At 41.6% G+C, this 72,089-nt stretch overlaps 1 protein-coding gene across 1 annotated transcript; it reads left to right on the top strand.

Moving 5' to 3' along the window:
* Positions 1 to 16,358: 16,358 nt before the first annotated feature.
* Positions 16,359 to 49,968, top strand: LOC104974629 (zinc finger protein 280B-like). The gene is given in 2 exon segments (NM_001319890.1): positions 16,359 to 16,498; positions 48,169 to 49,968. A coding segment is annotated over 1 exon segment (1,275 nt). The 5' UTR covers positions 16,359 to 16,498; positions 48,169 to 48,239; the 3' UTR covers positions 49,515 to 49,968.
* Positions 49,969 to 72,089: the final 22,121 nt, after the last annotated feature.

The raw sequence follows: 72,089 nt of genomic DNA, 5'->3' as shown, positions 1-72,089 counted from the left end.
CCTGAGGAATGAGATGGAGAGGGAGATGGGAGGGGGTTCAGGATTAGGCACGCATATACATCCATGGGTATACACCCATGGTATATATTAGCAGACCACGTAACCTGCCGCTTGAGAAACCTGTATGCAGGTCAGGAAGGAACAGTTACAACTGAACATGGAATAACAGACTGGTTCCAAATAGGAAAAGGAGTAGGTCAAGGCTGTATATTGTCACCCTGCTTACTTAACTTATATGCAGAGTACATCATGAGAAACGCTGGGCTGGAGGAAGTACAATCTGGAATCAAGTTTGCCGGAAGAAATATCAATAACTCAGATATGCAGATGACACCACCTTTTGACAGAAAGTGAAGAAGAACTAAAGAGCCTCTTGATGAAAGAGAATGAGCAGATTGAAAAGATTGGCTTAAAGCTCAACATTCACAAAGCTAAGATAATGGCACTCAGTCCCATCACTTCATGGCAAATAGATGGGGAAACAGTGGCTGACGTTATATTTCGAGAGGAGGGAGGGGTCCAAAACCATTGCAGATGGTGATTGCAGCCATGAAATTATAAGACACTTACACCTTGGAAGGAAAGTTATGACCAACCTAGACAGTATATTGAAACGCAGAGACATTACTTCGTCAACAAAGGTCCATCTAGTCAAGGTTATGGCTTTTCCCGTGGTCATGTATGGATATGAGAGTTGAACTATAAAGAAAGCAGAGCTCCCAAGAATAAATGATTTTAAACCATGGCGTTGGAGAAGACTCTTGAGAGTCCCTTGGACTGCAAGGAGACCCAACCAGTCCATCCCAAAGGAGATCAGTCCTGGGTGTTCATTTGAAGGACTGATTTTGAAGCTGAATCTTCAATATTTTGGCCACCTGATTCATTTGAAAAGACCCTGATCCAGGGAAAGACTGAGGGCAGAAGAGGACAGCAGAGGAGGAGATGTTTGGATGGCATCACCGACTCAATGGACATGGGTTTGGGTAGACTCCAGCAGTTGTTGATGTACAGGGAGGCCTGGCATGCTGCAGCGCGTGGGGTCGCAAATAGTCGGGCACAACTGAGCAACTGAACTGAACTGAACTGATACACCCATGGCTGATTCATGTCAATGTATGGCAACAACCACTACAATTTTGTAAAGTAATTAGCCTCCAATTAAAACAAGTAAATTAATTTAAGTAAAAAAAAATCTAGAGTAGAGGGTAGACTCTCTGAAATACAATATTAAAAATACAAAACACAATCAATCACAAAATATATTTAAAAATATGAAATATGCTTTAAAAATAGGGTCATATTTTGCAAGGTAATAGGTTGTAAAATTGAAAATTAAAGGATTAATTATGACCCAGCAATCCCACTGCTGGGCATACACACCAAGGAAACCAGAATTGAAAGAGACACGTGTACCACAATGTTCATCACAGCACTGTTTCTAATAGCCAGGACATGGAAGCAACCTAGATGTCCATCAGCAGATGAATGGATAAGAAAGCTGTGGTATGTATACACAGTGGAGTATTACTCAGCCATTAAAAAGAATACATTTGAATCAGTTCTAATGAGGTGGATGAAACTGGAGCCTATTATATCGAGTGAAGTAAGCCAGAAAGAAAGAAAGGAAAAAAAAAAAAAAAAAAAAACCCACACCAATACAGTATACTAACACATGTATATGGAATTTAGAAAGATACGATAACCCTGTATGTGAGACAGCAAAAGAGACACAGATGTATAGAACAGTCTTTTGGACTCTGTGGGAGAGGAGGAGGGTTGGATGATTTGGGAGAATGGCATTGAAACATGTATAATATCATATAAGAAACGAATCGCCAGTCCAGGTTTGATGCAGGTTACAGGATGCTTGGGGTTGGTGTACTGGGATGACCCAGAAGGATGGTACAGGGAGGGAGTGGGAGGGGAGTTCAGGATGGGGAACACGTGTACACCCATGACAGATTCATGTGGATGTATGGCAAAATCAATACAATATTGTAAAATTAAAAAAAAAAAAAGTAAGAAGGAAAAACATAATAAATAATTTTTTAAAATTAGAAGGTTGATAATAGGAAAACTATATCTAGGAATTTCTCTGGAGCCGTTGTGGGCAGTGTGGGTTCAGTTGAGTTTCAGATAATTCCTTGTTCCAGCTTGCATTTCTTTACAAGATCTATAAGCCCCTTCCTATGCTTAGTCAATATTAACTACAGGGTTGTAATCTGTTGCACCTCTCACTCCCAGAGGGGTTCCCTTTTCTTTATTTATTTTGGCTTTCTCTCTTTGCAAGTCTCTTTAGTGTGTAATTTCTGCCCTGGCACAAGGGGGCAAAGGTGGTCACTTATTTCGGCTCACTTGTTCAGTTGAGGTGTGGGGAGGGAGGAACACTGCAAACAAATAATGTTGGTGTGTATTTTGGGAAAGTGCTTGCAGTGTATGGAACACACTGGGCTTTCCCAAGCTCACGGTGGTGTATGCTTTCCACGTGTACACTGCTCAGGTTCCAGATTGCTCTTCAGGGGTTCTGCCCAATGTGGGCCCTGCATTTCCTGCAATTCCCAGGTCTAAGCTGCTCAGGTTCAGGTTTTCAGGTACACCGCAAAGTCACAGACTCAGATGCACGTGCGTTTTGTGCCCTTCCCAGGTCCCAGCAGCTCAGGCGACCAGGTGCTTGGCCAACGCACTGTCCCAAGTGGGCCATGCATCTTAATTACCTACTGGGTCCAGGCCGCTCAGTTTCCTGGGTGTGCCATGAGAACACTGCCTCAGGTGTATCATGTATCTCCTCTGGGGAGCTGATCTCAAGATGCAACTCTCCTGGCAGATGTCAACCATCCAGGACTCCAGGAAGACATGGTTAGAAACTGGCAGCCTGCTCACAGTTTGGTGGAGAATGCCGGTCTCTGAGGCTGAGGTCGCCCCTTGCCTTCTGGTTCTGGCTGCCACACACATGGCTGTCTGCCTCTTGTTGGGGGAGGGGCCTGGAGACAGCCGGCTAGTTCTGCTTTGGTATTTGCTCAATCCTTTGTTCTCCTTTCAAAGACAATGAGCAGCCTATCTGGGTACCTGGTGTCCTCTGCCAGCATTCAGAAATTGTTTTGTGGAAGTTGCTCAGCGTTCAAATGACCATTTGATGAATGTGTTGGGGAGAATGGGGTCTCCCCATCTTATTCCTCTGCCATCTTAAGACCACGCCCCCACCCCGAGGTCTTGTTTATGTATCCATTTAGCCAGTCTGGGCTTTTTGGTTGGAACATTTAATCCATTTATATTTAGAATAATTATTGACATATGTGCTCCTATTCGGAGAAGGCAATGGCACCCCACTCCAGTACTCTTGCCTGGAAAATCCCATGGACGGAGGAGCCTGGTAGGCTGCAGTCCATGGGGTCACACAGAGTTCGACATGACAGAGCGACTTCCCTTTCACTTTTCACTTGCATGCATTGGAGAAGGAAATGGCAACCTCCTCCAGTGTTCTTGCCTGGAGAATCCCAGGGACCGGGGAGCCTGGTGGGCTGCCGTCTATGGGGTCGCACAGAGTCGGACAGGACTGAAGCGACTTAGCAGCAGCGGCAGCAGTGCTCCTATTGCCATTTTCTTAATTGTTTGGGGTCGGTTTTGTAGATCTTTTTTCTTCTCTTATATTTCTTGACTATATAAGTCCCATTACCATTTGTTGTAAAGCTGGTTTTGTGGTAAAGAATTCTCTTACCTTTGGCTCATCTGAAAAGCTTTGATTTCTCCATCAATTTTGAAGGAGATCCTTGCCAAGTACAGTAATCTTGGCTGTAGATTTTTCTCTTTCAGTGCTTTAAATATGCCATGCCAGTCTCTTCTGGCCTGCAGAGTTTCTGTTGAAAGATCAGCTGTGAAACATATGGGGTTTCCATTGCATGTTACTTCTTACTTTTAACTTGCTACTTTTAATATTCTTTCTTTGTGTTTCATCTTCCTTAGTTTGCTTAGTATATGTCTAGGGGTGTTTCTCCTTGGGTTTATCACAAATGGGACTCTTGGCACCTCTTGGACTTGATTGACTATTTCCTTTTCCATGTTGGGGGTTTTTCAAGTATAATCTCTTCTAAACTTTTCTCATACCCTTTATTTTTCTCTCTTCTTCTGGGACCCCTATAATTTGAATCTTGGTGCATTTAACATTGTCCAAGAGGTCTCTGAGACTATCCTCAGTTCTTTTCATTCTTTTGACTTTATTCTGCCCTTCCGCAGTTGTTTCCACCATTTTGTCTTTCAACACACTGATCCATTTTCTGGTTCAGATACCCTGCTCTTGATTCTTTCTAGAGTATTTTTAATTTCAGTAATTGTTGTTTGTCTCTCTATGTTTATTCTTCAATTCAACTAGGGGTTTGCTCATTGATTCTTGCATTGTCTCCATGTCATTTTCAAAGTTTTTGATCATCTTTACTATCATCATGCTGAATAGTTTTTCAGGCAGTTTGCCTATTTCCTCTTCATTTGTTTACATTTCTGTGTGTCCAGTTTGTTCCTTTATTTGTGCAGCATTTCTTTGTCATTTCTTCATTTTTAAAAAGATCTTATTGTGTTTGAGGTCTCCTTTTGCCAGCCTTCAAATTTGCATTCTTTCTTCCTTTTAGTTTCTGCACTCCTAAGTTTGGTCCAATGGTTTGTGTAAGCTTTGCATTGGGTGAGATTGGTGCTGAGTTTTGTTTTTCTTTTCCTTCTGAGGTGCAGGGCTGATTGAGAAGGGTAATCCTGTCTGCTGGTGACTGGGTTTCTATTTTTGTCCTATTTGCTGTTTGAATGAGGTGTCCTACACTGGGGTGGGTTGTCCTGATCGGTGGTTGGGTGATTCTAGGTCTTGTATTCAAGTGGTTTAGTTTGCGTGAGTGAGTTCTCAGTAACTGATACTCCCTAAGGTTAGGAGTTCTCCGGTTTTATAGGGTCTTGGAGTCAGTGCTCCCACTCCAAATGCTCGGGGCTGGATCATTGGCCAGGAACACCGTTACAACACAGGGATGGTGTGGGGAGGGAGGAGGGAGGAGGGTTCAGGATGGGGAACACATGTATGCCTGTGGCGGATTCATTTTGATATTTGGCAAAACTAATACAATTATGTAAAGTTTAAAAATAAAATTAAATTTAAAAAAAAGAGTCTTCTACAACAGGTGGTTTGTTATGGTATTAAGTTAGATTAAAATAAATATCCAAAAAAAAAAAAAAAAAACAGAGAGAAACCAAAGGTGAACCCCTGACAAATGGCAGTTACACTGTCACACAAATAATAAATAAAATAAAGGAATATACACATATATTCCAATATATGGGAATATACACATATACAACCATCAGCAAAATCAAAACAGTTCAACAAAAATAAACTACAATAGACTGACCTAGCAAAAAATGGAAACCAAAAATGATATCCACCAGTTAAGCACAAAACTAACGAGTGCACAAGCTGGAAAAGAAATCTAAAGCAAAGTCCCAAGTGGGGATGAAAGCACTGAAAATAAAACTAACAAAATGTTGAGAGGAAAGGAAGGAAAGAAAAGAAAGAATAGATATGCAAGGTTCAATAGAGGTAGATGAACAAGGTTTGTTTAAAGTTTAACTGCAAGGGAACAAGAACAGAGGAAAGGCAAACAATGGAATAAATGTATAAAAATGTAATAGGTTTAAAAATTAAAATTTAAAACAATAAAAATAGAAAATAATTTAAAAAATCAAAAATAAATGGGAAAACAAGGAAACCTCCAAAGAACTGTAAAAATCCAATGTAGAAGCAGAGGTTTATCACAAGAGTAAAAAGTATGACTGAATAGACACATGTACATATACACCCACAAGCAAAATCAAAACATTCCAGCAAAATAAAGTACAATAGATTGATTGACCTGGTGAACAAAGGGGAAAAAAATTTTATATATATATATATATATATATATATATATATATATATATACCAGAATAGAACCACCTGAAGCACAAACTGGGAAACAAAACTAGAGCAAGGTGCCAACTGGAGAATAAAAGAGTGAAAATAAAACTAACAAATATATTGAGAGAAAAGGAAAGAAAGGGAAAAAATGCATATGCAGAGTTAAATAGAGATACAGATGACTCTTGAGAGTCCCTTGGACTGCAAGTAAATCCAACCAGTCCATTCTAAGGGAGATCAGTCCTGGGTGTTCATTGGAAGGACTGATGTTGAAGCTGAAATTCCTATACTTTGGCCACCTGATGCGAAGAGCTGACTCATTGGAAAAGGCCCTGATGCTGGGAAAGATTGAGAGCAGGAGGAGAAGCGAACAACAGAGGATGAGATGGTTGGATGGCATCATCAGCTCGATGGACATGGGTTTGGTTGGACTCCGGGGGTTGGTGATGGACAGGGAGGCCTGGCGTGCTGTGGTTCATGGGGTCACAAGGAGTCGGGCACAACTGAGCCACTGAACTGAACTGAACTGAACTGAAAAGATTTATATACATTAAAGATTAACTGCAAGGGGAAAAGAACAGTAGGGAAAGTAAACAAATAACAAATGTAGAAAAAATAATGATAGATTTAAAAAATGAAAAAGAGAGAGAGAGAGAGAAAAGGAAACTCCACAGAATTTCAAAAGCTGTATATAGAGACAGAGATTTATAACAGCAATACAAATGTGACCGAAGAAAAATAAGGCTCAAAAGCTTCATTAGATTTCATAGTGCCAATGAAATTGGCAACTACAACGTGGGCGAGGGGAAGGAATTGAAACCAACCACACAAACAAAAATCCTAAAGAATCTACAGAGCAAGTCAAAACATGAGAATAATACAGGTTTTTCTTTAGTCATTGCTATCAGAGTCCTTTCGCCCGCTAAAATTGCAGTCCACCTCACCTCCCTAGGATGCCCTCCAAAACTGTGCTGAACTCTGAACCTGATTTGGGGGGAGCTCATTCTAATCCGGTCCTACTCCTATATGTTTTTTTGTCTCCAATGTTCACAACTATCAGAACTAGGACGTTTTCTTTTGTGGCAGTTATCAGTGTCTTTTTATGTATTATTCAGTTCAGTTCAGTCGCTTAGTCGTGTCCGACTCTTCGCGACCCCATGAATCGCATCACGCCAGGCCTCCAGTCCATCACCAACTCCCGGAGTTCACTCAGACTCACGTCCATCAAGTCAGTGATGCCATCCAGCCATCTCATCCTCTGTCGTCCCCTTCTCCTGCCCCGAATCCCTCCCAGCATCAGAGTCTTTTCCAATGAGTCAACACTTCGCATGAGGGGGCCAAAGTAGTGGAGTTTCAGCTTTAGCATCATTCCTTCCAAAGAAATCCCAGGGCTGATCTCCTTCAGAATGGACTGGTTGGATCTCCTTGGAGTCCATGGGACTCTCAAGAGTCTTCTCCAACACCACAGTTCAAAAGCATCAATTCTTCAGTGCTCAGCCTTCCTCACAGTCCAACTCTCACATCTATACATGACCACAGGAAAAACCATAGCTTCGATTAGACAGACCTTTGTTGGCAAAGTAATGTCTCTGCTTTTGAATATGCTATCTAGGTTGGTCATAATTTTCCTTCCAAAGAGTAAGCGTCTTTTAATTTCATACCTGCAGTCATCATCTGCAGTGATCTTGGAGCCCTGCCCCACCCACCCACTCCCCCCAAAAAAAAAAAAAATTCTGACACTCTTTCCACTGTTTCCCCGTCTATTTCCCATGAAGTACATGGAACCAGATGCCATGATCTTCATTTTCACTCTCCACTTTCATTTCATCAAGAGACTTTTAAGTTCCTCTTCACTTTCTGCCATAAGGGTGGTGTCATCTGCATATATGAGGTTACTGACATTTCTCCCAGCAATCTTCTTTCCAACTGGTGTTTCCTCCAGTCCAGGGTTTCTCATGATGTACTCTGCATAGAAGTTACATAAGCAGGGTGAGAACATACAGCCTTGACGTACTCCTTTTCCTAATTGGAACCAATCTGTTGTTCCATATCCAGTTTTAACTGTGGCTTCCTGACCTGCATACAGATTTCTCAAGAGGCAGGTCAGGTGGTCTGGTATTCCCATCTTTTTCAGAAGTTTCCACAGTTTATTGTGATCCACACAGGCAAAGGCTGTGGCATAGTCAATAAAGCAGAAATAGAGGTTTTTCTGGAACTCTCTTGCTTTTCCATGATCCAGCAGATGTTGGCAATTTGGTCTCTGGTTCCTCTGCCTTTTCTAAAACCAGCTTGAACGTCAGGAAGTTCATAGTTCATGTATTGGTGAAGCCTGGCTTGGAGAATTTTGAGCATTACCTTACTAGTGTGTGAGACGTGTGCAATTCTGTGGTAGTTTGACCATTCTTTGGCATTGCCTTTCTCTGGGATTGGAATGAAAACTCAACTTTTCCAGTCCTGTGGCCACTACTGAGTTTTCCAAATTTGCTGGCATATTGAGTGCAGCACTTTCACAGCATCATCCTTTGAGATTTGAAATAGCTCAACTGGAATTCCATCACCTCCACTAGCTTTGTTCGTAATGCTGCTTTCTAAGCCCCACTTGACTTTATATTCCACAATGTCTGGCTCTAGTTCAGTGATCACACCATCGTGATTATCTGGGTCGTGAATATCTTTTTTGTACAGTTCTTCTGTGTATTCTTGTCATCTCTTCTTAATATTTTCTGCTTCTGTTAGGTACATACCATTTCTGTCCTTTATCGAGCCCATCTTTGCATGAAATCTCCCCTTGGTGTCTCTAATTTTCTTGAAGTGATCTCTAGTCTTTCCCATTCTGTTGTTTTCCTCCTTTTCTTTGCATTGCTCCCTGAGGAAGGCTTTCTTATCTCTTCTTGCTCTTCTTTGGAACTCTGCATTCAGACGCTTATATCTTTCCTTTTCTCCTTTGCTTTTCGCTTCTCTTCTTTTCACAGCTATGCAGATTTAATCTGCAGCTTGTACAGGTGGTAGGAAGGTTTTGGGTCTTCTTCCTTAACAACGCTGCCCCTGGGTTCCAATTGTGGTTTTATTCCCACTTCTGAATGTGAATCATCCACTGGGGTTTGCTCTTGAGACTGTCCTGGAGGACTTGGGTTTGCCCCTGTGAGGGGGCCAGATGTGGAGATGCAACTGCTTGGGTCACAGTGGTTCTGGCTGCACCAGGGACTCAGGGGAGTTGGTGGCTAGGGCAGCAGGACATATAGTGCTCTAGGAGGGTATGTCAACCAGTACTGGCCCATACATACCAGTATTTTTGCATGTAGAAACCCCTTCCCTGAGAAAGAAGCCTTACAAGACACAGTCTACAATGTCACAAGCAGTTGGACACTAAGGGTGGCAGGGAGGAGATACCCCTCGTCCAAGGTAAGGAGCAGCAGCTGCGCTTTGATGGAGTGGCCGTGAAGGGATACCCCACACCCAAGGTAAGAGAAACCCAAGTAAGATGGTATGTGTTGCAAGAGGGCATCAGAAGGCAGACACACTGAAACCATACTCACAAAAAACTAGTCAATCTAATCACACTAGGACCACAGCCTTGTCTAACTCAATGAAACTAAGCCATGCCCCTGGGGCAACCCAAGACGGGCCGGTCATGGTGGAGAGATCTGACAGAAGGTGGTCCACTGGAGAAGGGAATGGCAAACCGCTTCAGTATTCTTGCCTTGAGAACCCCATGAACAGTATCAAAAGGCAAAATGATAGGATACTGAAAGGGGAACTCCCCAGGTCAGTAGGGACCCTATATGCTACTGGATATCAGTGGAGAAATAACTCCAGAAAGAATGAAGGGATGGAGCCAAAGCAAAAACAATACCCAGTTGCGGATGTGACTGGTGACAGAAGCAAGGTCTGATGCTGTAAAGAGCAATATTGCATAGGAACCTGGAATGTCAGGTCCATGAATCAAGGCAAATTGGAAGTGGTCAAACAAGAGATGGCAAGAGTGAATGTAGACATTCTAGGAATCAGCGAACTAAAATGGACTGGAATGGGTGAATTTAATTCAGATGAGCATTATATCTACTACTGCGGGCAGGAATCCCTCAGAAGAAATGAAGTAGCCATCATGGTCAACAAAAGATTCCGAAATGCAGTACTTGGATGCAATCTCAAAAACGACAGAATGATCTCTGTTCGTTTCCAAGGCAAACCATTCAATATCACAGTAATCCAAGTCTAGACCCCAACCAGTAATGCTGAAGAAGCTGAAGATGAACGGTTCTATGAAGACCTACAAGTCCTTATGGAACTATACCCCAAAAAGATGTCCTTTTCATTGTAGGGGGCTGGAATGCAAAAATAGGAAGTCAAGAAACACCTGCAGTAACAGGCAAATTTGGCCTTGGAATACGGAATGAAGTAAGGCAAAGACTAATAGAGTTTTGCCAAGGAAATGCACTGGTCATAGCAAAGACCCTTTTCCAACAACACAAGAGAAGACTCTACACATGGACATCACCATATGGTCCACACCGAAATCAGATTGATTATATTCTTTGCAGCCAAAGATGGAGAAGCTCTATACAGTCAACAAGAACAAGACCAGGAGCTGACTGTGACTCAGATCATGAACTCCTTATTACCAAATTCAGACTGAAATTGAAGAAAGTAGGACAAACCACTAGACCATTCAGGTATGACCTAAATCAAATCCCTTATGATTATACAGTGAAAGTGAGAAACAGATTTATGAGCCTAGACCTGTTAGATAGAGTGCCTGATGAACTATGGAATGAGGCTCATGCCATTGTACAGGAGACAGGGATCAAGACAATCCCCATGGACAAGAAATGCAAAAAAGCAAAATGGCTGTCTGGGGACCCCTTACAAATAGCTGTGAAAAGAAGAGAAGCGAAAAGCAAAGGAGAAAAGGAAAGATATAAGCATCTGAATGCAGAGTTCCAAAGAATAGCAGGAAGAGATAAGAAAGCCTTCCTCAGTGATTAATGCAAAGAAATAGAGGAAAACAACAGAATGGGAAAGACTAGAGATCTCTTCAAGAAGATTAGAGATACCAAGGGGACATTTCATGCAAAGATGGGCTCGATAAAGGACAGAAATGGCATGGACCTAACAGAAGCAGAAGATACTAAGAAGAGATGACAAGAATACACAGAAGAACTATACAATCAAGATCTTCATGATCCAGATAATCAGGATGATGTGATCACCGACCTAGATCCAGACATCCTGGAATGTGAAATCAAGTGGGCCTTAGAAAGCAGCACTACGAACAAAGCTAGAGGAAGTGATGGAATTCCAGTTGAGCTATGTCATATCCTGAAAGATGATGCTGTGAAAGTATTGCACTCAATATGCCAGCAAATTTGGAAAACTCAGCTGTGTCCACAGGACTGGAACGGTCAGTTTTCATTCCAATCCCAAAGAAAGGCAATGCCAAAGAATACTCAAAGTACTGCACAGTTACACTCACATCACATGCTAGTAAAGTAATGCTCAAAATTCTCCAGGCCAGGCTTCAGCAATACATGAACTGTGAACTTCCTGATGTTCCAGCTGGTTTTAGAAAAGGCAGAGGAACCAGAGATCAAATTGCCAACATCTGCTGGATCATGGAAAAAGCAAGAGAGTTCCCGAAAAACCTCTATTCCTGCTTTATTGACTATGCCAAAGCCTTTGACTGTGTGGATCACAATAAACTGTGGAAAATTCTGAAAGAGATGGGAATACCAGACCACCTGACCTGCCTCTTGAGAAACCTCTATGCAGGTCAGTAAGCAACAGTTAGAACTGGACGTGGAACAACAGACTGGTTCCAATTAGGAAAAGCAGTACGTCAAGGCTGTATATTATCACCCTGCTTATGTAACTTCTATGCACAGTACATCATGAGAAACCCTGGACTGGAAGAAACACAAGCTGGAATCAAGATTGCCGCGAGAAATATCAGTAACCTCAGATATGCAGATGACACCGCCCTATGGCACAAAGTGAAGAGGAACTAAAAAGCCTCCTGAGGAAGGTGAAAGTGGAGAGTGAAAAAGTTGGCTTCAAGCTCAACATTCAGAAAACGAAGATCATGGCATCCGGTCCCATCACCTCATGGGAAATAGATGGGGAAACAATGGAAACAGTGTCAGACTTTATTTTGGCGGGCTCCAAAATCACTGCAGATGGTGACTGCAGCTATGAAATTAAAAGACACTTACTCCTTGGAAGGAAAGTTATGACCAACATAGATAGCATATTCAAAAGCAAAGACATTACTTTGCCAACAAAGGTCCGTCTAGTCAAGGCTATGGGTTTTCCTGTGGTCATGTATGGATGTGAGAGTTGGACTGTGAAGAAGGCTGAGCGCCTAAGGATTGATTGTTTTGAACTGTGGTGTTGGAGAAGACTCTTGAGAGTCCCTTGGACTGCAAGGAGATCCAACCAGTCCATTCTGAAGCAATTGAGCCCTGGGATTTCTTTGGGGGAATGATGCTGAAGCTGTAACTCCAGTACTTTGGCCACCTCTTGAGAAGAGTTGACTCATTGGAAAAGACTCTGATGCTGGGAGGAATTGGGGGCAGAAGGAGAAGGGGACAGCAGAGCATGAGATGGCTGGATGCCGTCACTGACTCTATGCACGTGGATCTGGGTGAACTCCGGCGGGTGGTGATGGGCAGGGAGTCCTGGCGTGCTGCAATTCATGGGGTCGCGAAGAGTGGGACAGGAATGAGCGACTGAACTGAACTGATCTGAACTGAACTGAACTGAAGTGACCAGGTATCCATAGACACAAGACTTTTTTGGCCTGTAGCAGCTCCGCCCCAGCGAGCATCGAGCATGAACTTGGCATAGCTTCTTGATTTCTGGGGACCGTGGTAGCGATAACTGTGCAGGGACAATGACCTCCTCTGCCGCAGAAGTTTTGACCCTATCAGAGTCTTTTCACCAGCCTCTTGTAGCTGGTGATAAGGAGGCCTCTTTTGCCACTCTTCCTCCATAGCTCCACTCTTTCAGGCACTTAGAGGGCTCCCTTGCCTGGGGTACTTCTCTGTTGTTTGGAGCATCAGGCACATAGATGGGGCCCCTGGGTGGGGTCCTAGTCTGCAGATCAGTAAGTCAGGCACTTGATTGGCCAGCCTCTCTATTGTTCAGCTGCCTATGCTGGTGTATGGGGAGAAAGAGACTATGGTGATGGCTCCACCCACTATGATTGACCCAGTAGGATCCCCTTGCTTCCATGGGGCCTGGTGTTCCTCCACAAGCATTTCCAACCCGATCTCCTTCCTCACATCCCATCAGTCCGTCTCTCTGCAGTCAATAACAGCCCTTGCCCTGGGATTGCTCCACAATCTGCAAAATCCAGATCCCAACTGCTGTCCCTTCTATGGGACCTGTGTCCCTGTCTGGGGTGTGTATGACTGTGGCAAGGACTGTCTGATTCTCATTCCCTTTAGGCTACCACAGATCAACTGTTTCACTCTCAGCCTAAAATATTTCTCCTCTGATCCAGACAGTTGATCCCAGGTGGGGGTCGGACACCGACTTATAGTTCTCCCACCCACCTAGGGCAGGTCCAGGCCTATTACCATTCCTGTTCCCCCCACCCCTAGTTCCTTCACCCTACCGAGTTTTGTGGTACTATTTATTATTTTCCTCTGGTCAGGTACTCCTGTCAGCTCTCAGTTGATATTCTGCACACACTTCTGTGTCTGAAGGTGTATCCTTGATGTATCCGTGGAGTGAAATGTACTACACTTCCAGCTACTGTTCTGCCATTTTGTTCATCTCAACGTTTGGACTACTAGAAATAAGACTGTTATGAACATTCATGTGCACTTCTTTGGGTATTTTTTTTTTTTCATACTTGCTGGTATAAACCTAAGAAAGGGATTGCTGGGACCTATGGTAACCCTATGTTTAACTTTTGAAGGAACTTCCAAACTGTTTTCCACCATGGTGTACTATTTTGTGTTCCCATAAGCAGTGCATGAAAGTTCAAATATTTTCACTTCCTCATCACACTTGTTCTTCTCTGTCTCTCATGAGAGCCATACTTTCGGTGTGCCCTGCATGCTTACTTGCCATCTGTATATCATTATCTAGTGAATTTCCTGTTCAAATCTTTTGTCCATTTTTGCGTTGGTGTGTTTCATATATTCTGTCTGATTCTTAAGTTTTTCTTACTTCAATGTGACTGTTATTATTTTTATTTTAATTTTAAATTGGCCTACTATATAGAAAAGCAATTAATTAAATTTTATGTATCATCTGTATATCTTGTGACATTGCTTAAATTAATTCTTAGTTTTAGGTATTCTGTTCCTGTAGATTTCATTGGATATTCTACATAGATGTCACCAACAGATAAAAACAGCTTTATTCTTCTTTTCCAAACTGGATAGCTTTTCAATCATTTCCTAATATGACTTCATGGACAGAAATTCAATATAATGAGAGTGGACATCTTTCTGTTGATTGTGATTTTAGAAGTAAAACACTCAGTGTTCTAGCATAAAGTGTGATGTTAGTGATAGTTTAGTACTTTCATAAGGTTGAGGAAGTCTTCTATTTCTGCTGCCGCTAAGTCGCTTCAGTCCTGTCCGACTCTGTGCGACCCCATAGACGGCAGCCCACCAGGCTTCCGGTCCCTGGGATTCTCCAGGAAAGAACACTGGAGTGGGTTGCCATTTCCTTCTCCAATGCATGAAAGTGAAAAGTGAAAGTGAAGTCACTCAGTCGTGTCCGACTCTTAGCGACCCCATGGACTGCAGCCTACCAGGCTCCTCCATCCATGGGATTTTCTAGGCAAAAGTACTGGAGTGGGGTGCCATTGCCTTCTCCAATTCTATTTCTATTTCTTCTTCTATTTCTAGTTTGCTAAAATGTTTTATACAGAATGTGCTCAGTCACAGAGTTGTGTCCAGCTTTTTGCAACCCCATGAAGTGTAGGCCGAACAGGCTCCTCTGGCCTTGGGGATTCTCCAGGCCAGAATACTGGAATGGGTTGCCATGCTCTCCTCCAGGGGATCTTCCCAACCCAAGGATGGACCCAGATCTCTGAGATGCCAGGCACTTTCTTTAATAGCTGAGCTGCCAGAGAAGCCTAAGAATACTGAAGTGGGTAGCCAATCCCTACTTCAGGGAATCTTCCCAACCCAGGGATATTAGATTTTATCAAATTATTTTTCAGCATTTGTCGAGATGACCCTACTGTGTCATCATTTTCAGTTCTTTAGTAAGTTGCTTTATCCTGATGGATTTTCAAATGTTTAACGAATGCTACACTCTTAAGGGGACAAAAACCAATGGATTATGCTATGTCATACATTGTATGTATTGGTGTAGGCTGCCACAGATCAGCTGATTCATTCTCAGCCTTAACTGTTTCTCCTCTGATCCACACAATTACTCCAATGTGGGGAGTGGAAACCTACTTCAGTTCTCCCACCCACCAAGGGCAGGTTCAGACCTATTAACACTCCTGTTTTTCCCCCTAGTTCCTTCATCCTACCAAGTTTTGTGGTTCTATACATTCTTTTCCACTGGTCAGGTACTCCTGTCAGCTCTCAGCTGGTGTTCTGCAAGCACTTCTGTGTCTGAAGATGTATTCCTGATGTGTCCAAGGAGAGAGGTGTATTCCTCCTGCAACTACCACTCTGCCATCTTGTTCATCTCAACTTTTTGACTATTAGAAATAAGACTGCTATGAACATTCATGTGCACGTCTTTGGGGAACCATTTTTTTTACACATAGTGAGGTGACCATGAGTCTAAGACTTGAAGCAAGACAGCTCCATGTGGAGAAAGGGCAAGTGTATCCAGTGCAGTCTCACAGTCTGAAGACAGCAGTGTCTGAATGGAATCTAGAACAAAGGAGGTGGGATGGAAAAAGCTTCTGGGAGGTGGCCCAGAATTAAATGGTCTTGAAAGTGCTTTAAGACCACCTCTCAAAGAGTCAGACACGACTGAGAGACTGAACTGAACTGTAGGAGGAAAGTGGGATGACTCTCGTTTCCACAGACACTTCAATACAGCCTAATTATCATGGAGGTACTTTAGGCAAGATATTACAATCTAGATGATGGTGAAATGTGGGAATAGAACAGAATCAAAGCCTCGATACTGTGGCTGTGGGTCAAGGTTTGGAGGAGACACATGCTCCCTGCCTTGTGACACAACAGAGTTGACTTAGAGAGATGAGGATGACAGGTGAGTTTGGAGGGCTCCTAAGGGCCATTAAAAATGATGCATTACCCCCCCCCCCCCCATCAAATCATCTGAGTTGCCCCCCATTCTGCCCTAGAGGTATCAGGATTGCGCTTTGTGATGTCAATTCTCAGCCAGGGCCACCATTGGCTGGGGAAGTGAGTTGCTGATCTCATAAAGCATAATGCTGTGGACCCTAGGGAGGGGTATATAGAGGTGTGCTCAGGGGCTCTGGAGCAGACCACTGGGAGTCTTCAAAATGACTAAAGAGACTCAGAAGCCACAAGGCTCTAGAGCACTTATGGAACAGCCGACTTCAGGCAACCAGGAGGAAAAGATGAAGACTTCCTGTCAACTGAGGTCCACAAAAGTGTCAAGGTGAGTTGAACCCATCCAAGCTCCTCTTGCCCATTGACACCGCCCCATGAGACCCCCTGCCCTCTACTGGCCTGGCACATAGCCCTTCTCTGGTCACACTTTTCCTGAAACTATCGTTCCTATCCATCTTCACCCTCTTCCCCAAACAAGTGGCATTCTGTGCTCCCTCTCTTGTTCTCTCCAGGTGTCCAGGGTAACCATGAGGGTGAATAAGTCATCTGGTCCTGAGCTTCGTTTTTGTTCGATGGAAGATTTTTGATTACAGTTTTGCTTTCCATGCTTGTGATGGGTATGTTGGGATTATCTATTTCTTCCTGGTTCAGTTTTGGATTGTTACACTTTTCTAGGAATTTGTTCATTTCTTCCAAGTTGTCCATTTTATTGTCCTATAGCTGCTGATAGTAGTCTTTTATGATCCTTTGTACTTCTGTGTTGTCTGCTGTGATTTATCCATTTTCCTTTCTAATTTTGTTGATTTGATTATCCCCCCTTTCTTTCTTGATGAGTTTTGCTAATGGTTTGTCTATTTTATTTATCTTCTCAAAGAACCAGCGTTTATTTTGCTGAGTTTTGCTATAGTTTCCTTTGCTTTTTTTCGTGTATTTCTGCCCTAATTGTTTTTTTAAATTTTATTTTATTTTAAACTTTACAAATTGTATTAGTTTTGCCAAATATCAAAATGAATCCGCCACAGGTATACATGTGTTCCCCATCCTAAACCCTCCTCCCTCCTCCATCCCCATACCATCCCTCTGGGTCATCCCAGTGCACTAGCCCCAAGCATCCAGTATCGTGCATCGAACCTGGACTGGCAACTCATTTCATACATGATATTATACATGTTTCAATGCCATTCTCCCAAATCTTCTCACCCTCTCTCTCTGAAACAGAGTCCATAAGACTGTTCTATATATCAGTGTCTCTTTTGCTGTCTCATACACAGGGTTATTGTTAGCATCTTTCTAAATTCCATATATATGCTTTAGTATACTGTATTGATGTTTTTCTTTCTGACTTACTTCACTCTGTATAATAGGCTCCAGTTTCATCCACCTCATTAAAACTGATTCAAATTTATTCTTTTTAATGGCTGAGTAATACTCCATTGTGTATATGTACCACAGCTTTCTTATCCATTCATCTGCTGATGGGCATCTAGGTTGCTTCCATGTCCTGGCTATTATAAACAGTGTTGCTATGAACATTGGGGTACATGTGTCTCTTTCAATTCTGGTTTCCTCGGTGTGTATGCCTAGCAGTGGGATTGCTGGATCATAAGACAGTTCTATTTCCAGTTGTTTAAGGAATCTCCACACTGTTCTCCATAGTGGCTGTACTAGTTTTCATTCCCACCAACAGCGTAAGAGGGTTCCCTTTTCTCCACACCGTCTCCAGCATTTATTGCTTGTAAACTTTTGGATCACAGCCATTGTGAGTCGTGTGAAATGGTACGTCATAGTGGTTTTGTTTTGCATTTCTCTGATAATGAGTGATGTTGAGCATCTTTTCATGTGTTTGTGAGCCATCTGTATGTCTTCTTTGGAGAACTGTCTATTTAGTTATTTGGCCCATTTTTTGGTTGGGTCATTTATTTTTCTGGAGTTGAGGTGTAGGAGTTGCTTGTATATTTTTGAGATTAGTTGTTTGTCAGTTGCTTCATTTGCTATTTTTTTCTCCCATTCTGAAGGCTGCCTTTTCACCTTGCTAATAGTTTTCTTTGATGTGCAGAAGCTTTTAAGTTTAGTTAGGTCCCATTTGTTTATTTTTGCTTTTATTTCCAATATTCTGGAAGGTGGGTCATAGAGGATCCTGCTGTGATGTATGTCAGAGAGTGTTTTGCCTACGTTCTCCCCTAGAAGTTTTATAGTTTCTGGTCTTATGTTTAGATCTATAATCCATTTTGAGTTTATTTTTGTGCATGGTGTTAGAAGTGTTCTAGTTTCATTCTTTTACAAGTGGTTGACCAGATTTCCCAGCACCACTTGTTAAAGAGATTGTCTTTAATGCATTATATATTATTGCCTCCTTTGTCAAAGATACGGTGTCCATATATGCATGGATTTATCTCTGGGCTTTCTATTTTGTTCCATTGATCTATATTTCTGTCTTTGTGCCAGAACCATACTGTCTTGATAACTGTGGCTTTGTAGTAGAGCCTGATGTCAGGTAGGTTGATTCCTCCAGTTCCATTCTTCTTCCTCAAGATAGCTTTGGCTACTTGAGTTTTTTTTTTTTTTTGTATTTCCATACAAATTGTTTAATTATTTATCTAGCTCTGTGAAGAATACCGTTGGTAGCTTGATAGGGATTGCATTGAATCTATAAGTTGCTTTGGGTAGTTGTAGAGGGAGGTAAACTTCCAAACTCATTCTATGAGGCCACCATCACCCTAATACCAAAACCTGACAAAGATTCCACAAAAAAAGAAAACTACAGGCCAATATCACTGATGAACATAGATGCAAAAATCCTTAACAAAATTCTAGCAATCAGAATCCAACAACACATTAAAAAGATCATACACCATGACCAAGTGGGCTTTATCCCAGGGATGCAAGGATTCTTCAATATCCTCAAATCAATCAATGTAATACACCACATTAACAAATTGAAAAATAAAAACCATATGATTATCTCAAAAGATGCAGAGAAAGCCTTTGACAAAATTCAACATCCATTTATGATAAAAAAAAAAAAAAAACTCTCCAGAAAGCAGGAATAGAAGGAACATACCTCAACATAATAAAAGCTATATATGACAAAACCACAGCAAACATTATCCTCAATGGTGAAAAATTGAAAGCATTTCCTCTAAAGTCAGGAACAAGACAAGGGTGCCCACTTTCACCATTACTACTCAACATAGTTTTTGAAGTTTTGGCCACAGCAATCACAGCAGAAAAAGAAATAAAAGGAATCCAAATTAAAAAGAAGAAGTAACACTCTCACTATTTACAGATGACATGATCCTCTACATAGAAAACCCTAAAGACTCCACCAGAAAATTACTAGAACTAATCAATGATTACAGTAAAGTTGCAGGATATAAAATCAACACACAGAAATCCCTTGCATTCCTATACACTAATAATGAGAAAACAGAAAGAGAAATTAAGGAAACAATTCCATTCACCATTGCAATGGAAAGAATAAAATACTTAGGAATATATCTACCTAGAGAAACTAAAGACCTATACATAGAAAACTATAAAACACTGGTGAAAGATATCAAATAGGACACTAATAGACGGAGAAATATAACATGTTCATGGATTGGAAGAATCAATATAGTGAAAACGAGTATACTACCTAATTGTTATTATTACATTTTCCTTCTTCTAACCCTGGGATTCTTCACTTCTTCTTTTTCTCGTTGATTTGGGTGTAAAGTTAGGTCATTTATTTGAGGTTTCTCTTGTTTCTTAGGGTAAGTTTGTATTTCTATGAACCTTCCCCTTCAGATCAGATCAGATCAGATCAGTCGCTGAGACATGTCCAACTCTTTGCGACCCTATGAATCGCAGCATGCCAGGTCTTCCTGTCCATCGCCAACTCCTGGATTTCACTGAGACTCACGCCCATGGAGTCAGTGATGCCATCCAGCCATCTCATCCTATGTCTTCCCCTTCTCCTCCTGCCCCCAATCCCTCCCAGCATCAGAGACTTTTCCAATGAGTCAAGTCTTCGCATGAGGTGGCCAAAGTACTTGAGCTTCAGCTTTAGCATCATTCCTTCCAAAGAAATCCAAGGGCTGATCTCTTTCAGAATGCACTGGTTGGATTTCCTTGCAGTCCAAGGGACTCTCAAGAGGCTTCTCCAACACCACAGTCAAAAGCATCAATTCTTCGGCACTCAGGCTTCTTCACAGTCCAACTCTCACATCCATACATGACCACAGGAAAAACCATAGCCTTGACTAGACGAATCTTTTTTGGTAAAGGAATGTCTCTGCTTTTGAATATGCTCTCTAGGTTAGTCATAACTTTCCTTTCAAGGAGTAAGTGTCTTTTAATTTGATGGCTGCAGTAACCATCTGCAGTGATTTTGGAGCCCAAAAAATAAAGTCTGACACAGTTTCCACTGTTTCCCCATCTATTTCCCATGACGTGATGGGACCGGATGCCATGATCTTCGTTTTCTGAATGTTGAGCTTTAAGCCAACTTTTTCACTCTCCACTTTCACTTTCATCAAGAGGCTTTTGAGTTCCTCTTCACTTTCTGCCGTAAGGGTGGTGTCATCTGCATATCTGAGGTTATTGATATTTCTCCCGGCAATCTTGATTCCAGCTTGTGTTTCTTCCAGTCCAGGGTTTCTCATGATGTACTGTGCATAGAAGTTAAATAAACAGGGTGACAATATAAAGCCTTGACGTTCTCCTTTTTTCTATTTTTTTTTTCCTTTTTCTATTTAGAATCAGTCAGTTGTTCCACGTCCAGATCTAACTGTTGCTTCCTGACCTGCATACAAATTTCTCAACAGGCAGATCAGGTGGTCTGGGATTCCCATCTCTCTCAGAATTTTCCACAGTTTTTTGTGATCCACACAGTCAAAGGCTTTGGCATAGTCAATAAAGCAGAAATAGAGGTTTTTCTGGAACTCTCTTGCTTTTTCCATGATCCAGCGGATGTTGGCAATTTGGTCTCTGGTTCCTCTGCCTTTTCTAAAACCAGCTTGAACATCCGGATGTTCATGGTTCCCATATTACTGAAGCCTGGCTTGGAGAATTTTGAGCATTATTTTACTAGCGTGTGAGATGAAAGCAATTTTGCCGTAGTTTGAGCATTCTTTGGCATTGCCTTTCTTTCAGATTGGAATGAAAACACCTTTTCCAGTCCTGTGGCCACTGCTGAGTTTTCCAATTTGCTGGCATATTGAGTGCAGCACTTTCACAGCATCATCTTTCAGGATTTGGAATAGCTCAACTGGAATTCCATCACCTCCACTCTCTTTGTTCGTAGTGATGCTTTCTAAAGCCCACTTGACTTCACATTCCAGGGTGTCTGGCTCTAGGTCAGTGATCATACCATCGTGATTATCTGGGTCGTGAAGATCTTTTTTGTACAGTTCTTCTGTGTATTCTTGCCATCTCTTCTTAATATCTTCAGCTTCTGTTAGGTCCATACCATTTCTGCCCTTTTTCGAGCCAATGTTTGCATGAAATGTTCCTTTGGTATCTCTTATTTTCTTGAAGAAATCCTTAGTCTTTCCCATTCTGTTATTTTCCTCTATTTCTTTGCATTGATCGCTGAAAAAAGGCTTTCTTTTCTCTTCTTGCTTTTCTTTGGAACTCTGCATTCAGATGTTTATATCTTTCCTTTTCTCCTTTGCTTTTCGCTTCTCTTCTTTTCACAGCTATTTGTATGTGTTGTGTTTTCATTTTCATTTGTTTCTATGCATATTTGCATTTCTTTTCTGATGTCTTCTGTTATATGTCAGTCATTCAGAAGCACGTTGTTTACCCTCCATATGTTTCTATTTGTCATGGTTTCTTTCCCCTTGTGGTTGACATCCAATCTTACTGCTTTGTGATCAGAAGAGATGCTTAAAATGATTTTGATTTTTGTTTTCAGTTTACCAAGGCTAGATTTGTGGCCCAGTATGTGATCTATCCTGGAGAATGTTCCATGTGCACTTGAGAAAAAGGTGAAATTCTTTGCTTTGGCGTGAAACGTTCTTTTGAAATCAGTTAGGTCTAACTGATCCATTGTATCACTTAAAGTTTGTGTTTCCTTGCTAATTTTCTGTTTGGTTGATCTATCCATAGGTGTATGTAGGGTCTTAAGGTCTCCCACTATTATTGTGTTGTTTTTAATTTCCCCTTTCATACTTGTTAGCATTTGTCTTACGTATTGAGTGCTCCTATGTTGGGTGCATATATATTTATAATTGTTATATCTTCTTCTTGGATTGATCCTTTGACCATTATGTAGTGGCCTTCTTTGTCTCTTTCCACACCTTTTATTTCAAAGTCTATTTTATCTGATATGAGTATTGCTACTCCTGATTCCTGTTGCTCACATTTTGCATGAAATACCTTTTCTCAGCCCTTCACTTTCACTCTGTATGTGCCCCTTGGTTTCAGGTGCGTCTCTTTTACACAGCATACATAGAAGCCTGGTTTTGTAACCGATTTATCATACTTTCTTTGTCACCTATCTATCCATTTGTCCATCCCTCTTTCCAATCAACAATCAATCTTTTTCCTTGGTGCATTTCAGTATGTGTCTCCTTAAGTATCTCAGCAAGCCTGCCATTAAGTAGTCAGCCGTGTTTGTATACAGCAATTTTCTTTGGATATTAACTTTACACACAATGAAATATAGCAATCTTTTCTTTCCTCAGTCATGCTACTTTTGAACTGAAGTATAGTCCATTTATAATTTTGTGTTAATTTCTGCTTTACAGCAAAATGATTCAGTTATAGACATATATTTACATATGTATACGTTGAGTGTGGATACACACACACACACACACACACACACACATTCTTTTATTTAATCTCTCTCTCTTGTTTTTTGTTTTTTTTTTTTTTTTTTGGCTAAACTGTGCAGCAAGTGGAATTAGTTCCCTGACCAGGGCTTGAACCTGCATCCCTTGCAGTGGAAATCTGCAGTCTTAACCTCTGGACTGCCAGGGAAGACATATATATATAATTTATATATATATATGATTTATATATATATATATATATGTGCCTTTTTAAATCACATTTCATTATGATTTATAATTGGATACTGAATGTAGTTCTCTGTGCTCTAGAGTAGGAATTTGTCAATCCATTCCATATGATTTGTTTTCTATCTCTTAACCCCAGTCTCTTACTCCATTTCTCCCCCAATTCTCTCTGCCCTGAAGCTGTAAGTCTATTCTCTATGTCTATGAGTGTCTTTCTGATTCATACATATGTTCATTTGTGTCATATCTTAGATTCCACATTTGGATATTATGATATTATTTGGTATATATGTTTCCCTGTGTGCCTCACTTCATTTAGTATGATCAGCTCTCAGACCTTGCATGTTGACTCAAATGGCCTTATTGTTGTAACTGTACATATTCCTGTATCTTTTTAACCATACATAGAGCTATTCATCTATGGTTATTTTCTAAAATATATTATTAAAAAGTGTTTATAAATCACTCTTGGTATAGTATGTCCATTTTGAGTCTGTATAAGGATTTTATATATCTGTCACTTCACTTAATTTGCCCAGTCGAGTCCAACTCTTTGCATCTCCATGAACTGTGGCATGCCATGCTTCCCTGTCCAATTACCTACTACCCAAGCCTACTTAAACTCAGATGCACCGAGTGGGTGATGTGAACCAATGGTCTCGTCCTCTGTTGTCTGCTTCTCCTCTTACTTTCAATCTTTCTCAGCATCAGGGGCCTTTCCAATGAGTCAGTACTTCAGATAAGGTAGCCAAAGAATTGACGTTTCAGCATCAGTCCTTCCAGTGAATATCCAACAGTAATACCCTTAAGGATTGACTGAATTGATTTCCTTGCAATCCAAGAGACTCTCCAGAGTATATGTGGGTATGAACAAGTATTCATTGTGCTTATGTTTCGTCTTTTGGAGACATAGAATAATACTTATGAATGTAATTCATAAAATGTTGATGTATTCTCTCATATGTATATGTGCGTATGAATAAATGTTTACTATGCTCTTGATGAAGGTGACAGAGGAGAGGGAAAAAGTTGGCTTAAAACTCAACATTCAGAAAATGAAGATCATGTCATTCGGTCCCATCACTTCATGGGAAATAGATGGGGAAACAGTGGAAACAGTGTCAGACTTTATTTTGGGGGGCTCCAAAATCACTGCAAATGATGACTGCAGCCAAGAAATTAAAAGACGCTTACTCCTTGGAAGAAAAGTTATGACCAAATCTAGATAGCATATTGAAAAGCAGAAACATTACTTTGCCACCAAAAATCCATCTAGTCAAGACTATGGTTTTTCCAATGGTCAAGTATAGATGTGAGAGTTGGACTGTGAAGAAAGCTGAGCGCCGAAGAATTGATGCTTTTGAACTCTGGTGTTGGAGAAGACTCTTGAGAGTCCCTTGAACTGCAAGGAGATCCAAACAGTCCATTCTGAAAGAGACCAGCCCTGGGATTACTTTGGAAGAAATGATGCTAAAACTGAAACTCCAGTACTTTGGCCACCTCATGCCAAGAATTGACTCATTGGAAAAGACTCTGATGCTGGGAGGGATGGGAGGCAGGAGGAGAAGGGGACAACAGAGGATGAGATGGTTGAATGGCATCACTGACTCAATGGACGTGGGTCTGAGCGAACTCTGGGAGTTGGTGATGGACAGGGAGGACTGGCGTGCTGCGATTCATGGGTTCCAAAGAGTCGGACACCACTGAACGACTGAACTGAACTGAACGGATGCATATGATGCCCTCTCAAGCAGAAATAGGAAAATGATAATGAATGTAATTTATAAAATCCGAATGTATTCACTCATATGTATAAATGTGTATGAAGAAATATTTACTGTGGTTATACTGCCATCTCATGGAGAAATAGAAGAATGCTTATGAATGAAATTTATAAAATCCAGATGCATTATTCACATATTGAAAAATATACTGTATAACTTTATTAAAAATTAATACATGATCATAACAGAAAATGTTAATTTCCTAGAAAAAAAAAGAAAGAAAAAAATCGCCCATGATCTCTTTTACTACTCGCTCAGAATTCTGAGTTCCTTAAATAGACATTTCTCCAAAGAATACATACAGATGGCTAACAAACACATGAAAAGATGCTCAACATCACTCATTATCAGAGAAATGCAAATCAAAACCACTCTGAGGTACCATTTCACACCACTCAGAATGGCTGTGATCCAAAAGTCTACAAGCAATAAATGCTGGAGAGGGTGTGGAGAAAAGGGAACTCTCTTACACTGTTGGTTGGAATGCAAACTAGTACAGCCACTATGGAAAACAGTGTGGATATTCCTTAAACAACTGGAAATAGAACTGCCTTATGATCCAGCAATCCCACTGCTCGGCATACACACTGAGGAAACCAGAAGGGAAAGAGACACATGTACCCCAATGTTCATCGCAGCACTGTTTATAATAGCCAGGAAATGGAAGCAACCTATATGCCCATCAGCAGATGAATGGATAAGAAAGCTCTGGTACATATACACAATGGAGTATTACTGAGCCATTAAAAAGAATACATTTGAATCAGTTCTAATGAGATGGATGAAACTGGAACCTATTATACAGAGTGAAGTAAGCCAGAAAGAAAAACACCAATACAGTATACTAACACACATATATGGAATTTAGAAACATGGTAACAATAACCCTGTGTACGAGACAGCAAAAGAGACACTGATGTATAGATCAGTCTTATGGACTCTGTGGGAGAGGGAGAGGGTGGGAAGATTTGGGAGAATGGCATTGAAACATGTATAATATCATGTATGAAATGAGTCGCTAGTCCAGGTTCAGTGCATGATACTGGATGCTTGGGTCTGGTGCACTGGGACAACCCAGAGGGAGGGTATGGGGAGGGAGGAGGGTTCAGGATGGGGAACACAGGTATACCTGTGGCGGATTCATTTTGATATTTGGCAAAACTAATACAATATTGTAAAATAAAATAAAATTTATTTTAAAAATAAAATAAAATAAAAGTAATTCTGAGTTCCTGAGCTGGAGAGATAAAATATCAGGGTGTGTTAGTTCTTTCACTATAAAATACTTTCTGTTATTTGAATTTTAACATATAACTTGGTTCTGATATGTGGTTCTTGCTTTGTTTATTTATACTGAAGATTTTCCTTTTACAAATACTGAGTAATTTGACCACATCTTTAGAGACTGCTTGCTTTATACTTTTTTTTTATTCTTCTTTTTTTCTTTTTTCCGTTTTTGCTATAATTAAAAAATGTTGCATGTCGTGCCTCCAGGAAATAATACTGTAATGAACATTAGGGTGCATCAATCTTTTGGTTTTAAGGTTTTTTCCAGAAAAAATGCCCAGGAGTAGGTCATAAGGTGATTATTTGTTTTAGTTTTTAAAGGAGCAGCAATACTCTTCACCATAGTGGCAGTACCAATTTACATGCCCACTAACAGTGCAAGATTGTTCCCTTTTTTCCCACATTCTCTCCAGGAATTATTGCTTGTAGAATTTTTGTTGCTATCTATTTGGCCTGGCGTGAAGGAATACCACATTGCAGTTTTGATTTGTATTTCTCTAATGAATAGTGATGATGAACTATGGATGGAGGTTCATGACACTGTACAGGAGACAGGAACCAAGACCATCCTCAAGAAAAAGAAATGCACAAAAGCAAAACGGCTGTCTGAGGAGGCCTTACAAATAGCTGTGAAAAGAAGAGAAGCCAAAAGCAAAGGAGAAAGGGAAAGATATATCCATTTGAATGCAGAGTTCCAAAGAATAGCAAGTAGAGATAAGAAAGCCTTCCTCAGTGATCAGTGCAAAGAAATAGAAGGAAATAAAGAATGGAAAAGACTAGAGATCTCTTCAAGAAAATTAGAGATACCAAGGGAACATTTCATGCAAAGATGGGCTCAATAAATGACAGAAATGATATGGACCTAACAGAAGCAGAAAACACTAAGAGGAGAACTGTACCAAAAATATCTTCCAGACCCATTTAATCACAATGGTCTGATCACTCACCTAGAGACAGACATCCTGGAATATGAAGTCCAGTGGGCCTTTGGAAGCCACACTACAAACAAAGCTAGTGGAGGTGATGGAATTCCAGTTGAGCTATTTCAAATTCTCAAAGATGCTGCTGGAAAGTTCTGCACTCAATATGCCAGTAAATCTGGAAAACTCATCAGTGGCCACAGGACTGGAAAACATTAGTTTTCCTTCCAATCCTAAAGAAAGGCAATGTCAAAGAATGCTCAAATTACAGAACAATTACACTCATCTCACACACTAGTAAAGTAGTGCTCAAAATTTTCCAAGCCAGGCTTCAGCTATACGTGAACCATGAACTTCCAGATGTTCAAGGAGGTTTCAGCAAAGGCAGAGGAACAAGAGATCAAATTGCCAACATCTGTCAGATCGTGAAAAAGCAAGAGAATTCCAGAAAAACATCTATTTATTCTTTATTGACTATGCCAAAGCCTTTGAGTGTGTGAATAACAATACACTGTAGGAAATTCTCAAAGAGATGGAAATACCAGACCACCTAACCTGCCTCTTGACAAATCTGTATGCAGGTCAAGAAGCAAGAGTTAAAACTTGGACATGGAACAGCAAACTGGTTCCAAAGCAGGAAAGGAGCACATCAAGGCTGTATATTGTTGCCGTGTTTATTTAACTCATATGTGGAGTACATCATGAGAAACCCTGTGCTGGAGGAAGCACAAGCTGGAATCAAGTTTGCTGGGAGAAATATCAATAACCTCAGATATGCAGGCGACACCACCCTTTCTGCAGGCAGAAAGTGAAGAAGAATTAAAGAGCTTCTTGATGAAAGTGAAAGAAGAGAGAAAAAGTTGGCTTAAAGCTCAACATTCAGAAAATGAAGATCATGGTCTCATCACTTTATGGCAAATAGATGGGGAAATGGCAGAAACAGTGGCTGACTTTATTTTGGGGGGCTCGAAAATCACTGCAGGTGATGACTGCAACCATGAAATTAAAAGACACTTACTCCTTGAAAGGAAAGTTATGATCAACCTAGACAACTTATTAAAAAGCAGAGACATTACTATGCCAACGATGGTCCATCTAGTCAAGGCTATGTTTTTTTCTAGTAGTCCTGTATGGATGTGAGAGTTGAACTGTAAAGAAAGCTGAGCACTGAAGAAGTGATGATTTTGAACTGTGGTGTTGGAGAAGACTCTTGAGAGTCCCATGGGCTCCAGGGAGTTCCAATCAGTCCATTATAAAGGAGATCAGTCCTGGTGTTCATTGGAAGGATTGATGTTTAAGCTGAAACTCCAATATTTTGGCCACCTGATGTGAAGAGCTGACTCATTTGAAAAGACCCTGATGCTGGGAAAGATGGAGGGCAGACAGAGAAGGGGACGACAGTGGATGAGGTAGTTGGATGGCTTCACTGCCTCAATGGACATAAGTTTGGAGGACTCCGGGAGTTGGTGATGGACAGCGAGGCCTGGCGTGCTGAAGTCCATAGGGTCGCAACGAGTCGGACCCGACCGAGTGACTAACCTGAACGTAGCCTCTTTTCAAGTGTTTTTTCATCATCTGTATGATTTCTTTTGGGAAATGACTATTTAGATCTGCCTGTTTTTTTACGAAGGTGTTTTTTGTTTGTTTGTTTGTTTTTGATACTGGGCTACGTAGCCATTTGCATATTTTTGAAAATAATGCCTTGATAACTAATGGGAACTATCTGTGTAGCACAGAGAACTGCCCTCCATGCTCTGTGATGACCTAAATTTAGAAGAAAATTAAATGAAAGAGGTTATGTTTATACACTTGTACACCTAGTGTGATTTGTGTACAGCAGAATGTAACACAACATTGTTAAGCAACTACATGTGTATATGTGTACATACTCTAGGCTCCATTTAAAGGATGTTCTAAAAGAAGCAGAAGTAATCTACAATAACAGAACTGAGAACAGGGGTTGCATGGGGAAAGACAGTGTGGGGAAGTATACCAAAGAATTTATCTAGGATGATGGGGAAAAAAAAATTTTTTTTCAATGAGCATTAGATATATAATCTAGGTGAAATTGCAGAAATATTTCTGAAATGGAAAATCCAAACAGGGTCTTGCCAAGTGGCTCTATGTATTTATAAATTTACTAGATAATGTCATATTGTCCTTCAGAAAGTTGCATCACACTATGCGCTCACAACACTGCTGAAACACTCCTTTTCCAATTTGTCATCGTCCATTTGGAGGAAAAATTTGGTATATTTCAACTTTGTCATTGAACTTTGGCACTTTTCATGGTGAGAAATCATATTCCATTATTGTTTTTGTTTGCATTTATTTTATTACTAGGTAGGTATGACATTTCTTCCTGATTTTTGGTAATTTTCCTTTTTTGGGGGGGAGGGTAATTTGTATGTTTTTTTTTTTTTTAATTATTCTTGTTTACTTCACAATTCTCTTCTATTGGGTTTTTCATCTTTTCTTATTTTAACTTTGGACTCTGCATAAATGAGGTAAATGAGTCATTTGTCAGCTGTCTTCCAAATATTTCTCAATTGTCATTTTATAATTCCGTGTTTATTTTCTATTCAGTCATGCAGGAGTTTTACTACAAAAAAAGTTATCTAAATTTTCCCTTTTAAGCTTCTGGACAAAGAACATGTAAAATAAGTAATTTTAAAGGTGGCTCAAAACTCTAGGAAGCTAGAGGGTGTGGTTAAAAGAATCGGGAGAGGTCAACGCTCTCTGTCTTGCTCCCCATACTCCCCTAGAGGTGTCAGGATGAGGCTTTGTGAGGTCAAGGCTCACCAGGGCCTCCATTGGCTGTGCAAGTGGCTTGCTGACCTCATAAAGTGTAAGGGTGTGGCCACCTGGGGAAGGGTATATATAGGGGTACTCAGGGGCTCTGAAGTAGACCACTGCGAGTCTTCAAAATTACTAAGGTGACAGGGAAGGCTCTAGAGCACTGGAGTTTCAGTTTTAGCATCATTCTTGGAACAGCTGCCTCTAGATACCCAGGAGGAAAAGATGAAGATCTCTCATCAACTGAGGTCCAAAGGATGTGTCAAGGTGAGCTGAACCCACCTAAGCTCCTCATGTCTTTCTCTGACATATTTAGTATGATCATCTCTAGGTCCATCCATGTTGGAAAAAATAGCACTATTTCGTTCTTTCTTATGGATAATATTCCCTTGTATGCATAATATATCTGTCTTTATCCACTCACATATTTAAGTGCCTTAAGGTCGTTTGCATGTCTTTGCTACTGTACATTGTGCTACTATAAACACTGTTGCGCATATCACTTTTCTGATGGGAGTTTTCATCTTAATGGATATATGCCCAGTAGTGTTATTGTTGGATCATATAGTAACTGTATTTTTAGAGTGTTAAAAAACTCTATACCAAGGAAGGAGATAATGGGCAGGTAGTTCAAAAGGAAGGAATATATGTATACATATGGCTGATTCATGTTGAGGTTTGAAAGAAAGCAACAAAACTCTGAAAAGCAATTACCCTTAAGAAAAAATAATAATAATTATTATAAAAGACCTGCTTACTGTTTTCAATAGTGGCTGCATCAGTTTCTTGATTTTCATGTATAGTAGTGGTAGTGAAAGTCACTCAGTCATGCCCGACTCTTTGCGACCACATGGATTATACAGCCCATGGCCAGAATACTGGAGTAGGTAGCCTTTTCCTTCTCCAGGGGATCTTCCCCACCCAGGGGTCGAAACCATGTCTCCTGCTTTGCAGGTGGATTCTTTACCAGCTGAGCCACAAGGGAACCCTGATTTTTCATGTATGCTGCTGCTGCTGCTAAGCCGCTTCATTGTGTCCGACTCTGTGAGACCCCAAGACGGCAGCGCACCGGGCTCCCCCATCCCTGGGATTCTCCAGGCAAGAACGCTGGAGTGGGTTCCCAATTCCTCTCCAATGCATGAAAGTAGAAAGTGAAAAGGAAGTCGCTCAGTCCTGTCTGACTCTTCGCGACTCCATGCCCTGCAGCCTACCAGGCTCCTCCGTCCATGGGATTTTCCAGGCAAGAGTACCGGAGTGTGGTGCCATTATAGGATGTTGTTGATCTCCCTGCAGTACATGGTTGAGTTACATGTTTTTTTCAAAATCTGTTTTGTTTTGTTTTAATACATACTCTTAGGAGTGGAGCTGCCAGGTCATATGCTTAGTCTCTCGTATTCTTGAAAAGACAAATTCCAGCAATCAGAATCCAACAACACATTAAAAAGATCATACACCATGACCAAGTGGGCTTTATCCCAGGGATGCAAGGATTCTTCAATATCCTCAAATCAATCAATGTAATACACCACATTAACAAATTGAAAAACAAAAACCATATGATTATCTCAAAAGATGCAGAGAAAGCCTTTGACAAAATCCAACATCCATTTATGATAAAAACTCTCCAGAAAGCAGGAATAGAAGGAACATACCTCAACATAGTAAAAGCTATATAAGACAAACCCTTCAGCAAACATTATCCTCAATGGTGAAAAAGTGAAAGCATTTCCTCTAAAGTCAGGAACAAGACAAGGGGGCCCACTTTCACCATTAATAATCAACAGAGTTTTGGAAGTTTTGGCCACAGCAATCAGAGGAGAAAAAGAAATAAAAGGAATCGAAATTGAAAAGAAGAGGTAAAACTCTCACTATTTGCAGATGCCATGATCCTCTACATAGAAAACTCTAAAGACTCCACCAGAAAATTACTAGAACTAATCAATGATTATAGTAAAGTTGCAGGATATAAAATCAACACACAGAAATCCCTTGCATTCCTATACACTAATAATGAGAAAACAGAAAGAGAAATTAAGGAAATAATTCCATTTACCATTGCAACAGAAAGAATAAAATACTTAGGAATATATCTACCTAAAGAAACTAAAGACCTATATATAGAAAACTATAAAACATTGGTGAAGGAAATCAAAGAGGACACTAATAGATGGGGGAATATACCATGTTCATGGATTGGAAGAATCAATATAGTGAAAATGACTATACTACCCAAAGCAATTTATAGATTCAATGCAATCCCTATCAAGCTACCAACCGTATTCTGCACAGAGCTAGAACAAACAATTTCACAATTTGTATGGAAATGCAAAAAAAAAACCTCGAATAGCCAAAGCTATCTTGAGAAAGAGAATGGAACTGGAGGAATCAACCTACCTGACTTCAGGCTCTACTACAAAGCCACACTCATCAAGACAGTATGGTACTGGCACAAAGACAGATTTATAGATCAATGGAACAAAATAGAAAGCCCAGAGATAAATCCACGCACATATGGACACCTTATCTTTGACAAAGGAGGCAAGAATATGCAATGGATTAAGGAGAATCTCTTTAACAAGTGCTGCTAGGAAAACTGGTCAACCACTTGTAAAAGAATGAAACTAGAACACTTTCTAACACCATACACAAAAATAAACTCAAAATGGATTAAAGATCTAAATGTAACACCAGAAACTATAAAACTCCTAGAGGAGAACATAGGCAAAACACTCTCCGACATACATCACAGCAGGATCCTCTATGACCCACCTCCCTGAATATTGGAAATAAAAGCAAAAATAAACAAATGTGACCTAATTAAATTCTAAAGCTTCTGCACAACAAAGGAAACTATAAGCAAGGTGAAAAGACAGCCTTCAGAATGGGAGAAAATAATAGCAAATGAAGCAACTGACAAACAACTAATCTCAAAAATATACAAGCAATTCCTACAGCTCAATTCCAGAAAAATAAATGACCCAATCAAAAAATGGGCCAAAGAACTAAATAGACATTTCTCCAAAGAAGACATACAGATGGCTCACAAACACATGAAAAGATGCTCAACATCACTCATTATCAGAGAAATGCAAATCAAAACCACTATGACGTACCATTTCACACCAGTCAGAATGGCTGCGATCCAAAAGTTTACAAGCAATAAATGCTGGAGAGGGTGTGGAGAAAAGGGAACCCTCTTATACTGTTGGTGGGAATGCAAACTAGTACAGCCACTATGGAGAACAGTGTGGAGATTCCTTAAACAACTGGAAATAGAACTGTCTTATGATCCAGCAATCCCACTGCTCACCATACACACTGAGGAAACCAGAAGGGAAAGAGGGACGTGTACCTCAATGTTCATAGCAGCAGTGTTTATAATAGCCAGGACATGGAAACAACCTAGATGCCCACCAGCAGATGAATGGATAAGAAAGCTGTGGTACATATACACAATGGAGTATTACTCAGCCATTAAAAATCATACATTTGAATCAGTTCTAATGAGGTGGATGAAACTGGAGCCTATTATACAGAGTGAAGTAAGTCAGAAAGAAAAACACCAATACAGTTTACTAATGCATATATAAGGAATTTAGAAAGATGTTAACAGTAACCCTGTATAGGAGACAGCAAAAGAGACACAGATGTATAGAACAGTCTTCTGGACTCTGTGGGAGAGGGAGAGGGTGGGAAGATTTGGGAGACTGGCATTGAAACATGTAAAATATCATGTATGAAACGAGTTACCAGTCCAGGTTTGATGCACAATACTGGATGCTTGGGGCTAGTGCACTGGGACGACCCAGAGGGGTGGTATGGGGAGGGAGGAGGGTGGAGGGTTCAGGATGGGGAACACATATATACCTGTGGCAAATTCATTTCAATATTTGGCAAAACCAATACAATATTGTAAAGTTGAAAAATAAAATTAAATTAAAAAAAATAAAGGGCACTTAGTAATGACATTTATAATGACTCCTACCAAATATATCTCACTAGTACCATAAAGATTCCCCTTTAACAATGTTTCTCTACCATGTCTTCTCTGTATAGTATTTGGTACTTTTTCACTACTCAGAGGTGATAACTCATTAGCATAGTTTGATTATCTATGTAATACACTGGGCTTCTCAGGCGGCACTGTTGTTAAGAATCTTTCAGCAAAGGCAGGAGTCAAAGGAGATGTGATTTGGGAAGATCCCCTGGAGGAGGAAATGGCAACTCACTCCAGAATTCTTGCCTGGAAAATTCCAAGGACAGAGGAACTTGTTGGGCTATGGTCTCCGGGATCACAAAAAGGTGAAGCTAAAAGAGTTCTTAGTAATTCACTATAATGAGTGTCTTTCATGTGCTTTTAAATAAATACTGAGAACTGTATTTACCTGTTGGTATTTTCTTCCAGATATGGTGTGCTATTTGACATTTTTCATCCACACAAAAGAGTTAGCAATTTTTGTTTTTTGTTTTCATTTCTGTATTTTTGTATTTATTTATTTTATTCTTATTATTTTTTACTTTACACTATTGTAGTGGTTCGCCATACATCAACATGCATCCGCCACAGGTGTACACATTTTCCCCATCCTGAACCCCCTCCTACCTCCTTAGCCATACCATCCTTCTGGGTCATCTCAGTGCACCAGCCCCAAGCTTCTCTTATCCTTCATGGAACCTGGACTGGCGATTCATTTCTAATATGATATTATACATGTTTTAATGCCATTCTCGCAAATCATTCCCCACTCCCTCTCCCACAGGGTCCAAAAGATTGTTCCATACATCTGTGTCTCTTTAGCTATCTCGCATACAGGGTTGTCATTACCATCTTTCTAAATTCCATATATATGTGTTAGTATACTGTATTGGTGTTTTTCTTTCTGGCTTACTTCATTCTGCATAATAGGCTCCAGTTTCATTCACCTCATTAGAACTGCTTCAAATGTATTCTTTTTAATGGCTGAGTAATACTCCATTGTGTATATATGCCACAGCTTTCTTATCCATTCATCTGCTGGTGGACATCTATGTTGCTTCCATGTCCTGGGTATGAGAAACTGTGCTGTGATGAACATTGGAGTACACGTGTCTCTTTCCCTTCTGGTTTCCTCAGTGTGTATGCCCAGCAGCGGGATTGCTAGGTCGTATGGCAGTCCTATTTCTAGTTTTTTTTAAGGAATCTCCACAGTGTTCTCCATAGTGGCCGTACTAGTTTACATTCCCACCAACAGTGTAAAAGGGTTCCCTTTTCTCCACATCCTCTCAAGCATTTACTGCTTATAGACGTTTGGATCACAGCCATTCTGACTGGTGTGAAGTGGTACCTCATTGTGGTTTTGATTTGCATTTATCCGATAATGAGTGATGCTGAGCATCTTTTCATGTGTTTCATAGCCATCTGTATGTCTTCTTTGGAGAAATGTCTATTTAGTTCTTTGGCCCATTTTTTGATTGGGTCATTTATTTTTTTGGAATTGAGCTGTAGGAGTTGCTTGTATATTTTTGAGTTTAGTTTGTCAGTTGCTTCATTTGTTATTATTTTTTTTCCCATTCTGAAGGCTGTGTTTTCACCTGGCTTATAGTTCTTTTGTTGTACAGAAGCTTTTAAGTTTAATTAGGTCCCATTTGTTTATTTTTGCTTTTATTTCCAATATTCTGCGGGGTGGGTCATGGAGGATCCTGCTGTGATGTATGTCAGAGAGTATTTTGTCTATGTTCTCCTCTAAAGACAGATATATTTAAAGCTCAGAAGCCTTTGGAAAATTAAGTGAGTCTTTTTTTTTTTTCCCAAGCAGTTTGAGCTGTATTTAAATGTTGATGTTTTCTTCTTAAGAGTGTCCTGTATTTCTTTTTCACTTTTTTTTTTTTTTTTTTTTTGATGAGTGACTACTGTCATGTTCAAGGGTAGGTGTCGTATCAAGTCCAGCAATAGGACCTTGTGTATATCAGATGTCCATCAGTGATAGTTTTAAGGCTGCTGTTACAGAGAAAACTCTATGCTGCAAAGCTTTATTATTTGCTCCTTTTTAGGATGGCCTGTGATGTCTGAGAGTTTTTGTCAGGCCTATGAGTACATTAGAGCAGAATGAGCCAAAGGATGCCATGAAACCTGATATATCCTCACTTTTGGATCTTTGAAGTAAGTGCTCATATTCTCTTTAAGTTGAAGACAAGGATGAGTTGGTTTTACATGTACAGATTCTTGTTCTGAAACACTGAGATGACATTAAGTATTCAGCGATGCTTGCTTTTCCCTACATATTATTAGAAATTGTTTTGTCTACCACTCTTGCTGCAATAGGTTTATACGGATTTTGTATTTAATATGTATCTGTGGGAAGAAATTGATACCAAGTTCCAGATTTATCCCTTCCATCCACCAAGGTCCTTGGCTACCATAAGTTTCTTGCCAGTTTGGATGTCCACATCACATTTGTGTGGGCACACACTGCGGTGGATTTCTGTATCCCACCACTCCAATGTATCCCATGATATTTCTTGAAATGTTCCTTCATTTAGTGTGATGATCTCTGGATTTCTCTCTATTGGTGAAGAGGGCCTACTTTCAAATTTCAGTCCTGATTAAAGCTTCATTCCAGACCTATATCACACTCCTTTATCCATTCCTCTATCCAAGTACACTATCTTACCTTTCATTTCTTTGATGTTCTGAATGATGCAGCAGGATCTAGTTTGGGGTGTGTGGTGTTTGAAATCTGTTCATGTCTGAAATACTGCAGGAGAGGATCTGATTTACCATGCTGTCATGACCTCTTTATTTATTTATTTTTCTTTCATGGGAGTGCACCTTTCTAGTCATGTCCATAGTGGCTCTTACCAGGTCCATTAAAGCATTACCTTAAAGCGTCCACTGTACTACTCCTACTCTGCCATTGATGCCATGTCCAGGATTTGACGTGGCCCTTTCCCATGCTCAGGCGGAGGTGATAATGTCCTCAGAGTTTAGATGTCTGTGTCTCTTAGAATTCACCCTATGTGTCATGTGCTTTTTTAAAGAAACACGGAATTATGTTTAGCTGTTCATATCCTCTTCCTGTTAGCTTCTCCCAAGTTTACTTTACTTATTTTCCCCTCTGTGAACCCTGAAAATTTGTTAAGGGTGCATATCAGTTAGAGCTCAGCACCCTTGTGAATATTGTGGCCATCAGCAAGAATTTTAAGGTTGCTGTTAGAGAAAATGTCCACAAGGTGACAGCATTTCTTCATTCCCTCCTCTTGTACCCATGGTAACAGCAGCCTCTTGTTATTCCCAAGTCTGGTTGTTAATGAGAGTAAAATGAGACATAGGTAGTCACCAAAAGTTTTGGTTGTTTACTCTTTGCTCTTTTTTTTTTTTTTTTTTTAAGCGAAACTATATATTTTTTAAGACTATTAACACCATTGTAGTTGTTGCATAGAAACAGTTCCACCTTCCTTTCCATAGACACTTGGAGGAATTTAGCTCTGGTTATTGTCAGAGGTATCTTTTGGAATCTATTGAGTACATATCTCTTGATACAGGAGGTCCATGTGGATTATGAATTGCATAGGTATTTGTGGGTATAACTCTATTCCAGGCTTCACCTGTTGGCCTCTCAGCCACCAAAACCCTTTGCCAACTGTAATTTTCTTACCAGGAGTGTGAGTCCATTTCACTTTTCCTTGGGCACTCATCCCATCAATATGTTTTTTAATCCCTTCTGGAAGGCATATGTTGTAATATCTCTTTAATCTGCCTTTCTTTACTTACTGTGATTCGCTCTAGGTTTCTGCATATTCCTGCAAATGGCTTTTTTTTTTTTTTTTGCATTTTCATAATGTCAGACTCATATTTATTGTGTCTCTATGTCCCATATGTTTCTCTTTTAATTTGCAGCCAGCGATTCTCTTTCCTTTCATCTCTTGGGCATTGTGACAGCTGATCCAGGGTATGTTTGTGGAAGTGGTGGTGTTGTGTGTGTTTTTCATGATCTGTTGATTGCTCAAATACTCTGGAAGTGGAGCTGACATATGACATCATCTACATCATTTTGTGATTCCTAGGTACTTTGGCAGCCATGCTCATAAAGTCTCTGAGCACTTACCTTACCTCCCACCAATGGCATACAGGGTTCCCCTTTACTAACATTGCTCTACTCTTTCTTGTCTGTAGACTTTTGGATAATGGCCTTTTTGGTTTCCCATGAGTGATATTGCCTTGCAGTTTAAGTTTTCAATTCACTGATAATAGAGCAAATGAGGCACATTTCCAGAGGCTTTTTTCTAAGCATTGACTAAGTATTTACCTGTTGATGTTTCCTTCCTGACATGTGTTTTGCACCCGTTTTTGTTGTTGTTGTTTGTTTGTTTGTTGGCATGCCATACCTGGCCATTTTCTAAGGGTCAATTCAGCTCGGTCGCTCAGTCATGTCCAACTCTTTGTGACCCCATGAATAGCAGTACGCCAGGCCTCCCTGTCCATCACCAACTCCCGGAGTTTACTCGGACAGGTTCATCGAGTCAGTAACGCCATCCAGCAATCTCATCCTCTGTCGTCCCCTTTTCCTCCTGCCCCCAATCCCTCCCAGCATCAGAGTCTTTTCCAATGAGTCAACTCTGGATGAGGTGGCCAAAGTACTGGAGTTTCAGCTTCAGCATCATTCCTTCCAAAGAATTCCCAGGACTCATCTCCTACAGAATGGACTTGTTGGATCTATTTCCAAGGGACTCTCAAGAGTCTTCTCCAACACCACAGATCAAAAGCATCAATTCTTCAGTGGTCAGCCTTCTTCACAGTCCCACTCTCACATCCATACAGGACCACAGGAAAAACCATAGCCTTGACTAGATGGACCTTTGTTGGCAAAGTAATGTCTCTGCTTTTGAATATGCTATCTAGGTTGGACATAACTTTCCTTCCAAGGAGTAAGTGTCTTTTAATTTCATGGCTGCAGTCACCATCTGCAGTGCTTTTGCATCCCCCCAAAATAAATCTGACACTGCTTCCACTGTTTCCCCATCTATTTGCCATGAAGTACATGGGACCGGATGGCATGATCTTCATTTTCTGAATGTTGAGCTTTAAGTCAACTTTTTCTCTCTCCACTTTCACTTGCATCAAGAGGCTTTTTAGCTCCTCTTCACTTTCTGCCATAAGGGTGGTATCATCTGCATATCTGAGGTTATTGATAATTTTCCCTGCAATCTTGATTCCAGCTTTTGCTTCTTCCACTCCAGAGTTTCTCATGAGATCACACTGCATAGAAGTTAAATAAGCATGGTGACAATATACAGCCTTGACTTACTCTTTTGCTATTTGGAACCAGTCTGTTGTTCCATGATGAGTTCTAACTGTTGCTTCCTGACCTGCATACAGATTTCTCAAGAGGCAGGTCGGGTGGTCTGGTATTCCCATCTCTTTCAGAATTTTCCACACTTTATTGTGATCCACACAGTCAAAGGCTTTGACATAGTCAGTCAAGTAGAAATAAATGTATTTTTCTGGAACTCTTGTTTTTTTCATGATCTAGCGGATGTTGCCAACTAGATCTCTGGGTCCTCTGCCTTTTCTAAAACCAGCTTGAACATCAGGAAGTTCATGGTTCACATATTACTGAACCCTGACTTGGAGAATTTTGAGCATTACTTTACTAGCATGTGAGATGAGTGTAATTGTGCAGTAGTTTGAGCATTCTTTAGCATTGCCTTTCTCTGAAATTGGAATGAAAACTGACCTTTTTCAGTCCTTTGGCCACTGCTGAGTTTTCCACACTTGCTGGCATATTGAGTGCAACCTTTCACAGCATCATCTTTCAGGATTTGAAATAGCTCAAATGGAATTCCGTCACCTCCATTAGCTGTTCTCATAGTGATGCTTTCTACGGCCCACTTCATTTCACATTCCAGGATATCTGGCTCTTGGTCAGTGATCACACCACCCTAATTATCTGGGTCATGAAGCTCTGTTTTTGTACAGTTCTTCTGTGTATTCTTTCCACCTCAATTCTTGTTTATTCAGTGATATTCTAGCAAGTCTCTTCTTTGTCCTGGGTTAAGTTTTCTGTTTCTCTGGATGGTTCCCATCAGCAAACAGAATGACTATAATCTTACCTCTCATTAAAAATCTGTCCTTTGGTGACACATCGCCTATGCTTTTTTTTATTTCATATTTGCTTATGCTAGACTTCTGCAGAGTTGTTTGTAGAATCTGTTATCTCCAGGTCTCTCATTTTCCTTTAAATTCACTCTTGTCAAAGTCAACAGTGAATTCCAAATGTTTAACTCATTGGTCAATTTTTAGTTGTTATTTTATTTAATTTATGACAGCCTTTATCAGAGCAGTGCATTTCCTCCTCCCTGAAAAAAAATATTTCATTTGCGTTACAGAATGCTTCTCTTTCCTGCTTCTTTTCTACTTACAGTTCTCCCACATGCAATGTGTGACCTCTGTGTCTGGCTTTATTCAGATGTCACATTTTCTTTTAAAATATTTATTTATTTAGCTATGTGGCATGTGGGATCTTAGTTCCCTGCCCAGGGATGGAAACTGTGCATAGTCTTAAACACTTAAACATTTCCAGGGAAGTCCCCTAGTTTGTGTATTTTCAAGATTCATCCACTTCTTGGCTGTATAGCAATGCATTTTTTTAATGGCTGTATATGGTACATCAATACGGTATATGACTTACATGAACTCCACTGTGAACAATTACCACGATTTTTTATCCATTCATCAATTAATAGATAATATTTGGATGGTGTATTCTTTGTGGCTATTGTGAGTAATGCTGTTGGGAACACTGTTTTTGAATGGACTTAATAGTTTCAGGGATTTTTTTTTTTTATATATATACAAAAGAGTGAGATTTCTGGATCATATGGCTACTATATATTCAATTTTTGAGGTACTGACAAACCAAAGTGGTTGTACCATTTTACAGCAATATATTTTCAACAATATATTTCAGCAGTATATTTTCAACATTTTCAACAATATATGAAGATTCGTTTTCTCCACATCCTCTGCAGCACTTGTTATTTTTCCTGGTTTTGATTATAGCCAAGCTAATGTGTGTGAAGTAGTATTTCAATGAAACTGATTTACATTTTGCTAAGGGCTTCCCTGGTGGCTCAGAAGGTAAAGTGTCTGCCTGCAATGCAGGAGACCTGGGTTTGATTCCTGGGTCAGGAAGATCCCCTGGAGAAGGAAATGACAATCCACCCCAGCACTCTTGCCTGGAAAATCCCATGGATGGAGGAGCCTGATAGGCGACAGTCCATGGGGTCGCAAAGAGTCGGACAGGACTGAGCGACTTAATTTCTTTCACTTTCAATCATGTTAAGCAGTATTTTTGGTGAAATGTCTATTCAAATTCTTTTCCTGGTTGTTAAAAGTTTTTGTTGTAAAAAAAAATCTAACTTAAATTTTCACCATTTTAACCATTTTTACATGCTAAGTATTTCACATACTTTCATCAGCCTTTTTGGAGAAAGAAATGGCAACCCACTCCAGTATTCTTGCCTGGAGAACCCCATGGACAAAGGAGCCTGATGGGCTACAGTCCATGTGAAAGCAAAGACTCATACATGACTGAGCAACTAATACACACACACACACACACACACACACACACACACACAGTTACAGTGTTGTTTTATTGTTGTTGTCATAGTTTTCGCTGTGCTATGCAGCTTGAATGACAGTTTCCTGGTTGAGAACCCTACCCAGGCCCCTGATAGGAAAGCGTGGAGTCCTAACCTCTGAACTATCATGGAATTCCTTATCATATTGTTAAGAAACATATCTTTACACCTTTTCATCTTGCAAAATTGAAACTATACCCATCACCTGTCCCATTTAACAACAACTCCTCTTTTCTTCCCTGTTTCCCTAGATCCTGGACTCCATTATTCTACTTTGTTCCTTTCTATTGCTTGACTATGTTAGATATTTCATATAAGTGGAAACTTACAGTATTTGTCTTTTTTTTATGACTGGCTTAATTCCTTTGGCTGGATGTTTTATTTTTTAAGTGAATTTATTTTTTATTTATTTTTTAACAACAATAATGTATTGGTTTTGCCATATATCAAAATGAATCCGCCACAGGTATACATATGTTCCCAATCCTGAACTCTCCTCCCTCCTCCCACCCCATACCATTCCTCTGGGTCATCCCAGTGCACCAGCCCCAAGCCTCCTGTATCCTGCATTCAACCTGGACTGGCGATTCATTTCGAATATGATATTATACATGTTTTAATGCCATTCTCCCAAATCATTCTCCCCTCCCTCTCCCACAGAGTCCAAAACACTACTCTATACATCTGTGTCTCTTTTGCTGTCTTGCATACAGTGTTGTTGTTACCATCATTCTAAATTCCATATATATGTGTTAGTATACTGTATTGGTGTTTTTCTTTCTGGCTTACTTCAGTCTTTATAATAGGCTCCAGTTTAATTCACCTCATTAGAACTGATTCAAATGTATTCTTTTAAATGGCTGAGTAGTACTCCATTGTTTATACGTACCATAGCTTTCTGATCCATTCATCTGCGGATGGTCATCTAGGTTGCTTCCATGTCCTGGCTATTAGAAACAGTGCTGTGATGAACATTGGGGTACACATGTCTCTTTCAATTCTGGTTTCCTCAATGTGTGTGCCCAGCAGTGGGATCACTGGGTTGTATGGCAGTTCTATTTCCAGGTTTTTTTTTATTATTTTTTTTTTAAGGAATCTCCACACTGTTCTCCATAGTGGCTGTATTAATTTGCATTCCCATCAATAGTGTAGGAGGGTTCCCTTTTCTCCACACCCTCTCCAGCATGTATTGCTTGTAGACTTTTGAATTGCAGCCATTCTGACTGGCGTAACATGGTACCTCATTGTGGATTTTGATTTGCATTTCTCTGATAATGAGTGATGTTGAGCATTTTTTCATGTGTTTGTTAGCCATCTGTATGTCTTCTTTGGAGAAATGTATATTTAGTTCTTTGGCCCATTTTTTGATTGGGTTGTTTATTTTTCTGGAATTGAGCTGCAGGAGTTGCTTGTATATTTTTGAGATTAGCTGTTTTTCAGTTGCTACATTTGCTATTATTTTCTCCCATTCTGAAGCCGTCTTTTCACCTTCCTAATAGTTCCTTTGTGGTGCAGAAGCTTTTACGTTTAATTAGGTCCCATTTGTTTATTTTTGCTGTTATTTCCAGTACTCTGGGAGGTGGGTCATAGAGGATCCTGCTCTGATGTATGTCGGAGAGTGTTTTGCCTATGTTCTCCTCTAGGAGTTTTATAATTTCTGGTCTTATGTTTAGATCTTTAATCCATTCTGAGTTTATTTTTGTGTATGGTGTTAAAAAGTGTTCTGCTACTGCTGCTAAGTCACTTCAGTCGTGTCCGACTCTGTGCGACCCAATAGACGGCAGCCCACCAAGCTCCACAGGCCCTGGGATTCTCCAGGCAAGAACACTGGAGTTGGTTGCCATTTTCTTCTCCAGTGCATGAAAGTGAAAAGTGAAAGTGAAATCACTCAGTCATGGCTGAACCTTAGCGACCCCATGAACTGCAGCCTTCCAGGCTCCTCTGTCCATGGTATTTTCCAGGCAAGAGTACTGGAGTCAGGTGCCATTGCCTTCTCCAAAAAGTGTTCTGCTTTCATTCTTTTACAAGTGATTGACAAGTTTTCCAGCACCACTTGTTAAAGAGATCGTCTTTTCTCCATTGTATATTCTTGCCTCCTTTGTCAAAGATAAGGTGTCCATAGGTGTGTGGGTTTACCTCTGGGCTTTCTGGTTTTTTTCCCCATTGATCTATATTTCTGTCTCTGTGCCAGTACCATATTGTCTTGATGATTGTGGCTTTGTAGTAGAGCCTGAGGTTGTTATTTTATTTAATTTATTGGCAGCCTTTATTAGAGCAGTTCATTTCCTCCTCCCTGGAAAAAAAATGTTTCATTTGGATTATAGAATGCTTGTCTTTCCTGCTTCTCTTCTATGTACAGTTCTTCAAGATACAATGTGTGACCTTTGTGTCTGGCTTTATTCAGATGCCATGTTTTCTTTTCAAATATTTATTTATCTAGCTATGTGGCATGTGGGATCTTAGTTCCTAGCCCAGGGATGGAACCTGTGCAGAGTCTTAAACACTGGATCTCCAGGAAAGTCCCCTAGTTTGTGTATTTTCAAGATTCATCCATTTCTTGGCTGTATAGCAGCACATTTTTTTTTTATGGCTGAATATGGTATATCAGTATGGTATGTGGCTTACCTGTAGTCCATTGTGAGCATATACCACCATTTATTTATCCATTCATCAACTAATGGATAATATTTGGATGGTGTATTCTTTGTGGCTATTGTGAATAATGTTGCTGTGAACACTGTTTTTGCATGGACTCAACATTTTCATTTTTTATGGATATATACAAAAGAGTGAAATCTCTGGATCATATGGCTACTCTATATTAATTTTTGAGGTACTTACAAACCACTTATCCAAAGTGATTGTACTATTTTACAGCAATTACATCAACAATATATGAAGATTCCTTTTCTCCACATCCTCTGCAGCACTTGTTATTATTCCTCTTTTTGATTACAGCCAACCTAATGGTAGGAGAAGGCAATGGCACCCCACTCCAGTACTCTTGCCTGGAAAATCCCATGGATGGAGTAGCCTGGTGGGCTACAGTCCATGGGGTCACTAGGAGTCAGACACGGCTGAGCGACTTCACTTTCACTTTTCACTTTCATGCATTGGAGAAGGAAATGACAACCCACTCAAGTGTTCTTACCTGGAGAATCCCAGGGACAGGGGAGCCTGGTGGGCTGCCGTCTATGGGGTCGCACAGAGTCAGACAGGACTGAAGCGACTTAGCAGCAGCAGCAACCTAATAGGTGTGAAGTAGTATCTCACTGAGACTGATTTACATTTTGTTACAGGCTTCCTTGGTGGCTCAGAAGGTAAGGTGTCTGCCTGCAATGCAGGAGACCTGGGATCGATTCCTGGGTTGGGAAGATCCTCTGGAGAAGGAAATGACAATCCACTCCAGCATTCTTGCCTGGAAAATCCCATGGATGGAGGAGCATTATAGGCTACCATCCATGGGGTCGCAAAGAGTCAGACATGACTGAGTGACTTCACTTTCTTTCACTTTCAATCATGTTAAGCAGTATTTTTTGTGATTGTTGGCCATTTGCATATCATATTTGGTGAAAAGTCCATTCAAATTATTTTCCTGGTTGTTAGATTTTTTTTAATTGTTGTAAAAAAAACAAACATCTAACTTAAATTTTTACCATTTTAACCATTTTTACGTGCTAAGTATTTCACACAATTTCATCAGCCTTTTTGGAGAAAGAAATGGCAGCCCATTCCAGTATTCTTGCCTGGAGAATCCCATCGACAAAGGAGCCTGGTGGGCTACAGTCCATGGGGAGACAATGAGTCATACACGACTGAGCAACTCACACAAGTACACACACACACACACACACACACACACACACACTCACACACACAGTCACAGTGCTGTTTTGTTGTTGTTGTCATTTTTTTAGCTGTTCTATGCAGCTTAAATGACAGTTTCCTGGTTGAGAATCATACCCAGGCCCCTGATAGGAAAGTTTGGAGTCCTAACCTCTGAAATATCATGGAATTCCTTATCACATTGCTATGAAATAGATCTCTACACCTTTTCATCTTGCAAAATTGAAACTCTGTACCCATCACCTGTCCCATTAAACAACAACTCATCTTTTCTTCCCTGTTTCCATGGACCCTGGACTCCATCATTCCACTTTGTTCCTTTCTATTGCTTGACTATATTAGACATTTTGTATAAGTGGAAACATACACTTTTGTCTTTTTTATGACTGGCTTATTTCCTTTGGCTTGATGTCTTAAGTGATCATGAAGTTGTAGCTTGGGGCAGAATTTCCTTTATATGGCTTAATTATGTTCCATTATATGTATGTATCACATTTGATAGATGTTTAGATGCTTCCACCTCTTAGTTGTTGTGATTAGTGCTGCTTTGAGCATGGCTATGCAAATATCTCAAGACCCCATGTTAACTTCTTTTGAATTTATATTCAGAAGTGGAATTGATGAATCATGTGGTAGTTCTATTTTTAATTTTTTCAGGAGGCTTTAGACTGTTTTCTGTAGCAGTTGCACCATTTTAAAATCTATCCATAACACACAAGGTCCAGTTTCTGTACATACTTGCCAAGAGTTTTCCTTTCCTTTCCTTCCTTTTACCTTTCCTTTCCTTCCTTTTACCTTTCCTTTCCTTCATATGTAAACACACACACATGCACGAACAATTTTTTTCATATCCTTTCCCATTACTGTTTATCACAAATTATGAATATAGTTCCTTGTGCTACACAGTAGGATCTTTTTTTATCTATTCTATATATTAACATTATAGTTTGCATCTGCTAGTCACCAGCTCCCAATCTATGCCTCCCCCACCCTTCCTCTCTTGGTAATCACATAGTCTGCTCACTGTGTCTGTGAGTCTGTTTCTGTTTCACAGATAAGTTCATTTGTGTTATAGTTTATAGTCCACATGTAAGTGAAACCATATGATATTTGTCTTTCTCTTTCTGACATCCTAAGTATTATTTTTAATGCTAATGTAGAGTCAAGTGTTTACTTGACTTCATTTTCAGAACATTTGTTGCTACTGTATAGAAATGTGTTTGACTTTTAAAATATTTATCTTATATTCTTCAAGCTTTTTATTAATTCTAATACCTGTGGTTTCTTTGGGATTTTCTATATATATAAAAGTATGGTATCTCCAATATACTTTGACATTTTCCTTTCCATTCTGAAGGCTGTTTTTTTGTTTGTTTGTTTGTTTGTTTGTTTTTTTAAGCAACAACAACAATTCCTTTTTCTTACCTGATTGCTCTGGTTATAGAACTGCCAGTTTAATATTGAACCAAAGTGTGGAATAGACTTCCTTATGTTGTTCCCAATCTTATAGGGAAAGCTTTCAGTGTTTCATTATTAAGTATGATTTAGCTGTGGGTCGTTTACAGGTACCCTTTGAGAAAGTTCTCTTCTGTTCTTAGTTATTAAGTGGTTTACTTGAACCCCTATTATGAAAAGGTGCTAGATTCAGGGAAATGCTTTTTCTGCAGGCAGATGTGTTTTTTGTCCTTTATTGTGTTAAAATGGCATAATGTCGATTGACTTTCATATAATGAACCAACTTTGCATACCTCCATAAATCCCATGTGATCATGGTATATAATCTTTTTTATATGTTGTTAGGTTTTGTTTGCAAGTATTTTGTTGAGGACTCTTGCATCTGTATTCATACAGAATATCCGTTGTGTGTGTGTGTGTGTGTTTGATGTCTCTGTCTGATATTGGTATTAGAGAAATACTGTCATGACTTTGCCTGATACGTGGGGAAGAGAAATGTGGAATGAAGGATGAAGCATTGTTGGATTTAAGTTTAGTCAGGATTAGAGGGAGAAATTTAGGATGTATAAGTGTGGCTTTGGGGGTGAGATTATCAAGAGAGTTCATTCTCAATTTTCTAGGCCTGTGTTAAGTGCTTGACATTGAATTATGCTGTTTGTTAACTGTGTATAGATACTTTATATTTGAATTTGCTACCTATTTTCTGTATTAACATTTATGAAATTAGTATGTGTGAATCAATTGTAATGTGCATTTAAGATAACTTTTTTTCCAATTTTACTACAAAACAAGATGCCATTAAATAGCTGACGCTTTTTAAAAAGAGCTTAACCTTAAGTCTAAGAAATAAGCATGTTTGTCTTTAAGGTGCGGAAACACATTTAAAAGTTATAAATTTGCCCAAAAAGATGCAGCTGGTGTGTGATTAACTTAGAATTCCAGCTTAATCTTCTTTGACTCCAAAGTCCATGTTTCTAAACACTGTACAATAGTGCAGTTGTAAAAATACTCGTGCTTTACATGTGATTTCTCCTAATGATCAGTGGTGGTATTCTGTTTTTTCTTTTTCTTTCTTTTTTTTTTAATTAGAAGAGATTAAAATCAACATGGAACAAAGCTATTATTCTTGAGTCATGTAGACTTGTAGTCATAGGTTATTCATCTTTCATTTAGTCTGTTTGATGCTCAGTATCTTTATTTGTAAGATAAGGGTTATCTTTGGAGATAACCAAATAGCACATTTTTCTGTACTTAACTAATATGTAGTATATTTATACCTAGGTGGCAGTTTATTTAAAGGAAGCACTGGGACTTGTGGTCACACCCTCCAAGAACAAAAAAGTATTTAAAATATGGAACCACCATGGATGTCATGTGAAGAAGAACAAGAGCCAGAACCACAGAAAAGTGAGGGAGAAACCAAACTAGTAAATGATGAAGATGCTGAACTCATCTTGGTTGGAGTGGAACATGTACATGAGGATGATGATGTGATCTTTGTTGGGATGACCTCAAATTCAAAACCAGTCATTTCAAACATACTGAACAGAGTTACCCCAGGTTCTTGTTCAAGGAGAAATAGGTATGGTCACTTCAGGAAAGATAATGCTCAGAAATTACAGCCTGTTAGTCATGTGACTCCTACATCAGAAGCAAAGACTGTCTTGCCACTTTCTGTCTCTGAATCAAGATCAACAGATAGTCCTATTATTATTGAGCTTTTGTGCAAAGCGGATTCTAAAAATATTTCACCACAAATAGTGCCTAATAGCTTTTCAGAGTTATGTTCTCCTTTGATTACCTTCACAAGTTCATTGCAGCATCCAGTAGAAACAGCAGTTTCTGCAGGAGATATGGATAAAAGTCCTCGTGTATCAAGGCGACTTTCCACTTCTGAAACAAATAGCACAAGTCCCAAAAGACCCAAACTCAGTGATGGAATTATAGGAGAACATTCTTTAGCTTTGTCCCTTTCAGGTACTTTTCATACAGTGACTACTCAGCAAAGCACACCAGACAGTGTTCATAACTCATTAAGCCATGTTCAGAGTGGAGAACCTTGTCCAACAGCTTTTCCAAAGGACAATGTTCATTGCAAGCCTGTAAGTCCTTTAGGGGGAAATGTATTGACAAAAACTGACTTTCCAAGTGTATCAAGTCAAAATAAGTTTGCTGATCCCACAGAAGGCAATCTGATTGTGTTACTTCGTGACTTCTACTATGGACAGCATATAGGAGATGGGCAGCCAGAACCAAAAACTCACACAGCCTTTAAATGCCTCAGCTGCTTGAAGGTTCTAAAAAATGTTGAGTTTATGAATCACATGAAGCACCATTTGGAACTTGAGAGGCTGAGAGGTGACAGCTGGAAATACCACACCACCTGCCAGCACTGCCACCGCCAGTTTCCTACGCCCTTCCAGCTGCAGTGTCACATTGAAAGTGTCCACACTTCCCAGGAGCCCTGCACAGTCTGTAAAATCTGTGAATTGTCCTTTGAGGCAGATCAGATTCTCTTACAGCACATGAAAGATAATCATAAGCCTGGTGAAATGCCCTATGTATGCCAGTTACAGATCATCATTCTTTGCAGATGTGGATGCACATTTCAGAGCATACCATGGTAACACTGAGAATTTACTTTGCCCCTTTTGTCTCCAAATTTTTAAAACTGAAGCACTATACATATGTCATTATAGACAGCACTGGGCAAAGAGTTTTCACCAGTGTTCCAAATGTCGGCTACAATTTTTAACTTGTAAAGAGAAAAGGGAGCACAAGACCCAGTGTCATCAAATGTTTAAGAAGCCTAAGCAGCTAGAAGGATTACCTCCTGAAACAAAAGTTGTTATTCAGGTATCACTGGAACCCCTTCAACCAGGATTGGTGGAAGTAGCATCCGTTACTGTGAATGCATCTGATTCTGAACCATCACTCCCCAAATCTAAAAGTAGGAGGTCAAAAAAACCCAGTTAATTCTACTTTAAGTAAGTCTGAAGCAAGTATTTCAAAGTTATAAACTCCATTAAAAACAAAAAATTCAACCATAGCATTATTCAATAATAAATACAGAGAAACCAATGCGTAATTTATGTTTTTGTTTTAAATACATGAAGTATAGTTTTGTTTGAATATTGAGATGTTATTTAAAAATGTATTACCTGTTTTTCATACAGTTGTCTTAGCACTAAAAAGTATGTGTGCGTGTGTGTGTGTGAGAGAGAGGCAGAACGAGAGAGGTGGCGAAAGGAAAAGTAACAGCCTATTTTGGTATCTCATGTTATTTGTAAGTTCGAAAGCTCTGCTATACGTATAATCTGTAGAGTGTTTTAGCAACGTAATTTTCAACTGTTTTCATGCCTTGACTATCTCAATATTAACTATATAGCCAGATTGGAATGGCTTTGTTATTGTATGTTCCCTTGTGCTGCTGAACTCTCCGAAATGCCTCTGTTGTGCTGATCTAAGATAACCTGGCTCCAAAAGCCTGGTGTGGAGAAGTTGATGGAGAAGCTATGATGTGAGTTGGGACCAGACATGGGTTTAGTCAGTGGAGAGCTGTGGCTTCTTGTCCCATTGGAGGAAGAGGTATGCATTCCCTCCAGGCATGGAGCCAAGGCAGAAGGAACACTGTCTCAGAGTATCTTTACCTAGCCCAGGGACATCTCAAGGAAGCCAACCATTTAAATGCCTGTGTTTGGTGAGAGGCCCCTGCAAGCATCAAGCAGGCCCTGTGTTATCATTGACTGCAGTTGGGGAAGCAGAGATAGTTAATAGAATGAGGCATGGTTCCTGTGGACCTCCTGTTGAGTGATCAAAAGGGGAATTTGATTCATTCCATCCCCTTTCCCATTTGGCTAGCCTTTAGTCACAGTGAAGTAGCCATATCTGTCTCAGTCACAAAAGTAAAGCAAGTTAAGATTCCCAAGTAAAAAAGCCTTGACATCCAGTTTGATTTGTACTGGACCCATAGTTTTAACTGAAAAGGATCAAACACAGGGAATCTGTTCAGTTTATGAACTGGGCTAAATTTAGTTCTCTTACCCTTAAGCTACAATGGAGTTGTGTGAGAATAGTAAATGTAGTAGATACAAAGGGTCCAGGGTGATTAAACCCTCTATAGAATTTTCCTTACCTTTTCCAGTTACATGTATCTTACCCTAGTTGAACATGTGAAGATTTCAGTTTTGTATCTTATCTTGCCTTGAACATGAATGTATTGCAGTTAACAGCTAATTCTTTGTGTGGGTAATTTCCCATTTTATCAAACTAATACTGATTTTCAGTCTTACTTGACACCGTCTGATGTGCAGGAATTTTCTCATTTATTTCAGTAATTATCAGGTCATAGAATTATTATCCTTCCTCTACTCTATCCAGCTATCTAGTCTGTGATTATACTTGTGGAAACCTTTTTTCTTGGGGTCTCCAAGAGCTCTTTCACAGACCTGCAGGGTACCCTCTGAATATTGGTTCCTGAACATCAGCACACTTGGCTTCCTCTGTGTGTTCCTGGAGTTGAGTCTCCTCCTGGAGTTGAATGCCATACTTTCTCCACTTCTGGCACAGTTACCTAGCAATCTCTGTGCACCATTCAAGGAACCTGGGATCCTGGCTGTATACCAATGCCAGGAGAAATCTCTCCGTTTCCTCTTCCTTTCTCCTCCTCTTTGTCTCTCCCCACTATTTTTTCCCCCTCCACAATTTATTTAAATGCTCTAAGCTTTCACAAAACCCTGGAAAGTGGTAATCACCAAGGTATTAGCATCCATCTCAGAACGGAAGAGGAAGGACTACAGATGACTAAGCTAGAGTAAGCCTATTGTCTCCATTTTAGGTAATTTCTTGAGTGTAAATTCAAATACAAGTAGATTGTATTTATTTATTCAATGCTTGATTGATTGGTTTGCACTTTGAATATATTACTAGGCCTTTCCAGTTAATTTTCTTGGGCCAAAGCACTTTGCAAAGTGTCAGCTTAAACCATTTTAGGTGTATAAGTATGTGTGTGTGTGTGTGTGTGTGTGTGTGTGTGTGTTCTGATCTTATGTGAGAACTCTATGTATAAATAAATGTACAGACTATTGCATTCTTATCTCCGTTATTCTATTTCTGTAGTAAAAATACGAAATGTTTTATTTATATGTTTTTATTGTTGCTTAGTATTTTGAACACAGTTACTGTTGTTTGCTCTGAAGTATGCTCCTAAGGAGTACAAGTTGTATTTATTGCCAAATAAAAAGGTCCCAGTGATATGGTCCCTGACTACTTCCTCTCTTCCATTCTCTGTCGTTCTACTCTACTATTTTCCCCACTGGTGCCCTGTTTTTGACAACACTGGCCTTGCTTTTCCTTAAGCAAATACATTTCTTCCCAATCCAAAAACTTTGCAACTGCTGTTCTTCTGGAAATGCTCTTCCCCTAGGCCTGCATGGCTTGCTACCTCCCTTGTTTGAGCTTCACCAGTGCTGTTCAAATCACACAATGAAATCCTCAACCCCCTCCATTTCCTCCTCCTCTTTAAAGGCATTTTAAGTCTCTACCCTCTTCTTACCTCTCCAGCCTAAATTTCCTACTTTACACACACACACACACACACACACACACACACACACACACACACACACTGAGAAGAGATAATAACATCAGGGCTTTGCTTCTTAGAATTAGCTTGAGTCAGTTTCTGTGCCTGCAAATAAAATATAGTTAATAGTGAGCTGAGTTCTTTCAGGAGCTTCCTCTGTTTTTCTGTTGATACCTCTGTATTTTTTTCAGGCAATGACACTTTGTTTTGTTTACAAATGTATTGAATATCTGTCAAGATCACTGTTTTGTTATTGCCCTTTGTGAATTCCTTGTCTACTTTGCTTGTTCTTTCAGGTAAAATTTATTGTTTTATTAATGTTGCCAAAACATTCTAAATAAAATTACTATTTATAGAAATAAAATGTTTTTTACAAAAATATTTCTGCTGTCCATATTTTTACAAATAACATGGCATATTTCTATTTCTATTTTTTTTTCATAATCTTATTGTGTTTGCCCCAAATTCTAAACACTGATGTGTAAATGGGTTTTCTTGTTCTTAGTACCATCAAAGGCAATGAGGCTACGGCTTAATGAATTTCTATTTCTGTTTTTAGATTTTAAAGAGAATTGTTTTATTGGAAAGTTTACAATATCTGTTGAGACATTTCCTTTTCTATCTTTCTCCCTTCCTTTCCTTTTCTTCCTTTCTTCCCCTGACTCTCTTCCTCTTTCTTTCCTTCCCTTTCTTTTCCCAGGGTTTTGCTTGACTGGATCTTTCCTGAAAGAAAAGTAATTCCACTCAGATTTGAACATTATCGTTTCAGAACCACATTCCATTTCTCATTTCTAGTACTGGAATTAACCTCCTCTTCCCCTTATTAGATTGCCACAGTTGTATCAGTGTTTCTGATTTTGTTTTTCCAAGAAGCAGCTCTTGTTTTCTTATCCCAACAAGTTTTATTTTGTTGTTTCTATTTTTGTTTCAATTCATGTATACCTTCTACTTTCTTTATGATTTTTTCCTTATAACCTTGTATTTTAAAAGCTTTCTTTACAAATTTTCATGGAAATATATTTGATTTACAATGTTGTATTTCAGATGTATACCACCGTGATTTAATTATACAGATACATATCTATTCTTTTTTAGGTTCTTTTCCAATATAGGTTATTACATGATGCAGAGTCTTTCTTTCTTTATTTTTTTAAATAGATTGTTTAGGGCTTGACCTAACTTTATTTAAATAGCAAATTTTGTCTAAATCCCAAATATTTTTATGTATACATTTTTTAACTAATATTTCATTCTGTACGATTTTTTGGCAAGTTAATTCCAAAGATTTCACTCTTTGCAGGCTGAATGTTTTAATTTATAGTTTACTGAGAATTAAGTTTTCCTTGGAGCTCTGAGGGTATGTGTGTATATACACTGACATGTCTATATACACATCCTTTTCAGATTACTACATTTTTTTTTTAGTATATATAAATGTATTTTAAAGCTATTTTCTGTTTGTATGGTAAAAACATGAAATGTTTTAATTCTAAAAATTTGTTTCCCCAAATGAATATAGTATAAAAAGTAAAGGTATAAAACTATTCCTTTGTGAATAATCCCTACTAACAGAACTTGGAAATGTTAAAAAATTATGCATAACACTTACTAAAAGTGGTAAGAGAAACTTTATTCAAAGTAAGAGTACTAGAGCTGGGTCTTATAAATCGGGAGAGATTGAGCTTAAGTCTGACTCCAATAGGGACACAACTAGGATTTATAGCTATGGAACAGGATGGGTCCATGGGATTGCAAATAGAGACTAGGAGACTGCAATGAACAACAACAACAGAGTGGGTGTCAGTGAATGGAAACTTATTAAGAGGGCCATAAGGGTGAGAGTGGATTCTGGCTCAACTGAGAGGATCATTGCTGAGGCTAGGCAAGGCTGATAAGATATTGAGGCGAGTGATAAGGAATTTGATCTGATACTGAGGGTGGTCAGATCAAGGGTGAGGTATGTTTTCTAAACTGAACTAGCAGATTCTGGCTTAGATTGGACTAAATGGGCAGGCACCCCGGGATAAATACATGGCCCAAAGTTGGCAGTGCATTAATGAACTACTGGTACATGACAAATTACCCAAACTAACAGCTTAAAACAATATTATCTCATACTGCTGCTGAAAGGAATCCAGGACTAATTCAGTTGAGTGTTCTGGTTCAGGGTTTCATGAGATTGTCGTCATCTGAAGCCTTGACACGGGCTGGTGGATTTCCTTCCAAGATGGCTTACTCACATAACTGTTGAAACCAGTTTCCTTGCTGGCTGTTTGGAGGAAGCCTCAGTTCTTTCCCATGGGCCCCTCTAATGGGTTACATGAGTTTTGTCAAGATACTACTAAGCTGGCTTCTAGAGTGATCCAGGAGGATGAGCAAGGAGGCTGCAGTGCATTTTATGACCTAGTCTCAGACACTTCATTTTCATTTCTACAATATTCTAACATTAGAAGTGAGCCACTAAGTCCAGCCCACATGTGAAGGGGAGTATAAACATCCACCCTTGAAAGAAAGGACTTGTGGACATCCTTTAAAACCACGTGGTACACACATGGCCACAAAATTGTTTACATACTTGTATATCCAAAATGCATTTTCCTGCCAATGCTTTCAAATAATTTATCCATTATAGCATTAACTTGTAGTTCAGGACCTTGTCATCTAAGTAAGTTTCAGATATGGATCAGGGTCTACTTGGGCAATATCTCAAGTGTTCAGTCGCTCAGTTGTTTTCTAATCTTTGTGACCTGATGGACTGCAGCACGCCAGGCTTCCCTGTCCACCATCAACTCCAGGAGCTTGCTCAAACTCAAGTCCACTGAGTAGGTGATGCCATCCAACCATCTCATCCTCTGCCGTCCCCTTCTCCTGCCTTCAATATTCCCCCCATTAGGCTCTTTTCCAATGGGTCAGTTCTTCACATCAGGTAGCCAAAGTATTGGAACTGCGGCTTCAGCATCAGTCCTTCCAATGAATATGCAGGACTGATTTACTTTAGGATTGCCTGGTTTCATCTCCTTGTAGTCCACTAGACTCTCAAGTCTTCTCCAACACATCAGATCAAATTATACAAGTGTAGTTCCTCTAGACCTGATGATCTGTAAACAAAAGAGATGAGTTAATCTGCTCACTTTCACAGCCAACATACAGTGCTGGGTCAGGCATAGATAACCTTTATAGACACTCCTGTTCCAGAAAGGGGAGGGGAGTGGGAGTCAATAGTAGCAGTTCTGAAATCCCACGGGTTATTTTTGGCAGTCCTTTGATTAGCATTTAAGGCCTGGAAACCTCCTAGGCTTCAGTCTCTGAATTTTTAATTCTGCCCTCTGACATGATTCCATTGCATGAAAGGTGGGTAGTATATGGTTACAGTGAAACAGTCTCCCTAGCCTGCTTCCTGCTTGTCAAAGGTAGAAGTCCAGAGCTCTCTTATTTTGTACTATTGCTGGTCCTTTCAGTCCAAGCTGAACTTAAATATGTTACCTTAAAAACTTGGTATGTCTCCTGATAATCTTACTGGTTTTCATGGTAAAGCACTCCACCCAAAAGCCACAATCACACATGTTTTCATAAAAAGTCCTTCTCTGTCTTGGTTTTCTGCTGAGATAGCTGAGGGATAACACCCTGAAACTTGGTAGAAATCTTATTGTTTGACTGAAATGATCTCTGAGTGACACCCCTAAACTCTTTGGAGGGCATTGGCCTGCCTAAATAATGCCATGAAGCATTCCCTTCCAGCTTTCTGAGGCTTAACAAAGAATTTTACAGTCACACTCATCTTTAGACAACCTTTATTTAAAAAAAAAAAAATAAGAAGAAGAATGACCTATACGTGATGTAAATGTTATATTTAGACCATCTTATATCAATGCCTTGTATATGACCTTGCTTGAGAGCCATTGATTTTAGCATCTTCTGTCATCTTAAAAGACTGGAAAATTTCCAAATCAGCAAGTTCTGTCTTATTTTTAAATAGTCTTTCTCATATTTATTTATTTATTCATTTAATTTCCCTTCATATTTTACTATAGGCAGCAAGAAACCAGGAAGCACTTTTGGCTGTTTGGCTGGAATTCTCCTTGGCTAGATATCTCAATAAATAAGATACAGTTTCTCCTTCCAGGTCATTAGGTACATTTTCTACTTTTCATAAACTGCAGGTGTAGTGGCCTTTCCTCTGCCCACTCTCCAGGCTCTTTCCCCTGCCTCTCTTTTCTGCCAGGCATCCAGGGTGCACCACTGTGATTCCATTTAGAATGTGTTTGCTCAGTGAGACAACGGGGATTGATTCCCTGGCTTCACTCCTTCTGCTGGCCAGAGTCTATGTACCTTCCCCTAAGACCTTCATGTTTTCGCTATCCAACTTCCATCACCTGGCTAGATCAATTCCGACAGCTCATACTCACAAATGTACTGGCAGGGAATTCTATGTGCACACATGTGTGTGTACACAGTAACATCCCTGAGAGGAAACTTGCACATATGCAGAAATACAAGCTTTCTTCTCCAGGAACATGAATTTTGGTAAGCACCCAACTTTCTTTGTCCTGGTTGTTTTCTTTCACTTGCTCATTAATCATGTCACATTGCACTTCTAACTCTGTGCTGCTACTGCTGCTAAGTCACTTCAGTCATGTCCAACTCTGTGTGACCCCATAGACGGCAGCCCACCAGGCTCCCCAGTTCCTGGGATTCTCCAGGCAAGAACACTAGAGTGGGTTGCCATTTCCTTCTCCAATGCATGAAAATGAAGATTGAAAGAGAAGTTGCTCAGTCGTGTCCGACTCTTCTCGACCCCAAGGACTTCAGCCTAACAGGCTCCTCCGTCCATGGGAATTCCCAGCCAAGAGTACTGGAGTTGGGTGCCATTGCCTTCTCCATCTAACTCTGTGACTTATCCTCAAAGGTTACAAAATCTTGACATTTGCTGGTGACAGGGATCGACCTGCAGCGCTCGCCATGAACAGCTGTATGACATGCGTGTGTGTTCTGCATTCTCCCATCACCTTGGATAGCTTCACAGTACCAGTCTCTACGTTGGCCTGATCCATTGCCTGTGCATTCCTTCAGGGGACCAGAAAACAAGGACCTCTGGGCTCAGCTGACTTGAAGAACCGCTTTCTCGGTGTGCACCTACCTAGGTCATTCCTTGTCAATGTTGTGGCCCTCTTGCTAGCTTACCACCCGCTATGGCCCACAACATTGTGAGTGAGGCTGTCTGTTCTTCCTATCGGTGTAGCTTTCTATGTGCACCTATATACCTGTGCCCCCAAGTGCTATGTCCATATAGCAGAAAAAGGCCAAAGAGACGCCTGAGCCTCCAAGAGCCCCAAGAGACTGTGATAGGCCTGGGTCTGAGCCAATGTTGTGAAGAAGGTGCTCATGGATACAGGGTCTCTTCCGATACAAAGAATGGAACCTGAGGCCATAAAGGTAAGGTGGCTTCGCTACACGTCTTCCCCTCTGTTTAACACTTCCCATGCACACGGAGTCCCCGAACAGATGATGCCCTGGAAAACCTTCCCTTTCTGGGACCACAGCTAATGCCTCCCTTGGGAAGAAAGCAGCTTTCTTTCTCAAATGCACCAAGAGGGCTTGAAACACCCAAGCCACAGTGATTTGCTAAATGCCAAAACTCTCAGTTGCTCTCAGGCCCAGGTAGGACTCCCTACAGGCACGCATCTCTGATTGCCTACACAGCCCACGTGCCAAGGAAGCCAGCCCCCAGTTAGGCCCGGGGGCATCCCAGATGGTCACCTGGAAGGCAGCTTCCTTCTGAGTGTCACCGGGTGCAGATCCCCTACGACAAAATCAGAGCTTTTGCTCCAGCAAGACTTCCAGAATCCTCTCTCAGATGCAGACACACACTATTGCCCCTCAGGCCCCCAGAGTCAGAGACAAGACCCCAGAGGAAAGAAGGAATTCACGTCAGGACTTACAGTACACACCATGGTGTATCTTTGGTAGGACAGCTATTGCCTAGACCCTGGACCCTGAAAACCAGCAGGCCTCTAACTGCCCCCAGGGGCTTCCCTGTATCCCACTCTCCTGAGGTCCCTTGGGACATGCAATTAGCTCACCTTCCTTGCTCCCTCCCCGTTTCCTCCCTCACAGGCTCATCCGGGCAGAGGGTCAGACACGTACACCCCCCTGCGCTTTCCTCGCCTTTCTGCACTGCCAGGGAGGCAGGCTAGAAGTGCCTGTAGGCATGCCACACACACACCCTGTCTCTCCTAGGATGCCTGTGGTTTTGCAGGTACAGCTTACTTTAGCATGTCTCGCGTTTTGTGTCGCAGTTTGTGCCACTCTCAGGGAGGGAGTGTGCTGGCTGATGGGCTGCTCCTGGGCAGCACCGGTCCAGGACTTTCCCAGTTCTCCTTCTCACATGTGTGGAACAAGTCTCCAGTGCAGCAGGCAATCTATGACCCTTTCTCCTTCAGGTATCTGCTCAACTCGGCAGGACCTTAGCCTCCTCGCCATCCTGGGTCTTGCCATAACCACGTCCACCATTTCAACAGGCCGGCCACGGGCCCCCAGACTGAAGGCCCCACAGGCAGGGGTTTCAAAGCCCCACCCCACCTGATTGGCCCTTTGTGAATCCTCAGACCATGCACCTCCTCTTCCTAGTCCAAACACACCCAACAACATAGTAGTAATGGTGAGTGTGTTTTGTTATTGGCCTAATTGCAGATATCTGGAGCCATGGTCTGGAGTTATCACTAGCCATCCTTTTCTTGTTCCCACCCTGGACAGGGTCACTGCAGAGATCCAGTGACAAACCACCTTCAGACGGGGGACGCTCCTGCCTCCTCTTATGGTTGCTCAGCACCTTGTCTCCTGTAGCCTTCATCTCTGCATCTGCTCTGGGCCACACACATACACACACACACACACACACACACACACACACACACACACATATAAACACAGCCGACACAAGCACATGCATGTGTACACACACATGCTCAGCATGGGACACAAACACAAACAAGGTACACAGGTGTTTCAGAAGGTTAACACAACTGAGTCCTGCAATGTCGGAGATGGTGACAGTAGGCACCATGTCCTGCCCTTGGAGCTCCCTGTCCACCTTCCCCGAACTCTTCTGTATTTTCCCAAGGCAGCTTGAAGCTGCTTCCAGCGCAGCATGTGTGGTGGTGGTGAGACGCCGAGTGGTGAATGTGGAAATTCACAGAAGATCCCAAAGTCAGCACACAGGTGCACTGGGACCCTGGAGTAACAGGAGTAACAGTAACAGGAGCCAGGGCATGGCAGGACCCATGGAAGAATGATTCTGAAAAAAAATAAATAAATAAAACCTAATTCACCCTCCCTCTAATAGTATCACCTGGACTTTGGCACTGCAACCACAGCTGATTTGAGGTACACTTGCTTCACTCACGGACACACCGAATCCCCAAACCCACAGTCTCAGGAGGTCACTTGCACATGCACCACCCAAATTCAGGCTCCAAAGCCAGCTTGCATGAGTCTGAGCATCCCCATTTGGGAAAGGACAGTGTCCTAGATACTACACAACTGTCCCTTCAGGGCCCACCTCCACACCTCCTCTCCACATATGTTTCTGTCACTTACGCTCATGGAAGAACCTTCCTCCCCAGGGTACTACTTCAGAGGATCATCCCACACATCTTTGCTGATGATCTGCTGGCAAAATGAGTAAGGTGAGCCAGCAACCAAGAATTCCATAATCAATCGTTAACTGTGCAGGTCTCAAACCACCACACCTCAGCAATCCTGTTCGATTCTAGGCAGTTTTGGCCTGACAACCAGCTCAGAAAGTTAAGGCTCCTGGTGTCCAGCCTGTGGCTGGGTGCTCCCCACTCGAAGCCCCAGAATCAGTCGACAGGAGTGGAATGATGTGCCCTACACCCTGCAGAAGACAGGGGAGATGGGTGCGGATCCCACACCCTTGCATACCCACACTCTTCACCCTGGGAGCCATGTTTTACCAACGATGTCAAGGTAACTATACTTAGTGATCACTGTGCTCAAGAAGTAGGGGTGGTCCTGAAAGGAGAAGATCACCTTGCAGGGGGAACATGGATAGCTCTGCAACTGCACCTGCCAGGGTAGGGAGGAGGGAAAAGTTTTCTGCACCTCCTCCTCCTCCTGAGCAGCGGACTCCAAGGGCAGCAGAAAGGATACAGCTATGGCCCACAAGCAAGGGATGCCCTGGATGATGGCGCTCCTCTGAGCCAAGTCAGGCTTCCTCCTCTGATGGTTCTTGCGCATGAACCGAAAGTAGGCCCTGCAGTTTTTCTCATGCTCAGACCTCAGTTCCACCTTCACGGCGGCCAGTGCCTGCAGTGCATCTTGCCCCAGAAGCTCAGTTGATCTCCTGGGCCTTTCCTGGCCCTGCTCCTCCATCATCTTCTCTTCAGCTCCTGGGAGGACCCCTATTGCTGCTCTTCATCTGCCACAACCTCCACCTCCTCCATGATGTCTTCTGCAGGCAGCTGGAACCCCCGCCCGATCCCTGCCGCATCTCCGTCCACCAGGGGCTCACTGTCGTCCACTGCCTCCAACCTGAAGAGGGTGGTCTCTTTGCCTGGCATTACAACTAGTGGCTCCAAGGTCCCAGCCGTGCAAAGCATCAGGATGGCAGGCCACAGGCCCCAGCAACCCGAACACCAGGGCTTACAACTAAGATGGTCTGGGGTCCCAGGACACTCCTGCATTCCTCTGACCGCCTCCCACACTCCTCGTGGCCCTGGTCGCAAGCCCAGGCTGGGGCAGATACGAAGGGATGGGTCATAATAGCACATCAAGTGGTGCACAAATGTGGCTCAGGCTGCAGTAATCCTGTGGGACCCACTAGCTCTTTGGGGGCAGGGAGTGAGGGGGATGGTAGGGAGATGGGAGCTCGTGTGTGTGGGGTGGCCTTAGGCTGAAGAATGGGTTGGAAGACAGCACAGGACATGGCGGACAGGCTCTGGGGAGATCAGCCAAATAGGCGGGGCCCTAGGCAGTGAGCCACTCTCGAGCTGCTGGCCAAAAATTAGTGCAAAGCCTGAGAGCGTGGTGGGTGGCACCCTTATGGACACATCCCTAGACCAGATGGCATCTTCGACGGTTCCTGGTCTGCAGCCCACCCACGTGGCATATTCTGCTCCAGGGAGGTAGTGGGTTTTGCATCTGCTGCTAGCCCAGGCACGGTCATTGACCAGGCTCTGGAAATTCCAACCACAGGTTCCTGCTCCACAGTCCAAACAGCAAACTCCTGTGTCCCTCGGGCCCGTCAATAACTGGGAACTCTCCCTGAGTATCAAAGGATAAGCAGGGGCACCACGTGGCTGGATACTTTAATCCATGGGATAGAGAACCTGTTCCTGTCCGGATGCTAGGGAAGTAGGGAAAAACCCCACTGTTTGCTACAGTTGATCTCCACTGTTCAGGGACACCAGAGCCTTAGGGTACAGAGCTTAGTCTGTGTCTCTTTATCTCTGCTTCTGGCATAGCACTATTTTGGGCAATCCTTCTATGTGTGTACCAAGGGCTGGTGTCTGTGTGTCTCCATCTCTCCACGTGGCGCTATTGCTGTCTGGCACACTCTGGATACCAGCGCTCATATGAGAAGCTAATCCATGGCGTGAAGGCAAGCCCTTCTCCTCCTTAGTGAGTTGCACCAATGGGAGATCCGATTTTTTTAGTCCACGCGTTCAGATAGTTCTTTCTCAAACTTGAAAGCTAACAGTGGGTGGTCACTGCTGAACTGCAGAAGGGGCCTGGCGACCCTCCTTCCATTGCTGGACAGATGTGAATGCTGCACAGGCCTGAGGTGGCTTGGCCACACTTTGCACAGATGGAGAAATGAGGCATGCTCTCCTGGCATAAGGGAACTCCCTGAACATTACTCGAATACCTGCCAGGGAGACAGTAAGGACAGCTCCCCTATGACTTCCACGACCCACCGGTGCCAGAGACATGCACGTCTGCCCATGTACGCTATTGAGGCCCTTTCAACGTGTGCCAGGGTCCAGCCCCAGCACCATCCAGGGATACCCTCAGGAAAAACGGTGCCAGCAAGAGAAAAGTAAAGGAGAGAAAAAGAGGCTGATATTCCCTGGTTTACACAGAAAGCCAATGAAGCCCCTGACACGGGACTTGCTCTGTTCACAGAGGCCACAGGTGCCCTCTGAATGGAGCGAATATGCAAAGTGCCTTCTCGATTGGGTTTTAGAAGCCCTGGCAAAAAAAGTGAACTCAGAGAGCCTCTGGGCTCAAGTGAATCTGCCTGAGAAAAAGAGAGAAATAGAAAGAAACAATGTCACCGGGAGACCCAGCTTAGGTGAAACAGGTCTGTAGCTTTATTTTGAAAAGGGGCTTTTATACCCTGAGTTACACATTTCCAGGAGTGAAAGATACAAAGTCATGCAGAATCAGCTCAACACTCCATCAGTTTTACCTTTATCGAAACCAGGACATTTTCTGCATAACTTTCCCCAAAAAAGGGTCTTATGTTATGTACATTATCTTCTGGCCCTGTGACCTGTTAACATTTTGTGACTCTTTCTTGGTAAATGTTGGTCAACCTGAAAACCTGCTTTCCCTTTATCTTTCCAGTCTGCAGTCCCCCTCAGGACAGAGTTACATTCTCATGGAGCAAAGGTGCAGTGGATTACAACAAAGAAAGTACTTATTAACTCAAGAGTCTTATGTTGCTAATACCAAGTCTACTGCTTGTTTTTCTTGCATACCAACTATACTAGCTAATGCACTTACAGGTGCACATTGGGTAAAGGACAAGGAAACTCGATAGCAAACATTGCCTCAACAATGCAGTGTTATTCTAATAAAGCTTTTTTTTTTTTATCACTCGATGGTTATGCTTGGGGTGTTGTGAACAATCATGTGCATTAGTTACAAGAGTGTGGATAAAACTGCCAAGCAAGCTAAAATAGTAACAGAGGGGTTAGATTTAAAATGTTCCTTTCAATCCCAGGAGACTTATTAACTAGAGCCTTAAGTTGATTTTCTTCAGAGAAAGGTGGTTGGAGAGAACCCCCTGTTAATGTCAAAAGAATTGATGAAAGGCATAATATAGTAAACAGTAGAGAGACAGATTTTGGTTTTGGGGCAGATGCTCGAGCAGGTCCAGGGAATCCCTTGACTTCTGATCCGCCTTTGCCTGTCAGGTCTTCTCCTGGCTCCTGGCATCTCTCCTTTTTTTATTTTTTAAAACAGCCAGATGTAATTCAGTCATGAGCTTCTGAGTGCTCTGTCCAAGGGTTCTGACAATACAAGGAAGAATAATTATGAGAAGCAGAATTAGAGTGGCCATGGCAGCATAGCTAAAAATAGTAGACAGAATGTTTTCTTCCTGAAATAAGGTTCAAAAATATAAGAAAAAAGGTCATTTGCTGCTCCTGAGGCGGAAAAATCCAATGGGAATGTTCCATGGTCTTTATCTGAGTGTGAAGTTTGCCTAAATCTAAACTAATGCTGGAGCTATTCCATACCCCCGAAATATGATTTCTAATTTTCTCCCAGTTATAATCTGTCTCGTTTACTTTCATGGGTGTTACACAAATCCACCAGTAGTCGGCATGACAGGACAGTGACAGGTTTACTTTTAATGCCTGTAATTCAGTCCCAATATACATTACTGCTTCCTCCAGGGCATCTACCTCCATTTCTAGTTTCCTATCTATAACTTCCTGCCAAAGCTAAAGAGCCATTTTTAGACATGAACGTGAACGAGAACGTGAACGTGAAGTCACGCAGTCGTGTCCGACTCTTTGCAACCCCATGGACTGTAGCCTACCGGGCTCCTCTGTCCATGGGATTTTCCAGGCAATTTTAGACATAGTATTAACATATTGAGCAGTATGCACTTTTTGAGTCAATGATATTGCCGCCACAGTGACAGAGGTAATTGCAGTTATTAAAGCTGATATTCTCAAGAAAAGCAAGCTCACAAACAGTCATGATCACATCAAATCTTGTAATTGTTGCAGCACAGCAAGACCACAGTTATCATACCAATAAGTGAGTGCAGTCACAGGCACCATAAGATAGGGTGGACTTCGCAACACTGCAAAGGAACAAACGTTATATTGAGGGTTCACACAAGATGAGAGCGTACATTGTTCACAAGATACTATGTTAGGTCCACCTGAATAATTTATTTGTATATTAAGTCCTTTGGAGTCATTAGTGAAGAGAAAAACATAGGGAGAGGGTAGGCAAGCTAAAATAAAATAAGTAGACTCATTTTTTGGTTGGGATAGGGTTACGTCAATTTGCCAGAGAGCATTAGGCCTAAGGCCTCAGAGATTTACTCCTAACGGTGGAGATGGATTAAATATTGGGAAATTTGGACATAACTTTACCATTTGTCTAGCTGTTTCTTTTAGGGATATGAAATTCATACCTTAAACCAGTTGCATTTTGATGGTGACTTTTGTGAGAATTTTTGGCTTTGTCCATCTTTTTCTGTAAGTTTAAAGCAATTAATTTAGTCAATGCATCTGCCAAAGCATTTCCTTCATGTAAAGGGCCAGACAAGCCAGAATGGGCTCTAATATGTCCCACAAAGTATTTCTTATCTCTGTGTTTAATCTCTTTCTGTAAACCAGATAACAAGGAGAATATAGTAGTTTTATTTTGGGGGGATATTAGCGGTCTCTATATGAGGAATCAACCCTACAGTATATCGGGAGCCAGTCAAAAAATTGAAGGTGTGGTCTCTTAAATGTTGAAGAGCCCAAATAACTGTTCATAACTCAGCTCTCTGGGCAGATGTCACTTCAGTTACCTGAACATGGGATATTTTATCAATAATTGTGTCTGCTTTAACATTAGAGGAATCATCTGTGAAAACTAAAATTGTCCCTTCTAAAGGTTGAAGTCCAGCAATGCAAGAGACGTCTGCTCCAGTATCTAACAGCCCTATTTCATTTCCTTGAATTAAAAGGTCTTTTGAAGGCTGAGAAGCTGTAATTTCCTGAACCCATAAAGCTAGATCACTAGATCCAAATACTCTGTGGCCCCTAGCTTGAGAAGTCTAGTTTTGTTTTGTTTTGTTTTGTTTTTCCTTTCTGATAATAAGTTAAAAGCAAAAGCTGTGCTATTCTTTGACCTTTATTAATTTGCACAGTTTTGGTAAGTGGCAAGATCAAAACTTAAATTTCCCCAATATAATCAGAATCTACTACAACAGGCACCAGTGAAATTCCTTGAAAAGAAAGCAAGCTACGCCCAAACACTAATCCTACAATACACTCAGGTAGGGGGATAGCCACTCCCATTGGAATTGGAGTAACAGGCATGTCCGGAGTTAATATCGTGGTTAAATCCCCTTTCCATTCCGCTTCTCTCCTAGCCTGGGTGAAGCCCCCCTGAGGGTTTTCTCCAAGGAGCATGCTCTGCATATTGTGTATGTGTCTGCTTTAAAAGTTCTGTTGTGCAAAAAACTTTTTATCTTCTTCAGCCTTAGGCAACACCTTGTGAGGCTTTGGGAAATGGAAGTGGCAAATGGAAGTGGCGGCGGTCACCTTAAATCAGAAAGTGGTGGATAAGTTTTTAAAGGTTTGTGCAGAGGGGGAGGGGGCTCACCAGGGCGCCTGACCATAGGATCCTGTAAGCCCCCTCCTTCCTCGGGAGGTAGAGCACAGTCTCTCTCCTTTTTGTTCTTCAATGGCAGAAAATATGATCTGCGCAAAAGTGGAGACCCACCACCGACTGCAATAGCCTCCCCCATAGGCTGTCTAACAGCCTCATGACAAAGGTCCAGGACATTTCTAATCATATTTCACAGAGCAAAGCATCTACAGGAACATTTTCTGGCCCATGCAAAGTATAAAACAATGTAGAAATTTAGACAGTTTTCCTGTGCTTTTTTTAATGTCTCTATGGGCTAACATGTGAAGTAGTACTTCAATAAACATTTGTCTATTCTTAGATGCAGAGAAACCTATTTTTCTAGAGAATATTCTTATTCATTCTCTACCCTCTTCACCCTGCTGGCAGTTAGGCAGGTACAATCCTAACCGCCCCACATTACGGTCTCAAATTATTTACCTTTCAGATTTATGAGCAGGATGTAAAGCATCCTTAATCATATTCCAAAGAGAAAGGGTGTCAGTGGTTACTTTTTCTGGGCAATGCAAAAGTGTAATAAGATTTTACCTGTTTCCCTACATTTTCCCAGGTATCTAGGTTATCAGTGCCCTCTTCTGGAAACCAAACACATTGCTCTTGTACAAATGTAAAAAAGGATTGAATACTAGCCTTCTTAACTTTAATTCCTCTTTTATTCAACAATTGCAAGATTACTCCTATAAAGAGTTGTCGTTCTTTTGATTCGTTGTTCCCCGTGTCAGTGATTTCTGTCTTCAAGGAAAGATTCAACGCTACCCACTCTTCCTCACACTACCTATCGTATGCAAGGGGGTTTGCAGCACCCTAAGTGGGACCCTGGCCGTTCCAAAAACTGGACAATGGGGAGACTTACCTTCAGGTTCCTGTTCTGGGTGCCATTTGCCAGGGTCCAGCCCCAGCAGGATTTAGGGATACCCTCAGGATGAACGGCGTTGGCAAGAGAGAAAGTAAAGGAGAGCAAAAGAGACTGATATTCCTTAGTTTACACAGGAAGCCAATAAAGCCCCTAACACAGCACTCGCTCTGTTCATGGAGGCCACAGGCGCACTCTCGATGGAGCGAAGACGCAGAGCACCTTCTAGATTGGGTCTTAGAAGCCCGGGCAAAAAAGTTAACACAGACAGCCGCTGTGCTCTAGGGAATCTGGCTGATAGAGAGAAAGAGAGAGAGAGAGAGAGAGAGAGAGAGAGAGAGAGAGAGAGAGAGAGAGAGAGAGAGAGAGAGAGAGAGAGAATGACACGGGGAGACCCAGCTTAGGTGAAAGGGGTCTTGCAGCTTTATTTTCAAAAGGGGCTTTTATACCCTGAGTTACACATTTCCAGAAGTGAAAGATACAAAGTCATGCAGAATAAGCTCAACATTCCATCAGTTTTACCTTTATCGAAACCAGGACATTTTTTGCAAAGCTTTTCACAAACAAGGGTCTTATGTTATGTACATTATCTTCTGGCTCTGTGGCCTGTTAACATTTTGCAACTCTTTCTTGATAAATGTTGGTCAACCTCAAAACCTGCTTTCCCTTTATCTTTCCAGTCTGCAGTCCCCCTCAGGAAACAGAGTTACATTCTTATGGAGCAAAGGTGCAGTGGGTTACAAGAAAGAACAAACTTTTAACTCAAGGGTCTTATGTTGCTAATACCAAGGCTACTGCTTGTTTTTCTTGCATTCCAATATATTAGCTAATGCACTCCCAGGTGCAAATTGGGTAAAGGACAAGGAAACTCAGAAGGAAACATTGGCTCAACAACGCAGTATTATTCTAATAATGCTGTTTTTTCACTCGAAGGTTATACTTGGGGTGTTGTGAACAATCATGTGCGTTAAATACAAGAGTATGAATAAACCTGCCAAGCAAGCTGAAATAGTAACAGAGGGGTTAGAATTAAAATGCTCCTTTCAAGCCCAGGAGACTTATTAACTAGAGCCTTAAGTTGATTTTCTTCAGAGAATGATTGTCAGGGAGAGCACCCTGTTAATGTCAGAAGAACTGATGAAAGGCATACTATAGTAAACAGTAGACAGACAGATTTTGGTTTTGGGGCAGATGCTTGAGCAGGTCCAGGGAATCCCTCGAGTCCTGATCCGCCTTTGCCTGTCAGATATTCTCTGCATGACCTTTGTCATGCATGAGGTCTCCCGTGGTGGCTCCTGGCAAATGTGATTCTGCTCTCCATGTGAGAACACACCCAAGCCTGCCTTGTCGCCCAAGGCTGTGGGGAGGGAAGCAATAAGAGGATCAAGCTAAGCCATCCATCCTATAGTCCTGATACCCAATATATGTGTTCTACAAAGAGTACAATTAGTAATATTTCAAACTGGAAGACACTGCATGTAGCAGGTCCTTAGGCTGCAGTTCTGGTCCATCACTGAAAGCACAGGAAAAAGGCAAACCTTGCTCATGCTCATGGCAAGGTCAGGGAAAGTATGCCTGGCACTTCAGAAGGACAGAAAGACCCTTGTAGCCGGGTGGTCAAGGGGTTGTGTGGTCACCCACTTTGGTTTCTGTGTCTGGGGTTGCTGCCTGTTCTGTGTCTTGGAACCTCTGAACTCTCACTGGTCGCCCACAGGCACTTTCCTCCTGCCTCTCCTTTCTGACAGGCATCCTTGGTGCACCATTCTGACTCCACTTAGAACTTGCTTTCTCAGTGAGATAACAGGGACTGTTACCCTGACTTCAGTGCTACTGCTGGCTGGAGTCTAGGTGGAGTCTTTCCCTATGACGTTCATGCTTTGCTATTCAACTCCCATTACCTGGTTAGGTCACTTGCGGCAGCTCATACTCATAAGCGTACTGGCAGGTGGTCCTGCATGTGCATGTGCATGTACATAGTAACATCCCTGAGAGGAAACTTGCACATATGCAGAAGTACACGCTTTCTTCTCCAGGAACATGAACTGTGGTAAGCACCCAACTTTCTTTGTCCTGGTTATTTTCTTTCACTTGCTCATCTCAGGTTGCACTTCTGCCTCTGTAACTTAGCACCAAGAGTGTTTGAACCACCCAGACTTCACTGATTTACTAAATGCCAAGACTCCCTTTCAGTTGCTCTCCTTGGGCCCAGGTAGGTCTTCATACAATCAGGTATACCTGCTTGCCTACATAGCCGAAGTGCCAATGAAGCCTGTCCCTGGTTGGGCCCAAAGACATCCAAGATAGTCATCTGGAAAGCAGGGTCCCTCTGAGTACCACCTGGTGCAAATCCCCTATGACAAAATCAGAGAATCTGCTCCAGGAAGAGAGCCAGAATCCTCCCTCAGATGCAGACCCACACCTTTGCCACTCTAAACCCCACAGCGACCGGCATGACCCCAGAGAAAAGAAGGAATTCAAGTCAGGACTTTCAGCACACACCATGGGGTATCTCTGGCAGGACGGCTGTTGCCTAGACCCTGGACCCTGAAAACTAGCAGGCTTCAAATTGCCCCCAGGGGCTTCCCCGTCTCCTACTCTCCCGAGTTCCCTTGGGACATGCAATAAGCCCACCATCCTTGCTTCCTCCCTGTTCCCTCCCTCACAGGCACATCCCAGCAGAGGGCCACACACATACACTCACCCCTGCACTTTCTTTGCCTACCTGCACTGCCAGGGAGGATGGAAGTGCCTGGAGGCATGCCATGCTCACACCCTGTCTCTCCTAGGATGCCTGTCGTTTTGCACGGATAGCCTACCTTAGCTTATCTTGCATTTTCTGTCATATCATGTCAGTGTGTGCCACCCTCATGGAGACAGCATGCTGGCTTTTGGGCTGATCCTGGGCAGCACAGGCCCAGGACGTTTCCAGTTCTCCTTACGTGTGTGGAACAAGTTTCCAGTGCAGCAGACAATCTGTGGCTCTTTCTCCTTCAGGTCTCTGCCCTTTTCTGCAGGACCTTAGCCTCCTCACCATCCCAGTCCTGCCATAGCCACATCCACCATTTCCAAAGGCCGGCCCATGTGACCGTGGACTGAGGGCTCTACAGCCAGTGGTTTCAAAGCCCTACCCCACCTGATTTGTCCTGGGTGAATCCTCAGACCATGCACTCCCTCTTCCCAGTCCAAACACACACAACACGTTAGAAATGATGAGCTTGTTTTTGTATTTGGTCTAATTGCAGATTTCTGGAGCCACGGTCTGGAGTTATCACTGGCCATCCTTTCCTCGTTCCCATCCTGTACAGGGTCACTGCAGAGATATGGCGACCAACTGCCCTTAGACTGGGGACGCCTCGTGCCTCCTCTTATGGTTGCTCAGTACCTCCTCTCCTGTCGCCTTCATCTCTGTGTCTGCCCTGGGCCAGACACACACTCACACAAACACACACACACAAACACAGCCGACACAAGCACACACATGTATACACACAAATGCTCGGCACAGGAACACAAATGCAATCAGGAAACACAGGTGTTTCAGAAGCCCGTGTTCCCTGATTTTGTTTGTGTCTCTGTGCCGAGCATGTGTGTGTATACACGCATGTGCTTACATCGGCTGTGTTTGTGAGTGTGTGTATGTGTTTGTGTGTGTGGCCCAGGGAAGACGCAGATATGAAGGTGACAGGAGAGGAGGTGACGAGTTACCATAAGTGGAAGCATGAGGCTTCCCTAGTCTAACGGTTGGTGGTCTCTGCAATATCAGAGATGTAGTCGGTATGCACCATGCCCTGCCCTTGTGGCTCCCTGTTCACCTCCTCCACGAGCTCTTCCCTGTTTACCTCCTCCACGAGCTCTTCCCTGTTCACCTCCTCCACGAGCTCTTCCCTGTTCACCTCCTCCACGAGCTCTTGCATATTTTCCCAAGGTAGCCTGAAGCCGCTTCCAGCGCAGCATGTGTGGTGCTTGTGAGCCACCAAGTGGTGCATGTGGAAATTCACAGAAGATCCCAAAGTCAGCACACAGGTGCACTGGGATCCCAGAGAGGATGCCCTTTCAATGATAGACCTTCCCAAGTTAAGGGGCAGGAATGAAGGCCCCAGGCAATGTCAAACTCAGTGAGCAACAGGAGGCCGGGAGATGGGAGGACCCACAGCAGGATTATTCCGAAAAATATATTTAATTCACCCTGCCTCTCATAGTACCACCTAGGAGTCTCATGCTGCAACCACAGCTGATTTGAGGGAGACTTGTTTCACTCACGGACACACTGAATGCCCAGACCCAATTCTCAGCAGGCCACCTGCTACATGCATAGCCCAAATTCATGCTCCTCAGCCAGCTTGCATGAGCCTGATCATCCACATTTGCAAAAGGACAGTGTCACGGCTCCAACACAGTTGTCCCTTCACAGCCCACCTCCAGACCCTTTACCACATGTGTTTCTGTCAGTTACCACTCATGGAAGAATCTTCCCTCCTGGGGTAGCACTTCAGGAGATCGTCCCACTCGTCTTAGCTGATGATCTGGTGGCAACACGAGGAATGTCACCTCTGGGCTGACCAGGACCCGAACCTTCCCATGAGCAGCCAAGAACTCCAACATCAATCATCAACTGTATGCAGGACCAAAACAACTCCACCTAAGCAATCCTGTTGATTCTGGGCAGTTGTGGCCTGACAACCAGTTGAGAAAGTTTAGGCTCCTGGTGACCAGCCTGTGGCTGGCTCCTCCCTGTTCAAAGTCCCAGAACCAATGGACTGGTGTGGAACGATGTGCCCTTTACCCTGCAGAAAGATAGGGGAGAAGGGTGCGAATCCCGCAGGTGAATCATCCACACCCTTTCATACTGACAGTCATCACCCAAGGAGCCACGTTTTACCAGTGATGTCAAGATAATACTCTTTAATGATCACTGTTGTTCAAGAAGTAAGGGTGGTCCCAAAAAGGAAATATCAGCTTGCTATGGGACCAGAGATGGCTCGCACCTGTACCTGCTAGGATAGGGAGAAGGGAAAAGGTGCAAGCTTCTAGGGGCCTCAGCTTGCCTCCCATTAACAGCTTCCATGAAGCCTTTCCAAACTCTCCCAGTGTAGGAACATGGATAACATGATCATCCCACTCTCCACCAAGTCCCATACC

The sequence above is a fragment of the Bos taurus genome, chromosome Y (genome assembly GCF_002263795.3).
Source record: "Bos taurus isolate L1 Dominette 01449 registration number 42190680 breed Hereford chromosome Y, ARS-UCD2.0, whole genome shotgun sequence".
NCBI lineage: Eukaryota > Metazoa > Chordata > Mammalia > Artiodactyla > Bovidae > Bos > Bos taurus.
Note: the sequence above shows the minus strand (reverse complement) of the source record. Positions and strands in the feature narration are given on the sequence as shown.